General features: G+C 35.2%; 2 protein-coding genes across 7 annotated transcripts; one reads left to right on the forward strand and one right to left on the reverse strand.

Annotated features, from left to right (window-relative positions):
* The first annotated feature begins 26,479 nt into the window (after window positions 1–26,479).
* LOC111020122 (HNH endonuclease) lies at window positions 26,480–32,234 on the forward strand. Its single transcript, XM_088124589.1, has 7 exons — window positions 26,480–26,993; window positions 27,715–27,769; window positions 29,767–29,841; window positions 30,014–30,105; window positions 31,050–31,131; window positions 31,755–31,838; window positions 31,999–32,234. The coding sequence occupies exons 1-7, from the start codon at window positions 26,665–26,667 to the stop codon at window positions 32,113–32,115; spliced, it is 834 nt and encodes a 277-aa protein (XP_087980715.1). The 5' UTR covers window positions 26,480–26,664; the 3' UTR covers window positions 32,116–32,234.
* Window positions 32,235–33,402: 1,168 nt separating this feature from the next.
* Window positions 33,403–59,110, reverse strand: LOC111020131 (RNA-binding (RRM/RBD/RNP motifs) family protein). 6 transcript variants are annotated; one of them, XM_088123704.1, is made up of 10 exons: window positions 58,361–59,102; window positions 56,204–56,470; window positions 54,714–54,795; window positions 54,428–54,622; window positions 53,976–54,164; window positions 53,717–53,884; window positions 52,268–52,355; window positions 37,635–37,693; window positions 35,307–35,372; window positions 33,403–34,137 (listed from the first exon to the last, which is right to left on the reverse strand). In XM_088123704.1, the coding sequence occupies exons 2-10, from the start codon at window positions 56,347–56,349 to the stop codon at window positions 34,054–34,056; spliced, it is 1,077 nt and encodes a 358-aa protein (XP_087979830.1). In that variant the 5' UTR covers window positions 56,350–56,470; window positions 58,361–59,102; the 3' UTR covers window positions 33,403–34,053. The 6 variants fall into 6 exon arrangements, 2 of the variants coding, with proteins under 2 accessions (XP_087979830.1, XP_087979831.1); XR_015790722.1 differs by lacking the exon at window positions 33,403–34,137 and adding an exon at window positions 46,361–46,643 and having other exon boundaries at window positions 58,361–59,108; XR_015790720.1 differs by lacking the exon at window positions 33,403–34,137 and adding an exon at window positions 46,436–46,649 and having other exon boundaries at window positions 58,361–59,108.
* Window positions 59,111–72,089: the final 12,979 nt, after the last annotated feature.

A 72,089-nucleotide genomic window follows, 5' to 3' on the forward strand; every position in this document is an offset into this window, starting at 1 on the left:
AATTATCAACCTAATTTTACCCAGAGAACTTTGAAGGTTATAAAATTGAAGGGATCGAATCCCGTAGCGGAAGCACGCGAATGCGTGTGCTTCGATCTTGTTTTAGAATTACAACAAAGAAAAGACATAAGCATGAGTAGGAAGTTAGTGATACATACCTTTGAAGATATCTCTTCAATGTAGACATCAACAGCACCAAAAAGTCTTCATCGCTATCCTCTAAATGTTAAGAACTCGATTTGTGGGAACCGTCTTATAATTGAAAGAGAAATTGAGAAATCGAGAGAGAGATTTTCTCGTTAGAGTTTCAGAAACTCTATCAACAGACGTTCGGGGTGGGGAGGGGTTAAAACAGAAATGGGAGAATTTCCCTTTTATAGGGAAGGAGGAGTGAGGGGAAAGTCACCACTTCCCCACTCACTTCCCCACTCACTTCCCCACTTCCCACCTTGGGAAAACCTGCCCACTTTCCTCCCATTTTCTTTTTCATTTTTTCTCATTTTGTAAAAATTTAATTTTAATTAAAATAATAATTAATTAAATCTAATTTAATTAATTATAAAAAAGAGTTTAACCAAATTAATATATCACATTAATTTAATTAAATCATATTTAATTATATTAAGCTTAAATTAATCAACTATATTAGAATAAATTCTAATATACATCTCTCTCATAATTTTGAATCCAATTCAAAATTAACTTTATATTATAATGTATCAACATACATTATATTAATTGCATCTCATACAATTAACCTTAATTCCCTTTAATGAAATTAACAATTCAAATTCTTTTCAACACTAAATGTTCTAACTATCCTTTACGAGTTAGCAAGGTGACCTAATGGACCTACAGATCAGAAGCTTCAACGATACGAGATTAATTGATTAAACTCATTAACCAAATTAATCAACATTCGTTAACTATCGATCACTCCACTAAAGACCCACAGCTGCACTCTTCTCACTATAGAATATTTTGCGTCCACAAATTTTGACCATTAACGGTAAGTCAATCCTTCACGAGTGTTCGCAACCAAAGCCGGGTCAAATTACCGTTTTACCCCTGTGTTACATCATGTACCTTAAGTATTGTTGATCGTCTAATGAACAACTCGGTTATGGTCCAACCAATAACCGGAAGTCTCTCTCGGGCAGTGAGAGAGTGGGGTCCATTGTTCAAGTCCCGGAGTCAGCACTTAAGAGAACACTAATCTACTTACCCTAAAGTCGGGAATGAGTGAATTCCATATTGTGTAGTTATGTTCCCAGCTCCACTCGGTCTCGTCCCCAAAATGGTAGGAATATTGAGTCGGCGACTCGGGCCACTCTTATCCATACAAATCAAAGGATGAGCTCTAATAGGCAGAAGTCCATAACTTACTCAGGATTGAGATCGAGTTACCTGGTCATTCTATTTAAATATTACTCTATTAGCTAATGGTGTTACAACTAAAGGTCTTATACAAACTCATTGTATAGGATACCCCCATTCGCATGTCTCCACACGAACGACCTGAATCAAGTCATTTGTAACTATTACAAAGTGGGTCGTATCCACAGTGTTACCAAGATAAGGTACCCAGCCTTATCCATATACTATAGACCCTTTAGGTTACTACTGGAACATTATCCACATGTATATCGAATATATACTGTACATATATATACTGTATATTAAATATATACGTTGTATATTAAATATATAGTGTATATCTGTTATATAATGTTCCAGTTACATGACATAACCTTGGATGTTAGTTTATTGGATTTGGGTTAATGCAATTCTATCAATAACAACTTTATTGAATGAATATTTGTTTTATATTTACAAACCACGAGTTTAGGGCATAAAACCCAACAAACTCCCACTTGAACTAAACTCTAGTGAGGTGTACAAAAGCTAAAGGCAACAGTGGGTTATAGAATAAAGTACAAACACAATAAACTAGGGCATACACTACACCCTTTACAAGTCTCCCACTTGCCCTAGACTATATTGTACATATCTCGTAGGTCTAGACTTTCTAGACGACCCTTTAACACTTTAGCCGTATGAGCCTTTGTAAACGGATCAGCAATTTACCACAACACCACTGTTATCGCAATAAAGTGTGATGGACAAAGTCATGTTTGGAAAAACTTCCAAATCAGTTAAGAACTTTTTAAGCCACACCGCCTCTTTTACTGCTTCACAAGCGGCAACATATTCGGCCTCCAATGTGGAGTCTGCGATGCATCCTTATTTGATGCTCCGACATACTACAACTCCTCATTAAGAGTGAACACTGATCCCAAAGTGGATTTCCTCAAATCCTTATCACTTTGGAAATCAGAGTCAGTGTATCCTGTAAGGATCAAATCCTTAGTGTCATACACAAGCATATAGTTCCTCGTTCTCCTAAGATACTTGAGAATTCCTTTAACGGCAATCTAGTGATCATATCCTGGATTGGATTGATACCTATTGACAATCTCCACTGCATAGCAAATGTCAGGCTTAGTACACAACATGACATACATCAGGCTGCCCACTGCTAAAGCATAGGGAATGTGCCTCATATCCTCAACTTCTTGAGATATCTTAGGACAATGTTCCTTAGAAAGAGAAATTCCATGTCTAAACGGTAGTAAATCTTTCTTGGAATTCTGCATTGAATTTATGACAAGCATTGTGCCGATATAAGTTGCCTGAGACAGGGCTAGCGTTTTGTTCTTTTGATTCCTTATGATTTGAATCCCCATAACAAACTGAGTGTCTCCCATATCTTTAATTTGGAATTTAGTTGCTAACCACTTCTTAATGTCAGTTAGGAAACTTACATCATTCCCAATGAGTAGGATATTATCCACATACAACACCAAGAAAGCTACATTGTTGTTGATGATCTTCTTGTATACACAAAGCTCATCAACATTCTAGTCAAAACCATAAGACTCGATTATGGTATCAACTCTTATATTCCAAGATCGAGATGCTTGTTTTAATCCATAAATGGATCGTTTAAGCTTGCAAATCTTTTGCTTTTGACCTTGCTTAATGAACCCTTCTGGTTGAGACATATAAATACTCTCTTCAAGATTGTCATTTAGAAAAGCAGCCTTGACATCCATTTGCCAAATTTCAGCCAAATTTCATAGTCATAAAATGTGGCAATGGACAAAAGTTTTCTTATAAACTTTAGCATGGCAACCGGGGAGAAGATTTTCTCATAATCCACCCCTTCCCTTTGGGTGTAACCCTTTGCCACGAGTCTAGCCTTAAAGGTCTGTACCTTTCCTTCGGCGTCTCGTTTTCTCTTGTAAATCCACTTACAACCTATAGGTTTGACCCCATCAGGTTGATCTACAAGGTCCCAAACAGAATTGAAATACATAGACTCCATTTCAAGGTCATGGCTTTGATTCATCTGTTCTTATCAACATCTACCATTGCCTTTTTGTATGTCAATGGATCTTCAATGCCATAATCAAGTATGACGACCTGGGTTCTTGTTAAACCCACGTAACGATCAAGTTATGACACAATCCTCCCACTACGTCGAGGCACTTTCAACTCTTGAGATGGATGTGATTGATGTGATGTACTAGCGCCATCAACAACTCTTGTTGAAGAGCTAGCTTTATCAACAACTATTGTCGATGTATTTGTAGCTTCATCGGAAATATCATTTAACACAACCTTGCTTTGTGGTTTATGATCTCTAATGTGGTCTTCTTCTAAGAATGTAGCATTTGTCGATACAAACACTTTGTTTTCTTGTGAATCGAAGAAGAGTCCACCTCTCGTTTTCTTAGGGTAACCTACGAATAGGCACACTTTTGATCGAGATCCCAGTTTCTTCGAGTTTTTCACTAACACATGTGTTGGACATCCCCAAATTCTGAAGTGACGTAAACTAGATTTAAGTCTCCTCCATAGTTCAAAAGGTGTTTCAGAAACACCTTTTTATGGAACTGTGTTCAAAATGTATACTGCAGTCTCTACTACATAATCCCAAAACGAGGCAGGCAATTGACCATAGCTCATCATAGATCAAACCATGTCTAACAAGGTTCTATTTCTCATTTCTGATACACCATTCTGTTGAGGTGTACCGGATGCTGAGAGTTAGGATGTAATTTTATGTTCTATCATGTAGTCCTGGAATCTTAAGTCCATATACTCTCCACCCCGATCGAATCGAAGTGTCTTTATCGTCTTACCTAATTGGTTCTCAATTTCAGTCTTGTACTCCTTAAACTTTTTAAGGACTTCAGACTTATGTCGCATTAGGTATAGATATCCATACCTTGAATAATCATCTATAAAAGAGATGAAATACTCATACCTTCCCCTAGCTTTAACATTCATCGAACCACAATGGTCTAAATGTACCAGCTCCAAGGGTTCTTTGGCGTAATCTTTTCCAGTAAACGATCTTTTAGTCATCTTGTCTTGATTCACATGGAGGTAAGGAGTCATCTTCTAACTCGCTTTGAAGTCCACTCTTAACCAATCTCCTAATCCTATCGAGATTTATGTGACCTAATCTTAAGGGTCAAATATAGATATTTTCTTTTGGAGAAGTTCTTTGGAAAAGTGATTAATTATATCTTAATCAAGCTATAATTAAAATTTTATTTACTAATTCAAACAATTTCCATCAATTTTTACAATTTTCGTGATTTTTTTCGAAATATCTGTTGAAATCGACATTTCCGTAAAATTGGGACCTTGACATTTCCATTGATATCGATATTTTGAACCTTGGATTGAATATAGTAATTTTGAGAATTGGGAAGTTAGCGACTTGACAAATAGACTCAAGATCTCAGTCTCCTTTGATGAGTTTCGCTTGAGAACAATTTTATCATGATATTGAAGCACAAAGAAATGATTTAGAGCAACGGTCATAATTGTAACCAGGTTTGGGATCACGTGACTTTGTAACCAATTTTGTATCAAAATTTGGGACACTATTTTTTTATACCCTTTTTTCCAAATATCAACAGTTCTATTTCCAAATACAAAACTTTAATTAATGATTATGTTCTTTTTGTTACACTTAACTTGAAAATAGTTGAATCCATCTCTCGAAGAAAGGTTGTGATCTAGGGTGCCAAGTTTGTAATGATAATCAAATTTTAATGACATCTTAAATATAGATCAATAGATATGATAAAATAAAAGAAAATAGATCTTATTTTACTGTTCAAGAATAAAGAATCAGAAATTTAAAAGTAAAAATAATTTTTGCTTTTTAACAAAGGTCATTTTTTTCTTAAGTAACATGGTTAGAAAAAATGAATCAAAATTGACCACATTTCACGGGTTAAATATTTTTATCTAGGCTATGCTCATCTCGTATTGTAAGCCCATTTTTAATAATTGATGGAGATGGAAGAGGTATTTATAAACAAGGTTGACAGTTCCAACTTTGAAAACGAGCCATGTCGGACAACTTTAGAAGTAAAATTTTTTCCCATGTTTTCCTCCTCCTTCCCTTCTATTAGGAGTATTATCGTCTCTTTTTTATTATTTATTTTATTTTTTTCCATTATATTTGTTTGTTGTTATAAAAAATAATAATTTATTAATTTAAACTTTTTTTTTTCAAAATTCTATTATCATTTTTAAGGTTTCTAGCTTATATGTCAAAATATATCGATATTTCATATCTTGTTCAGTTATGTAATTTACGACTAGATTTGATTAGAAATTATCAATAAAACATAATTAAGCAACATATTTTTTAAAGGAATAATTAAGCAACATTGAATTTCAATTTATCAATTCAAATAATTTATATCGATCTTCATTATCTCATTGTGACATTTCTATTGACTCAACATTTTTATAGGTAAGTTACTCATATTTTTACATATGATGATTAAAAGTGATTAATTATATCTTAAATAAGCTATACTTAAAATTTTATTTACTAATTCAAACAATTTCCATCAATTTTTACAATTTCCGTGATTTTTCTCGAAATATCTGTCGACATCAACGTGTCCATAAAATTGAGACCTCGACATTTCCATTTATTCAAATATTTTGAACCTTGGATTGAAGATAGTAATTTTGAGAATTGGGAAGTTAGTGACTTGACGAATGTCTCAAGATCTCAGTCTCATTTGATGAGTTTTGCTTGAGAACAATTTCATCATTATATTGAAGCACAAAGAAATAATTTAGAGCAACAGTAAGAATTGTAAAGGGTGACTTATGCATGATTGACGTTTTATACGTGTTGCCCTATATTTTGCTTATAAAAAGAGAATGTCTGACCAAAAAAAAAACATAAAATAAAAAAGGAAAAAAAAGGAAAAAGGAAAAAGGAAAAATAAAATAATATGAAATGTCTTAAAGTCATGACAATTCTTTAGTTAAATGACTCGGGCAATCAACATAGATCAACAATAGTTTCAGAGGCTTCAGGTACTCTTTACAAATTTTAAAACTGGGGCAAAGTCGAGCAATGCTATGTCGGGCAAAATTATAACTGCATTATACAAAGCTTTGAGACAAAGACCATTTTCAGACTGAGAAAGTCTCATTTCTCTTCACACAAAATTTTTCAATTTCGAGAAGTGTTCAACATTCACAAAGTGCACTCTGCAACTCCCACAAAGAGGCTACACTTTGAGAAAAATAGAGGTCTTTTGCAAGTCGATTGTATTAATTGCACGTCGAAGCTAATTCTAAAAGAACATGCCCACGAAGAACTAGTTTGAAGCTACAGGCAAGAAAGAAGATTTTTATCGAAGATCTTGAGATAAACTTAAAGAAGGGGCGGGGTAGATGAGATGAACTCTTGAGAAGTTACATAACCAATTATCAAGATTATTTTTCCAAAGAAATTGGTTCATTTTAACTTTTCTTCATACCAAATCTTTAGGAACTATTAAGTCTCTTATTGTTCAAGAGATTTGTCAAATGATATCCTTGAACTCTTATCTTTCTCTTTCCTTTCTTCTAGGAAGAAGGAAGCTCACTGTTTTTCTTCATCGTTAAACTTTGATGAAAAATCATGGTTTTCATCCTAACGTCAAATCTATTTTCTTGTAACAAACCTTCTTGCCAATTATAAGGCCAAGGTTATGTTGCAGTTTAATCAAGTAAGATGTACAATGCAATAATTACGTTTGATAGTTCTCTGACTAGCACATGAGATACATCTATAAAGGAATCCTCCACCAAACCTGATATGGTTGAGAAATTACCTTGATATGTATATCTCTTATCAAGTGAAAACATTCATTAAAAAAAAAAGCAAAAGAAAAGAAAAAGAAAAGGAGTTGACAGGTTTCCTCCAATGTAACATTTTTTTTCCATTTTATTCTTTGTTAAATATTTGCTAATAAGAAGAATAAAAGTAGACAGAACGATATCTTTACCAAATATGGAAAAACTTTTTGTTATCTCAACCATATTTGCATTCACATCACTTGCATATATATTCATAAAAAAAAATTGTTTTCATACCATGGTTAAATATTGAAAATATGAATATCATGCATTCATCTAGCGCTAGCATATGTACTATGCATTCAAAGTTACATTCATTAGTTGTGCCAAAGTAAACATGGATATCATGCATAAATATGCATTGTGAATTTATAGTCACATTCCATTGTTTGAGCCAAAAAAAAATTAGTATCATACATACATATTGCATCCATCTAACTTTAAGTAGGAATATATATTACTGCATCATGTATTAAGGGTCAAATTCATTGGTTGTTAAATAAAACATAGATCATATGTTCTCACACATTGTCAATGAGTTATCATTATTCAAGTGATAAAAAAAATAAATGGAAAATAAAAGAGAGCATCATTTTTCATTCATGACATTGGGGTAGTGCACATTTGCAGATACACCCATCATTCTTGTAAACATCATTTACGATAAATACTGCATACTACTATTGGAAGTTCGCATTGGCATGAACATATGACTTTTTATTGGTCTTATCGTCATGCGTCAAGTGCGCATCTCATGCATTTAGGCAAGTTTAGGAGGATTTCTAAACCCTTCACTAGGAGTGTGCACTTGAGACCCAAAATCGACCCAACCAACCGAAACCGACCAAACCGACATCAGTCGGTCGGTTTTGGCTCCCGTTGGTCGGTTGTCGGTTTTGGGGATTCCAACTTTTTTGATCGTTCGGTCGGCCAGCCTTAAACCCCCATAACCTACCGAACTGACCGAGATATATACATTTTTTTAAAATTATATATCAATTTAAATTTTTAAGTTTTAAACTTTCAGTCGCCACTTTCTCTCTCCCTCTCAAATTTTCTGTGTTCTTCAGCCTCCCCTCTCTATTTTTCTCAATCCCTAACCCTCACTGCCTCTCGATTTTTCTCAGGCATCTCACGATCTGCTGCCATTCAACCCTCATCGTCGATGCCACTTTCTCTATCCCTCAGTCCCCTCACTCTCCGGCGCGATCCAGCCTCTATCTCGGCGTCGACCCCTCTACGCTCCGCCTTCTGCTTTGATCTCCACCTGCCCTTCTACTTTCAATATTCTTCCGGTGCGACCCAACTCCACCCACCACTCAAACTGGATTTGACATCAGAGGAGTAAGTTTTGATTTAGTTTATTGATTAAGCAAAAACCATAGTTTATTGATTATTGATTAAGCAAAAACCAGAATCTGATTTAGTTTATTGATTACTGATTAAGTGTTCAGATTAACTTTAAAGTTCGAACGATTAGCATGTTATTATATTAATGATTTGTATGTTAAAATGAACTATTGTACCCCATAATAATTAAAACCATTTTGCTCATGATATGCGAATCTTGGACTGAACGAAATCTCTACCAACAACAACATCACTACCGGTATGTTTTAGACCTCCTAAGAATAAAATATATGGGTGATACAAAAATATAATCGAAATGCAAATAACTAAGAGCTACAAAAAGCATATCTAAAAGGAATAAGGAAACCGTAAACTTTATTTGTTATTAACTTTATTTGTTTTTAACAAAACTTTTATATATTTTGCAAAGTTAATATGAATTCATCAGAACATCCAAGTGGTATGACGGTTGCAGAGTAAAAAGTTGATAATATCAACTTAGATCCAGTAGAAGATTGTTCTTCAAGTCCAAAAAAAAAGGAAGCGGAAGAATATCAAAAGCATTGTTTGGCCAAATCATTTTGAGAAATTGAAAGGTGATCCTTATAATCCTCAAGCTAAATGCAAATATCGTGGAAATATGTATGCATGTCATCTTAAACGTAATGAGACAGGATCTTTGAAATTTCACATAGAAAATTGCAAGAAGTATCCTTACCAAAAGAAGAGAGATCCAACCCAACAATTATTAACTTTCAAAAATAAAGAAGTTGTTGCTGTTGGTGTAGAATATGATTCAAAACTTGTATGTGACTCATTTGATTTGGAGAGTTGTAGAAAAGTTTTAAGATGATTATTATAGATGAATTACCTTTTAGATTTATGGAGGGTAAAGGTTTTCGAAGATTTATCAATAAGTCAATAGGTTTGCTTGAGCCTAAGTTTGTTATTCCATCCCGAGTAACCTGGCTAGGGATGTTCTGAAGATATATCTTAGTGAGAAACAACGTTTGAAAGACATGTTTAAGGCTAAAAATATAATGTTTATCTCACTACTGATTGTTGGACTTCTAGATAAAATATAAACTATATGGTATTGACTGCTCATTTGATTGATTCTGATTGGGATTTTCATAAGAGAATTCTTAGTTTTAGTCCAATTAAGAATCATAGAGGAGATACCGTTGGTAAGATTGTTGAGAAAATTTGAAGGAATGGAGGATTGAAAGAGTTATGACTTTGACCGTTGATAATGTTAGTTCGAATGATACTGCCGTTGCGTATCTTATCAAGAGGTTCAGTGAGAGGTTGTTATTTGAGGGTGAATATATACATGTTAGATGTTGTGCATACATATTAAATCTTATTATGTGTGATGCTTTGAAGGAACATAATGTTTGCATTAGTAAAATTGGCAATGCTATTAGATTTATGAGGTCTTCTCCTGCATGTGCTTTGAAATTTAGAAAGTCTGCTGAAATTGTTAAGATATCTTGTAATAGTATTGTTTGTCTCGACGTTGCTTATGGAATTCTACATATATGATGCTTGATGCAACTACGAAGTTTGAAAAAGCTTTTGAAAGGTTAGAGAATGAAGAGTCTGCTTATGTAGTTGATTTACGTCCTAACAAGGAGGATTAGACGAATGCTAGGATGTTAGTTAAGTTTTTGAAAGTCTTTTATGAGGTCACTTTGAAAATTTCTAGATCTTTGTATACTACATCGAATTTGATTTATCATGAGATTAGCATAATTCAAAATTGCATACATCTGAATTATCTGAAGAGTGGAAATTCAATTCTTTGTAATATGGCTAAGAGCATCAATATTGGGGAAATAGTGAAAAAACCAATGTTTTGTTGTATGTTGCAATTGTGTTGGATCCACGTTATAAGTTGAAACTCTTGTCATATTGTTTCAACAAGTTAGGACCAGAAATGGCTAAATCCATGACAGATAATGTGAAGTATGTTTGAGGCGTCTCTTTGTCAAATATAGTTTGTCTTATAGTAGTAGTGGAAGTGGTAATACATCAATTGTTGCTTCACGTACCAATATTACTAGTACAGACTTGGATTTAGAGTTTGATGAGGCCTATGATTTGGGGTCTGATTTTTCAACTAGAGACTACAACTTTTAATAACGACTCGGAGATTGACGTGTATTTGTTAGAATCTTTTGCTAAAAATGATAGTAAGTTTGACACACTTCAATGGTGCAAGCATAATGGTTGTCGATTTGAGATTCTTAGCCAAATTAGTAGAGATATTTTAGCGATTCCGATCGCAACTGTAGCATTTGAGTCAGCTTTCAGTACTGAAAGACGTGTAGTTGACTTTTCACATTGTTCATTGGCTCCAAGAACAGTTGAAACTCTCATATGTTGTCAAAATTTGTTAAATTCTGAGCTGATAGATGTTGATATCCATAAATACTTTGAGGAGGATTCGATGCTTGAATAAGGTATTGTTCTACTTTTTTCATTTTTCTAAATATTTTTCATATTCAATTCTAATTATGGATTTATAATTTTGATTAGAAATCCTATGGACTATCGATTTTGAAATCGGATTATATTAGAACTATTTTTTATTGGATTCTATTATTTATTGAACCTAGTTTTGAAATTGGACTATGGAATATGGATTATTATGGGTTTCAATACGAACGAGCTGAAAATAGGAACATGTTGAATATGGGTTTTCAATATGAATGGGCTGAAAATAAAATCTTAAACAAAAGCACAGAAAATATAATAAAAAAAGCAAGCAAATTAAAAAAAATGTCGGTTTGGGGAAAACCAATCGACCAAACCTACAATCAGGAAGGTTGATTACACGTGATATGGTAGGTCGGTTGGTCGACGTCGATTTTGGCCCAATAACCAACCTGACCGACCAATGTACAACCTTACCCTACACTCAAGTCAAGACCTTTCTAATAAATCAAATAACTTTAGCTTTTTTTGAAAATTGCATTTTGATATTTTCTGGTTGAATCGAACCCGATCCAAATCGAGGTCGAAGCCTATGATAAAACCAGATTCATTGCATTTTCCCTTTCGGTTAAATCGAACCTGATCAAAGTCGAGGTCGAAGCTTGTGTTAAAGTCATGCCTGTTTCATTTTAACTTTATGTTAAATCAAACCTAATCTAAGTCGAGATTGAAGCTTGTGTTAAAGTCAGGTTTGTTGCATTTTATCTTTTGGTTAAATCAAACCCGATCTAAGTCGAGGTCGAAGCCTATGTTAAAGCCAAGTCTGTTGCATCTTATCTTGGTTAAATCAAACCCAATCAGAGGTCGAGATCGAAGCGTACGTTAAAGCCAGGTTTTTTTCGCTTTTATCTTTTGGTTAAATCGAACCTGATCCAAGTCGATGTTGAAGCCTGTATTAAAACCAGGTTTGTTGCATCTTATCTTTGGTTAAATCGAACCCGATCAAAATCGAGGTCGAAGCCTGTGTTAAAGCCAAGTTCGTTGCATCTTATCTTTGATTAAATCGAACCCGATCCAAATCGAGGTTGAAGCCTATGTTAAAGCCAGGTTCGTTGCATCTTATATTCGGTTGAATTGAACCTAATCCAAGATCAAGGTCGAGGCCTTTGTTGAAGCCAAGTCCACTCCATGTTATTTTCGGTTAAATCGAACCCAATCCAAGATCGAGGTCAAAGCTTATGTCTAAGCCAGGTTCGCTCTATCTTATATTCGGTTAAATCAAACCCGATCCAAGTTGAGGTCGAAATCTGTGTAAAAGCGAGGTCCATTGCATCTTATCTTTTGGTTAAATCAAACCCGATCCAGATCGAGCTTGAAGCCTGTGTTAAAGCTAGGTCCGTTGCATTTTATCTTCAGTTAAATCGAACCTGATCCATGATTGAGGTCGAAGCCTGTGTAAATGTCAGGTCTGCTGCGTCTTATCTTTGGTTAAATCGAACTCGATTAAGGATTGTGGTTGAAGCCAGTATCAAGCCTGGTCTGTCGCACTTTATTTTCCCATTGATTAAATCAAACCCGATCAAGGATCATGGTCGAAGCATGTGTCAAGCTAGGTCCATCGTACTTTATTTTCTTGTTGGTTAAATCAAACTCAATCAAGGATCGTGGTTGAAGCCTGTGTCAAGCCAGGTTTGTCGCACTTTATTTTCCCGTTGGTTAAATCGAATCTGATTAAGGATCATCGTCAAAGCCTGTGTCAAGCCTTAGTCCGTCGCACTTTATTTTCCCATTGGTTAAAACGAACTCGATCAAGGATCGTGGTCGAATCTTGTGTCAAGCTAGGTTCGTCGCACTTTATTTTCCCGTTGGTTAAATCAAACTCTATCAATGATCGTGGTCGAAGCCTGTGTCAAGCCAAGTCTGTTGCACTTTATTTTCCTGTTGGTAAAAACATCAAACCTGATTAAGGATCGTGGTCGAAACCTATGTCAAGCCAAGTCCGTTGTACTTTATTTTCCCGTTGGTTAAATCGAACCCGATCAAGAATCGTGGACGAATCTTGTGTCAAGCCAGGTTCGTCGCACTTCATTTTCCCGTTGGTTAAATCGAACCTGATTAAGGATTGTGGTCGAAGCCTGTGTCAAGCCAGTCCGTCGTACTTTATTTTCCCATTGGTTAAATCGATCTCGATCAATGATCGTGGTCGAAGCCTATGTCAAGTCAAGTCCCTCGCACTTTATTTTCCCATTGGTTATATCGAACTCTATCAAAGATTGTGGTCGAAACCTATGTAAAAGCCAGGTCATTTGAATGTTAAGATCCCGCCAGGTCCATTTCTATCTTGCTTCTTTGAATAAAATTTTTGCCTTCCCAATCCTCTGTCTTTTTGCATTTGTCTACCCTTTTAGTTCTATAAGGATACACATAATGGACAAACCGTATTAGGTCCGGCTTAATTTTTACTATTATTATTATTTTTATTAAGTTTAATTTTTAATTATTTTGGTTTAAAATACATAAGTTTTAATGTATTTGTGTTTGATTAAAAATAACATAAGTTTTCATGTAAAATTTTAATTAAATTAAATAGATTCTGTTTTAGAAATAATTTGATTATTATTATTATTATTATTATAAACAAATTAAGATTTTATTTAAATAAATGATTGTTTTTATTAAGAAACAGAATTTGTTTTCCTTTGATTTTTTTCCTTGTCAAAAGCTTCCCAGGTGTCCTACTTTCCTTCTTCTTCTCCTCATTTTTCTCTCTTTTTTTTTACTCTTCCTTTTTTTTTTACCGTTGAGTTTCTGTGTATTTAAGAAGGGGAGAACACACACACAAGACACATAGAACAAGAACATAATAGAGCAAGGAGGAATCAAAGAAGATTTTTTTTAAATGTCAGGTCCATCAACGAGCAGATCTGACAATATTCCAACGACCATCTGACATCAGCAGACAGACGACAAGCGACAGTACAACAGCTGCACGAGTGAGATCGGTGACCCACTTTGACACCCACGAGCTCCGGTGTAGTAGATTCGGTGACACGAATGACATCAATTTCAAGCAAAAGGTCGACGGTAGAAATCTCTGTGCAAAAACAGTATACCATTCTTTTAATAATAACAAAAAGTTTCTTTTGTGAAAAGAAAATAAACATTTTCAAACTAAGTTTTGGAAAATAATGTAAATGATTTCACAATAATTTTTTTAAATAAAATAAAACGAGTTTTTTAAATGAAGTAAAAAAAAAAGTTAATTTCGTTTAAATAAAAGATTTTGCTTTAAAAATTTTGGTTAAAATAAGTTGAAAAAAAGAATAAGACTTAAAAATAAATTTGATTCTTTTAAATTTCAATTTAAAGTTTAATAGTTGAGTTTTTTTTTTTTTTTACTTTCTAATAAGATTTACTCTTTTTTGTTTTGCGTCTTTCTAATCAGTTTTATTTTTATTTTTATTTTTTTAAAAAGAGTCTTCTACTGTAGGTTTTTAAAAAAAGAGGAGACAAAAAGAGAGGATTTAAAGAAAATCTCTTTTAGAAAGTTGTTTTAGAATAAAATATTATCTTGTTAAAATTTCGAATTTACAAAGGCATAAAAACATAAGTTGTTGTAAAAGGGGAATGGAATATGTTTTAAACAAGTTTGATAATTATATTTTTGGAAAAAAGAATAACATTTGTTTTAAGTAAATTTTTTTAAATTAAGAAATAAAAGTTTTTCTTTTAAAGAATCTCTTTAATTTCAAAATAAATAAAAAGTTATTTTTTTGTTTCAATTTAAAAAATTTTGTAAGTTTTTTTAAGTTTTAAAAAATAAATTAAAAGTTTTACATCTTAAGGTTCTGTTACAGTGGTAAAAAGCGTGAGTGTTAACACCTGTGCCTCAATTTTGAGTCCCAATATGCCCTAAAATAATTTCTTTTACTTATCATTTTAAAAAATTAATAATTGTTTCGAAAACTCCAATGACGGAGATTGGAGCCTTCCAATATTCTCGAGGTGATTAAGTTTTCTTCATGGCCCTCGTGCCACTCATACCTTTAATTCATGTTTTAGTATTAAAACGTGAACTAATAACATGAGACATTTAAAATAAAAGAAAAACATTTTTTTCTTTTTTGGACCAATAAAATATAATAGGATAATTTAAGACAAAATTTGGTAATCGTTTTTAAAACGGGTGTCGTAGGGTGTTAACACATTCCCTACACTCAATTGACTCCCGACCCAAAAATCTATTTTTCGCAGACCATTTTTTTTAGGTGACCAATCACACTCAATCACACCAATCACACATTCCCTACATTCAATTGACTTCAAACGCTTATCTCGAAAGAGACACTTCAGAGGATGACTTCGGCCACTCCGCGTTGGGATGACATTGTGACAATTTAGATTCTCTTATTACGTACGAAGATTTGAACATCTAAACTCAAGCAAATTCTTATCCATGAATTATGCTCACATTCACATGATTTGATTTATTTTAGTAGTATATGCAAAGAAAATTGATAGGCCTAAGGTGAATAACATTTACTCTTGGAAGAGGGGACATGCTAGTATGACCAGAAAAAAGGGAAGAAAATCGTTAGAAATAAGGGAATACTATACAATTGAAAGTGGTAGTGTGAGTTATTTGCTCAAATATATACACTTTGGGTAGTGAGGTAGAGGGATATCTTTTGACTATTTTATCTACAACTATTTAGGAGAGCTCTGAAAGGTCCATAATCCTCCCTTAATCTCTTGTAATGCGTTCATTATAAATAACTGAAAGGTGTTTCTATTTACTACCATCAGAATTTTACATAGATTTGTACACCTATTTACTACCGAGTGCTTTCTTTCTTTAATGTAATTTCTCCATAGTCCAAGTGTCATTGTCTTACAAAGCATTAATTTCTTGCTGCATAGCACAACACCATTTAGCATTCGTTACAACTTCTCTAAAGGATCGTGGTTCAACACTTGTAGTTATAGCTGCAAGAAAATCTCGATGTGGTGTAGTAAACTGTCACAACTAACATAATGTACCATAAGGAAAGAGGTTACCTGAGGAAGGATGATGACGTTAAACATATGGAGGAAGAGATAGACTTTTCTGAGTAACTGTATGTATCATGTAATCTCACAATTTAATTGATGGTACTTTCTTTCTACATCCACGACCCAGTTGCTCCTCACCAACCCTTTCGTCAACATGTTCCTCACCACCAACACCCACGCCGACATATTCTGCACCAACCTTCTCGCCGGTCATGGAGGAAGTGGCAGAGGCTGATGGAGAATCAGTGCTGGCCTCACACAATATCTATTCAGTCCCCATATCCTCAAAAACCACTTGAGAAAAATCATTACTGTTTGCAGGAGTATCAATACAAGACTTTAGAGTAGTCAAGAAAGAAAAAACATTTTCATAAAACCTGACATCCTGTGATACAAAGAATTGTTTCTTTTTCAATATCAAATAAACTCCAACCCTTTTTGCTAAACGGATAACTAACAAAAACACATTTGCAACTACGACTAGCAAACTTGTCACCTTTAGTGTTTTGGTTATGAGCAAAAGCTAAACATCCAATGATACGTAAGTTGTTGAAAGAAGGAGAACAATCAAATAAAATCTCATACGGAGTTTTGTTTGAAAGTACACTAGATGGAGTCCTATTGATGAGATGAGCAGAGGCCAAAACACATTCACCCCATAAATATATCGATAATCCTTTCTGAAAATGTAAGGCACAAGAAACATTCAAAATATGTCGGTGTTTTCATTTAACGCGACCATTCTATTGAGGTGTACCTACATACAAGGTCTGAAAAACAATTCCACTATGTGCAAAATAATTTTTCAGGCAGTTAAATTTCGTTCCATTATCACTACGAACAATTTTCACCTTTTAAGAAAATTGACGGTCAATCATTGCAATAAATGACATAAACATCGAAAAAACTTCTCCTTTATCAATCATTAGATAAACCCATACAGCTCTAGAATAATCATCAACAAGAGTTAAAAAATAACATGCACCACAAGAAGAAAGTTTATTGTACGGTCCCCATAAATCACAATGAAGTAACTCAAATATTCGAGTGGATTTATTTTGACTCAAAGGAAAAATACTACGACAATGTTTAGCCGATGATAGACTTCACACCCTTTATCCAACTGACCCCTAGAATTGGAAAGAAAAGGAAGCAACTTCACTACGCTGATCTCGGAAGGATCACCTAATCGATGATGCCACAACTCCAAAGAGTTCAAACTGGAAACTGAAACGGCTTGCACTGGTAAACTTTGGCATCAATAATAAAGTCCATCTCTTCTCTCACTTGTACCAATCGCATGCCTTGAACGTTGGTCATGTATAGCACACAAGTTAGAATAAAATTGAACAAAGCAGCTAAGCTTGTCACTCAATTGTGAAACAGAGATTAAATTGCACTGTAATTGAGAGACAAAGAGAACATTATCAAGTATGATAGAGTCTGTCAGTTTCACAATCCAAGCTTTAGTAGCAACTACAGTTTGTCCATCTGGGAGACCCACATGGCAAGATGAAACCACGTGAATATCCAATTGACATGATTCGGTAACATGATGAGAACATCCAGTATCAATAATCCAATCAGTCATGTTATACTTAATGTGCAACCGTTTGGAAGAGGGCTCGATGCAATAGGTGATGTACCATGAGGGATGTTAGTGGCAACAACATTTGCATGCGCTATGGAACGCCCATGGTTGTTCGAAGTTTTATGGAGTGTTGGTTTACCTTCAAATTTCCCTTGCCATCGGAGGAGGACCCATACTTCTTCAAGTACCAATCTGGCGTGCCATGTAAAATAAAACATGTACTACTAGAATGTCCTGATTTGTGACAATGAGTATAGGTCAAAATCGCCTTTTTAGCTCGATCCAAGCATGACTTTTGTCTATTATCTGTACACACATCAAAACCAACTACCTCAGGTTTCTCATCGTTGTTCAATCTGGTTCGAGTAATCCCTCTAACCCGCTCATCTTGAACCACTTGTTGAAATGCTTGATTCAAGGATGGAAGAGGCTCTTGTGACAAAATAGTAGTTCTCAACTGACATAATAATCAGAACACAAATGAGTAAAAATTGATTAAGTCTATCATAAGAACGTCGTTTTTCATGTAGCTTTACAATCTGACAAGTACACTTTCCACACTCGCAAGAAATTAGAGGCTCATGTTTATCTAACTCATCCCACAAGACATTCAGTTTACTAAAGTAGACAGAAATAGGCATATTTTTGTTTTATGCACAATGACTAATTTCTCCTTTAAGTTGGTAAATACGAGGACCATTAACAACCAAGAATTGTTCATTCAAATCATCCCACTATAGCTTGACATCATTATAATTGGATAGCATAGAACGTACCTTAGGATCGATTATATTCATAAGCCATGAAATGAACATATAATGTATCGTGACCCAATCATCACTTGTCTAAGGCGGGACAACCTTGGTGATAGTTTCATTAAAAAAGCCAAATTTCCGTCGAGACGAAAGAGCAACTCGCATGACACCATTCGTCAAAATTATCAAGCTTTAGACAAACCGAAGTAATGAAATTACCGAGACAATCTTGTGGCCCTAGGTAAAATGGGGAACTTGTACCAATTTTCGTAGGGACTCCCAATGGTGTTTTTTCTAATGGAGTTTTGTCTTCCTCTGTCATGATGACATGGACTCAAAGATAAGTCTAAAAAAATGAAATAAGAGTACTATTACTTGAAGGGATGTTAATCCCGCAGCGAAAATCACGAGCATGTTCTTATATTTTAAGGAGAAAAAACACAGCACATTAAAGAGGAAAAACAAAGAAAAAGAACTCACTTTTCAAGATCTTCTTCGAAATTCTCCAGTAATTCAGTTCAACACCACTGCCTATCTTCCTGACTATCTTCTCAAGAATGAGAACTTGCAAGTGGGAGCTTTGATTTTGAAAACCAAAAGGGAATTGAGAGAGAAATTGGTGTTGAGGAAAAATGCAGGGGAAGTTGTTCTCCTTGTCCCGTTTTTCAAAACAAAACTGCAATGTAAAACAAGAATGACCAAAATAGAATCATATTATAAAGCATTTGTCTAGTATAATCTATAGTAGTAATATACATCTTATGCACATTATTTTTAACATATAGTTTTAATATGAATCTTATTCATATTAATTATTTGAATCCTATTCAAACATTCTTCTCATAATATATAGTATTAATTTTGAATCTTTATCCAAAATTAATATATATTTATAAACAATGTATCAATATACATTATATACATTCCCTTATATAATTTGAACACTTCAAATTATTTCATAATTCTTGATCCTCGTTCTACTCGTTGTGAGCTAGCAAAGGGACCTAATGGACTTACAGATCAGAAGCTTCAACGATAGATATCGATCAGTCAAACTTATTAACCGAGTTAATCAACATTCGTTAACTACGGGTCACTCTACTAAAGACCCACAGCTGCACTCTTCTCACTGCATAATATTTTCGTGTCCACGGATATACAACCATTAATAGTAAGTTAATCCTTTACGAGTGCTCATAACTCAAGCTGGGTCAAATCACCGTTTTACCCCTGAGTTATATCTTACTCCTCAAATACCACTGCTCCTCTATTGAACAACCCGATTATGGTTCAACCAATAACCAAAAGTCCCTCTCGGGCCAGTGAGAGGGTAGGGCCCCTTATTCAAGTCCCAGAGTCTGCATTTAAGAAAACACTCATCTACTCCCATAAAGTCGGGGAGGAGTGAATTACATCTTGTGAAGTTATGTTCCCAACTCCTCACTCGGTCTCATCCATAAAATGGTAGAAATTTTAAGTCGGCGACTCGGGCCACTCTCACCCATACAGATCATAGGACAACCCTCACCGATAGAAGTTCATAACTCACTCAGGATTGAAAATGAGTTGCCTGGTCATCCTATGAAATAACAATCTATTAGTCAACGACGTTACATCTAAAGATTGACTATTTCGCAGTCCGGTCTTATACAAACTCATTATATAAAATACCCCCACTTGCATGTCTCCACACAAACAACCTCGATCGGGTCATCTATAACATTACAAAGCGAGTCATAGCCACAATGTTGCTAGGATAAGGTACCTTATCCATATACTATAGACCCTTTAGGTTATTCCCGGGACATTATCCACATGTATATCAAGGGTATATCACATATATACCCAGTATATATATTGTTCCGGTACATGAAAATAACCTTAGATGTTTAGTTTATTGGATTTGGACAATGCAATAACAACAACAAATTGATTAAATCAAGAAAAACAAAACTATATTGAATATAAATTTGTTTTTACATAATTACAAACTACGAGTTTAGGGCAATACACCCAATAAACTTCCACTTGAACTAAACTCTAGTGGGGTGTACAAAATCATAAAGCAAAGGGACAAATACAATAAACTAGGGCATACACTATACCTATTACATTTCTCCTACTTACCCTAGACTAATTGTACAAGGCTCGTAGACCTAGACTTTCTAGATGACCCTCAAACACTTTAGCCATGAGTGCCTTCGTAAAAGGATTAGCAATATTGTGCTCTGAAGCGATCTTTGTGACGATCACATCTACTCGTTGCACTATTTCCCGTATAAGTTGGTACTTCTTTTCGATGTGTTTGCCTCTCTTGTGGCTTCGAAGTTCTTTAGAATTTGTCACAACACCACTGTTATCACAATAAAGTGTGATGGGCAAATTCATGTTTGGAACAACTTCCAAATCGGTTAAGAACTTCCTAAGCCAAACCGCTTCTTTTGCTACTTCACAAGCTACAACGTACTCACCTCCATGGTGGACTCTGCGATGCATCCTTGTTTGATGCTTTACCAAACTACTACTCCTCCGTTAATAGTGAATACTGACCCCGACGTGAATTTCCTTAAATCTTTGTCTGTTTGGAAGTCAGAGTCATTGTATCTTGTAAGGATCAAATCCTTAGAGCCATACAAAAGCTTGTAGTCCCTCGTTAACCTAAGATACTTGAGGATTCCCTTAATAGTAGTCTAATGATCATATTCTGGGTTGGATTGATACCTATTGACTATTCCTACTGCATAGCAAATGTCAGGCCTAGTACACAACATAGTGTATATTAGGCTGCTGAAGCATAGGGTATGCATCTCATATCCTCAACTGCTTGAGGTGTCTTAAGACATTGTTCCTTAGACAAGTGAATTTTATGCCTGAAAGGCAATAAGCCTTTCTTGGAATTCTACATCGAATATCGAACAAGTATCTTGTCGATATAAGTTGTTTGAGACAGGGCTAGCGTTTTGTTCTTGCGATCCCTTAGAATTTGGATGCCAAAAACATACTAAGCTTCTCCCAAATCCTTCATTTGGAACTCAGTAGCTAGCCACTTCTTTATGTTAGTAAGGTATCCTACATCAATCCTAATGAGTAGGATATCATCCACATACAATACTAAGAAGGCTACAGTATTGTTGATGATCTTCTTATATACACAAGGTTCATCAATGTTTTGGTCAAAACCATAAGATTTGATTGCAGTATCAAACCTTATGTTCCAAGATCGAGATGCTTGTTTCAATCCATATATGGACCGTTTAAGCTTTCAAACATTTTGCTCTTGACCTTGTGCTATGAACCCTTCGGGTTGAGACATATAAATACTTTATTCAAGATTGCCATTCAGAAAGGCAGTCTTGACGTCCATTTGCCAAGTCTCATAGTCATAATATATGGCAATAGACAAAAGTATTCTTATGGACTTGAACATAGCTACAAAGAAGAATGTTTCTTCATAGTCCACCCCTTTCCTTTGTGTGTAGCCTTCCGCCACAAGCCTTGCCTTATAGGTCTGTACCTTTCCTTCAGCGTCTCATTTTCTCTTATAGATCCATTTGTACCATATGGGTTTCACCTCTTCGGGTTGATCCACAAGTTCCCAAACGGAATTGAAGTACCTAGACTTCATTTCTAGGTCCATGGCTTTGACCCATTTGTCCTTGTCAGCATCTTCCATTGCCTGTTTGTAGGTCAATAGATCCTCGACGCTGTCATTGGGTATGACAACTTGGGTTTCAATTAAACCCACGTAGCGATCAGGTTGTGATACAATTCTCCCACTACGTCGAGGCACCGTCAATTCTTGAGGTGGATGTGACTGACGTGATGTGCTAGCTTCATCAACAACTCTTGTTGAAGTGTCAGCTTGATCAATAACTCTTGTTGATGTGTTTGTAGCATCTTCGAAAATAGAATCATATTCTAACGCATTTCTCTCGTATAATCTATAGTTGTAATATACATCTTATGCAGATTATTTTTAACCAGTAGTTTTAATATGAATCTTATTCATATTAAATATTTGAATCTTATTCAAATATTTCTCTCATAATATATAGTATTAATTTTGAATCTTTATCCAAAATTAATATATATTTATATACAATGTATCAATATACATTATATACATTCTCTTATATAATTTGAACACTTCAAATTGTTTCATAATTCTTGATCCTTGTTTTACCCGTTGTGAGTTAGCAAAGGGACTTAATGGACCTATAGGTCAGAAGCTCCAACGATACAAGATCAATCAGTCAAACTCATTAACCGAATTAATCAACACTCATTAACTATGGGTCACTCCACTAAAGACTTGCAGCTGCACTCTTCTCACAGCATAATATTTTCGTGTCCACGGATATACAACCATTAATGGCAAGTCAATCCTTCACGAGTGTTCGTAACTCAACTTGGTCAAATTACCATTTTACCCCTGAGTTACATCTTACTCCTTAAATACCACAACTCTTCTAATGAACAACCCGGTTATAGTCCGACCAATAACCGGAAGTCCCTCTCGGGCCAGTGAGAGGGTGGGACCCCTTGTTCAAGTCTCGGAGTCAGCATTTAAGAGAACACTAATCTACCCCTAAAGTCGGGGAGGAGTGAATTCCATCTTATGAAGTTATGTTTCCAACTCCCAACTCGGTCTCGTCCCCAAAATGGTAGGAATGTTGAGTCGGCGACTCGAGCCACTCTCACTCATACAGATCAAGACGAGCCCTCACGGGTAAAAGTCCATAACTCACTCAGGATTAAAAATAAGTTGTCTGGTCATCCTATGAAATAGCAATCTGTTAGTCAACGGTGCTACATCTAAAGATTGGCTATTTCGCGGTCTGGTCTTATACAAACTCATTGTATAGAATACCCACTCGCATGTCTCTAGACGAACGACCTGGATTGGGTCGTCTGTAACATTTACAAAGTGGGTCATAGCCATAGTGTTGCCAGGATAAGGTACCCAGCCTTATCCATATATTATAGACCCTTTTGGTTATTCTTGGGACATTATCCACATGTATATCAAGGGTATATCAAATATATACCCAGTATATATACTGTCTCGGTTACATGAAAATAAGCTTGGGTGTTTAGTTTAATGGATTCGGACAATGCAATATCAACAACAAATTGATTGAATTAAGAAAAAAAAACTTTATTGAATATAAATTTATTTTTACATAATTACAAACTACGAGTTTATCAAATATATACCCAAAGATAAGTCTAAAAAAATGAATGAGGAGTATTGTTACTGTTACTGTACTGAATCGGACCGGTGGACTGAACCGAACCAAACAGTAGTGAACCAGACCGTTAAAACCTGAACCAGACCATTTAATTGAACTGGATAGTCGCAAAATTGAACCGTACAAATAGATCACCAAATATTGAACCCTAGCAGGTCGCCAAATCATTGAATTACTCAAACGGTGACTAACGAAAACAAACGAAGATGATTAGTGCAGCGAACAACGACTAGTAACCTCAGACCATAAGCGGCGAATGACAACCAAAAAAACATGAAACGGTGACCACGAGCGGCGAACGGCAACCAGCAGCCTCTAACGGAAAAAAAAAAAACGAAGCGGCGGCTGACCAGTAAAGACCAACAGTGTGCGACCGACGACCAAACGGATGGACGGTAGTGACACAAAGGTGGTCGTAGGCGAGCCGACAATCAGTCGGATGAACAAGAAACACGCCTGTTTTGAAATCTCCTACCAAATAGGTGAGTGATTAGCAAAGAAGAACACTAACACGACAAATCGACAGTGACTAGAGGTGACGAAAACTGTAGCAACACCTTTCTTCCCAGCGGCAACAACGAACAAAGAAACCTTAGTAAATCACCTAAGGCTCTGATATCATGTAAAAATTTGGAATGTTTCCTTGCTCTTTCTCATTGATTCAAAGATGATATATACAAAAATTGTCTAATACCCAATAAGGAAACTAAAACACAAAAGTAATATATAACAAATACAATAATAGACAATTATAAACAATAGAATATCGTATCAGGAACGTTACCAAATAAGTCATTGATGTCACCTGCAAAAATTTTCAAGCACAAAACATCTCCTCCATTAGCCCCACAAAAAGGAATGGAATGTTGCTACTAATTGTTTGGCCAAGCTTTGTTGTATTTCTAAATTTGGAGGCTATTTCGCTTGAAGATTGGCCTCCCAACTATCTCAGACTCTGCCATTTCTTTTTCTTAATTCTACTGTCCCTTTCAAAATATATATACATACATGCATATATATGCATGTATATATACACATTCATATATGTATGTAAATACACATACATGTATATATATGTACACATATTATATGTATGTACATATCTATGTATGTATATGTACATATGTATGTATGTACATATATGTATATGTATATATATGTATGTATATTTGCATTAAATTTGTACACATTTACGGTAGAGGAATGGTACATAATAGGTTCTAAATTTTATCAAATATTCCTTTAAGTAGTATATGATCTTGTATACTATCAATATAATTTTCAAAAAGATCTTTTTATTTTGATTTTTATGATTTTTTAAATATATCTATTGCTTGATCCACAAATTGAAGCTTATAAATGATAGCTCCACGTAAATGTGACAAAGAGGCAGAAGGATTACACAATTTCTTGCTCAATAATTTAAAAGTGGCCAAACCATGTGATAGTCATTTACATTCATTGTGATAGTGTTAAGCTATAATAGACCAACCTAGTTCAGTAGATAAGATATCTTGTTCATTTTTTAGAGACAAGTTCAATCCCTAATCTGCACATTTGTTGTACTAGAAAAAAAGGTTAATAAAATTATAAGTCAATAAAATAGACACCCAACTTAGTTGATTGAAGGTCTCAAGATTTAGGTTCAAAGGGACAATCTAATTGTAAATACGAAACTTGTCAAGCTTATCTATGAGTCTATGACCATTCATAAGATGGAAACTTTGATATCACCAGAAAAGAAGTTAAACCATATTGTTTATGCAGGATTTGCACAACGGTTCTGCACGAATCGAGCTCAAACCCGGTCTCCGATTCCAACCTAAACACTAGAGTGGAACTGCACAAGAGGGTAAGCACTCTGACACTCAAGTCAGTATAGATCGGACTCCTTATTTAGTTCGAGGTGAGATTCGATACCTGAGCGTGAAATGAAGTCCTCTATTTATAGGTAATGGATCCGACAGTACACACGACCGACGGTTATATGTCTTTTTTTTCATATCGGACCTGTCGGGTTCCGAACAGATCGGACCCCAGTCAGGTCGAACCTTGGTGCCTATAGTTTTTATAACGGCAAACCCGGCCACCTCGGCAGAGCCGAGGTGGACCTAATCAATCCTTATTTGGTTTCTTCAACACTAATAAGGGTCCTCCACGTGTCTCGGGTATGTTTACCCCCAAACACATATTTTTAATAATTTCTTATTTGTTGATGTACCAAACGAAGTAATGGAAGTTGCTCTTAAATAAGAAATAATCGAGTGGGAGAGAAGTGAGCTTATTTTACAACAGAATTATATTATGCCCAATTACTTGGAAACTTTCAAATTTAGAGGAAATGTCCAATACGAAATGAACACTACAATGGAAATTGAATTTATACTTTTTACTGGAACCATTAATTTTTAGGATCATAATAGGTAAATTAAGAGGAAATGGGTTCAAACTCCGTGATGACCACCTAAGTTAAGAATTAATTCTGATGTGTTTTTCAACACCAAATATTGTAACGTCATACGATTGCTCGTGAGACTAGTCAAGGTATGCGCAAGTTGACTCAGACGCCCACAAAGTTAAAATATATATATATATATTATGCTGCTAATGAAAACTGAAGTGTGATATAAAGATTGGATATTATAAAATAGGAATGTCCCCCCGCCCTATATGAAACATAGCTCTAGTTACTTTATTGACACTAATTAAGAATAATTAGAAAAAATGTGTAAGATTTTTAGATGCACGTGCTAGTTAATTACACGACAAAATCCAGGACTCCAATTTTCTGCCGTGACGAGCAATTTTTGGAAAAGGAAGATATGAAGTAAAATGTGCGGGAAAAATATGTGGTTACGGCCTTTTCCCTGAGCTTCTGATGTTCTTTTCTTCTGCTTCTCAATCACTGGGCTTTGATTTGTTCATCTGATGCACAAACTCGACTTTGATTTCCACTGACTGCTCGTAGAGAAAATTCGAGTTCCAGAAAATGGCCCAATTCACCACACTCAATCGTGTAAAGTTGCTGCTGAACGGAGATGGAGTGCCGTTCGGTTCTGAATCCAAAGACCGATTGAGATACAAGCTCAGATCAGTACGAAGAATTCCTTTATCTGCTGCCTCCACTGGAATTTCTCCTTCTGCGTCCTCTGCTTCAGCTTTGAGGAAATCCGCTCAACATGTTGCGGAGATGCGTGTTGGTGTGAGGGATGAGAGCGTTAGCGATGACGGCGCCATTGTTGGTCTTGACTGTGACTACGAGTTTGAGAGCGACGATTTGGCTTGTTTCAGAGGCCTGGTCTTGGATATTTCGTACAGGTTATTTCACTTTGTACTTATGCTCACCTTTTTTTGTTTAATCCACTCAATTTGACTTGTTTCTGTTTTTTTTTCTTTTTGTTCGATAGGATTCTAGTTCTTCTGAGTAGCATTTGATTGCTTCTGTCCTCTTGGAATGTTTATTTGGTGTTTGATGACTGCTAGGCTTATTTATTGTCGAAAGTGCCTTTTCGATAAGTTGTTTTATTTGTTGATGTGGAAATTTGCATAAAATTTCAAGTACAATTGTTTGGTAACTTTTCACTTTTGAGACCCAATTTCCTCTGGCACCATACTTACAGATTCTTGCAATTGTTGATACAATGTTTTTAGTGGCCTTTTTGTAGACCTTAAGCTTCCAACAACATATGTAACCAAAGAATGACTGAAGTGGTTTCTTTTTAAGATACTTCGTTCTCAACATTTCAGCTATTTGAAAAAAGTGTCCTGCATGTCCTGTCCTGCATGTGGTACCATGAACTTAAGACAGCAAACAAACACAGATAAACTCCAATCTTTTCCAGTACTTTCTGCTCAATATTCTGAGTTTATTTCCTAGTAGTTAGTCAGATAGATCCTTGACTTGATTTCTGTTCGTGGAATGGGGTTCACCTCCTCTTTTTTGTGTATACTTGTTTCATATTGCTTTTCTATCTCCATATTATTTGTATGACTGGAAAGGTCTGCAATTTATCTTTTGCTATTTATTTCCTTGCTTCAGGCCAGTCAATGTTGTTTGTTGGAAGCGTGCAATTTGTTTGGAGTTCATGGAGAAGGTTTGACTACTCTTCTCTTTTACGTATTATGCATAAAAATATAGAGAATTTATAGTTCCAAGGGGGTCAATTTCATTGGGTGGTTCTTATTGAAAATATGTTTAGAAGATGAGAAAGCTATCGTCTTTTTAGGAAATACAGAAAATATGTCCAATTAGCCAGAGTGAAAAGCCAATTGTGAATGCCTAAATGCTATGGCATTAGCGGCCCAAAGTGCATACTCTGTCAAAATATTTTAAAAAATCCTTGAAATTCTTTGTTTTCGTAAGAAGTGAAATATCCCTCAAATTGGTATGGATAAATAAAAGAAAGTACAATAACAAAACTCTTTTGAAGGAGTGCACCAAGAGGAAGCCAAAAGAATCTCACTAAATGAACAACTTAGAAAATCATTATTGGTATCATAAAGAATTCTTTTGTTCCTTTCCAACAAAATCTTCCAGAGCAATGCTTTAGCTTCGTATCCAAAGGATCCTATATTTTTACTTATTTTGAAGAAATGAACACAGAAGAGCTGCTCTATAAACTTCTCCAACCATTGCAAAAAGCAATATCCCATTCTAAAATTGTCAGATACTGTACTCCACCATCTATTAGAGAAATAGCTTATGAAGAGGTGGTCTGATGTAGTTACCAGGTTGTTTTTAAGTTAGTTTATGGTCGGCTAGTAAACTGTTAGTTATCAACCAGCTGGGTAGGTAATTTAGTTTTGTTAACTAACTTGTGTAACCAAGTTGATTAGGCCAAACCGATTGTATGAGTATTATAAATACTTCTGCTTTATTGTACTAGGACATTATTCATGAGAAATAAAAATTCAGAACTTTGGTTCACACCTTTATTTTTTATAAATAGGATTGGTTTGGGAACCATTAGGGTTTGGCTCAATTGGTCCAAGGAGGCAAAGCTAAATAAAAGGATTTAGAGGGAATGAGTTCAAACTCCACGATGGCCACCTACATAGGAATTAATTACCTATGTGTTTCCTTGACAACCAAATATAGTAGAGTTAGGCGGTTGTGTCGAAGCTCGGGCAAGCTGACCTAGACACTCAAGGTTATCAAGAAAATCAGGATTGGCTTGGGAATGAAAAGCCTCCATGGTACCCAAAAGCCACCTTCATACACACAAAACACCACGGCTTCTTTGAGACCTCATTCCGGATCATCTTAGCCTCAACCAGTACATACTGTTAGGAAGGGCCTTTAGAGGTATTTAGGGTTATTGATAAAATAGTAAGGGTATGTTAGTAATTAGACATGAAGTTGTTAGGGAAAGTTGTTACAAATAGAATGAGGGGAAAGGGAAGAAGGTAGGCAATTATTTAGGTGGTTTAGGTTTAAGGAGATAATTCTTGAGAAGGAGAGTTCTTGGCCTCTCGAAGTGCCAAGGAATTTTGTGCTTCGTCCCCGTTTTGAAGTGATTACTGAAATATACTAAAGATAGACCGTTTGGTTCCTATAACAAACATCCTGGGATCCTTTTAGAAAACCTTTGATGGATTTATGAGAGAAAACCACTGGTAACACCATGCACCATATTGAAATCTTATCTTAAACATGGCATTTTCAAATTGTATTTGTAATTTTATATTTTTTATGAAAAGCAATAAGTGCTTGTGCTGTCAAATTTTTAGTTTTGTATGATGTGGATTCGATACTTTTCGGAGAGACAGATATTTAAATGGTTCTTCAAGATTTCCCATGTCAAAAGTGGTCTCACTATGGTATTCATTTATAGTATTGACTTTCAGAACTGAGAGGTATGAACTTAATGTTAGAATCTTTAGTTGATCAGTTTTATCTAATATAATAATAATACTTGGTTCGCTCCTTGAAAAATGTATCAATTTTAAATCTTGATTAGGGATTTCAAAAGGTTTACATGACAGTTTGCTTTTGTCAATTGATTGAGGTTGATCAAGAAGTTGAGTCTACTGTAAATGTTAGAAACGTATGTTTTGGTGTCTTTATCTTAAACCTTTTTGGCTTTTCCAGGCTGATGTGTTGGAATACTATGACCAGACTGTGAATTCTCCAAGTGGATCCTTCTATATACCAGCAGTCTTAAGGGTATGCATAAAGAATATATCCGGTTTATTCACGGATTTTTTTTCATAGGATTGTTATATGTTATCTGTCTTTATGTCCATGACCAGGAGAAGTTCAAGACTGACTTCATCTTTATGACTTGAATCTTTTCCTTGTCGAAGGCCTTTGAACTAAATATTGTCTCTCCTTTCAGGTTCCTCATTTATTGCAAGTTGTAAAAAGAAGAAGAATCAAGAACTCTTTAAGTCGTAAAAACATACTTTATAGGGACAATTACACTTGTCAGTAAGTTGATAAATATTCACTATCGATTAGTTTTGTTCAATTTATCATTTAAAATTGATATGGGAGAAGTTATTTTGAGATGCTTTGCTAAGTTTACGATGGAGAAGCTTGTGTTGCTTATATAAGCATTTTAACTATAGTTTCATTAAACATAATTTGCTATTTTAATTGTATTGCTATTTTTATGACGACAGATGGCACGCTCCACACTTTTGTGCTCTTTGCTAATTGAAACTTCTTAAGATTCATGTATAGTTTGTGATCATTGGGGATAGTGAACACAGTGGCTAGGTTTCAATATTGGGTTGTACACTAATTGGAGGAGGTTTCTTTGACATTTGAAAATGGAGGTCTGGGTATTGACTTGAAGCGTAGAAACGAAGCCTTATAATCTAAATGGGTTTGGAGGCTCTTGACTGAGTTTGATCAGTTTTCGCACAAGGTAGATTGTAGTATTCAGGGGAAGAGTGGGGAAGATTGGTTCACTCTTCAAAAGAGGAGGGGTGGCGGAAGAAGCCTTAGGAGGGATATTTGAAAAGGAAATTACTTGGCTCCTTACCGGCGAGAATCAAATCTTGTCCTCACCACCATTGAAAAATTGACAGCTCATTATTTTTTTGATCAAGTCTCTATTTTTACATGTTGTCAAACATTTAGTGGTGTCAAGGACAAAATTAAGCCTCATTAGTAGGAGCCTAAGTATTTTCCTTTAAACAATGAACTTTCTTAGATAACTCAAAGATGAAAGAGGGCAATAGCCTTTTCGGAAAGAAGAAAAAAATGGTGCAATGGAAGATTGATTAGATTCTGCTCCAATTCTTTTTAGTTCTTATTATTTTCTGGCAAAGGGTGAGTATTATTCCCATCAAATGAAATTTTTATATGCTGGCTTTTTTTCCTCTCTTAATTCTTTTTGTTGCCTTAAATGATTCTTTTATCAACAGGTATTGTTCATCACATGATAGTTTGACGATTGATCATGTTTTACCCATATCCCGGGGTGGAGAATGGACATGGGAAAATCTGGTGAGTTTTCCAGTAGATATTAATATTGGATTACAAATGCTAATCTGAATTTTCATTTTGCCATAATGATTGAATTTTTCAATCATCCCTTAGAAGACGTGATCCTGATTCCATAAACATAGAGATGTCCAGAGGTTTTCTAGGTAATAAAACAGAACACAAAAAACCAACCAAATAACCTAATAATAACAGTAGAAAGGCCAAATTGGCAAAAGCAATCTTAAGTTTACGCTGAACAGGCCACCCGCTACATTTTGACTTCTAAGACCACATAAATATATTGATGTAGGGGAAATCTGTGAGAAAGAGCTTACCGGTTGGGTAGGTTATTTGTCAGTTAGTAACCGGTTCGGCTGATAATGTTCAGGTTAGTTAATGGCTTGTAAGTTAGGCTTTTGGGCTTACAAACCATTCATAACCGTACTACCGTAGTATGAATATCCCTGTTCTCTTGTAATTGAGACAGTCATAAATAAAGGTTCAACATTTGGTAAATTATTCTCTGGCTGTAGTTTTTGGGGATCAAATGATCGGGAAACGGGACTTACCGAAAGGAGTTGACGACTCTGTACTTACGAAATTGTACTGTTTTCTATCTTCTCTAATATCTTATGTTGTGATAGGTTGCTGCCTGTGTGAAATGCAATTCAAAGAAAGGTCAAAAAACTGTAGAAGAAGCAAATATGAAGCTGAAAAAGACTCCCAAGGTAATATAATATGTTCTGTTTATAATGACCAAATGAATAGTCGTATTATGACAGAAAGAAACTTTCGAGTTCCTTTTTTTTTTGCTATGCTTCATCATGATTATGTTAGGATCAGATGGTCCAATTCATGCTTATTGTCTTTTTACCTTAAAATTTTCAGGCCCCAAAAGATTATGATATACTTGCCATCCCTCTAACAAGTACTGCAATAAAGATGTTGAAACTGAGAAAGGGGACCCCTGAAGAATGGCGTCAATATCTGTCGAATGAGCAATGACATGTATTTATAGTGGCACTTGTAAATTCCTCTTTGCACATATCCCATGAATTGCACATATCATTTATGTACTTAATTCTTCCAACACTCTTATGGCACCTTAGAAGTAATTTATTCTATCTCTAATTCCATGGGTACAAGGAACCGACCCAACCCGAAAAATTGCCATGAACCAATTCAGTCGTTCTCTTTCTGCCCGAAAACCAACCCAACACTACCATTTTACACCCCTATCTAAATCCCACAAGTATTTTGTATTTTTTTTTTTTTGGTTCTACACATCACTACTAATTGATAATATACAACTTGATTTTAAGGACCAAAGTCGTCACAAATTTTTTTACTTCTTTTAATAGGGTTACATTACACTCCCAGTATATTATCAATAATCAAATCATCAGTTGATTAAAATGGTTAGTACTCAACTCCTTGACAAATATTTTATTTCATGCCTTTATCCTCTCAGGATTAATAGAAGTGTCCATCTTATCTCTTTGACAAATGCCTTATGTCCCACACAACATCATGTTTAAATGGACCAAAGGTAAAATTCCATGTTCATTTGTTCATGGACAATGATTCACTTGCAAAATGAGTACAAAGGGAGTGACAATATATGGAAATGAGGGATACATTTTCAACCATCCACAAAGTAGTTGTACAATATTCCCTACAAAAATGCAAATCCAAAGTTGATCCTATTAAGATCAGTTATATTTTCATAAACAAAAACTCAAATTAACCAAACCTGTACTATACAAGTTGATTTAGATTTTAAATGTATTTTGGTTGATTTAAGCTCAAGTAAATTGATTGGATTGAAAAGTTGAAAAATTATTTGGAAATATGAAAAGTGAAACAATTGGAGTCAATTTCGTCAATTCATTTCGGTGTTCAAAAAATAATAGACTATGGAAAAATCCAATTCATACAATCCAACTGTTCAATTGAGTTGGATCATCCACTTGTTCATATTGGTTTCAATCCAACTTCACGAGTCAAAATAAGTTAAACTTCTATAGATTGCATTGATCCACAAATCTCGTTAATATATATTTTTATACTTTTGTTATAATTTTTTTCAATGACTCAGAATTAGACATGCTCTTTAGCTTCTTCTATTATAATTTGAGAGACCTCTATCTACCCCATGGCTCGGACTCAAGAGACGAAAGATTTTTAGTATTAAGTTTATCCAAAAGTTAGAACACAAGACTTCATGGTAGGTAATACCACAAAATCCTATATCCTTACCAACGTTCATTATAATTAGTTGAAGTCCTGAAATATTGTCCAATATAAAATGATATAAACTACTTTTTATCCACCGGAGATAAATAGATTCTTGAACTTCTACTTTTAATCCTCTTTTACACAACTCTAAAATACATGACCTAAACCGTATAAACTAATGCAACCCAAATACTAAATAGTTGAGTCGAGTCCAATCACCTAATCAATACTCCTCAAGTTGGACATATATACAACCCGAACACTTCGACTCAAGTCTAACAAAATACCTCTCAATCTAACCTAACTCATAATTGCACAATCATCCCTGGAAAATTGTACTTCTAGTTTTTTCTTTTTTACCAAAAAAAATAAAAACAAACTTTTGATTGATAGACAAAAAGGAAAATTTCTAGTTGTGATGTCGACCTTCACTACTACCCTCATCAGCATCTTCGAAAGCCAAATGGTACAACCTCATTTCATTCAGACAGCTTTCTTCTGGACATGCTTCAAAATTGGAAGATTATAAATAAGAGATGTTAGAAGGTAAAACTTTGCCCCTCTCGATGAAAAGTTTCGGCTCCGCCCTTTCTGTGCATGCATAAACAACATTAAGGACTCCAATAGCTCACAGCATTGATACAAACATGCCCGTCGAGGACAGCATAGGCTTTATACTGGCTCAGTGGTACTAGAAGCAAACATTTAACTCCCCTTGGCAGCTCCCGGATTACGCCCAAACTGGATAATCATTGGCTTGCCTTTGAATACATAACCATTTACTAGATTCTGCCAAAACAATAAATTCGGCATATTAGATATTTAATTCATTTTACTTGCACCGCAAGAATAGAGCGACCCAAACACATAATTCTGCAGCCTTCAGGTATTTGAAATAGCCATTCTTGAGGACTCCAAGCCAAAGAACAAGCAAAAGAAGCAAGATGATAAAGAGATTGTAGAAAGAACGAGAGAGCGACTGCATTAGTCCATCCATCCTCATGAATAAATACGAATCAACAGATAAGATAAAAGTGTTTATACCAACTATGAACCAGTTGCATAGAACACTTAAGTTGCATACAACTCCACCTAATTTGTATAGTCGCCTACATTATCCGGTGAACATATGATGGTATAGTATTCTTGAACTAGGAGATGACAAAGAACCATAATATTTCTTCTACACCACACACTAGGCCTCCTGTCTCTTCTAGCTTTCTTTTATTATATTGCAATCAAACATGTAAAAAATGAACCGTTACTCCATAAGGCAGGTTTGCAGAAATTTTTGGCATTTGGATCAGTGGTTATCAGAGAAACGATATCTTGGTTGTTTTCTTTGGCGGTTCAGTTGGTCTTTTTGACAAAAGTGTTTGTTTTGGGGGCAACACTTTTTCTTAGAGTGGAAGAAATCAGATTCTTGTTTTTATTTTGTTCTGCGGTTATGCCTTGTTGATATCAAGAAGGAAATTCCTTCTAGTTTGGAGTCGGATGAATTTTTTCTGGGTTGCAATGAAGTGGAGTCCTCTTTTTGGGTCGTTGTCTCAAGGGAAAAGCAAGTCATTGGTGGATAGTTTCTGTCCAGCCAAGTTTAAAGCATCCTTTTGAAGTTTAAAGCATCCCTTCGAGATTTCTAGTTTTTCATCCTTTTTGTTATCTTGTTTTGGGTGGCTTTTGTTGCTCCCATTTAATTCTCGTTCGTTTTAATTACTCTCTTTAGGAAGCTTGTCTCTTTTAGTTTTTCTCTCTCAGCTCCTCCGGGAGTTTGTATCTTTGAACAATTTGTTCCTTTTCATACTTTCAATGAAAAGTTTGTATCTTGTTCAAAAAAGCAAAAAAAACATTACACGAGTGGAATTCTGGTTATTGACGGACCATCAAGAGGATTTATGATCAATATTCCAAGTGATCGTTCAGAAAAAAATTAATGTAGATTGAAAGAATTAAATACATACCAAAGCATGTTGTGCAAGTTCAATAGATGGAAATGTTACAAAGGCTTGGCCCCTCATTCTTCCCTCCTGAAATTCAAAATAAAAATATACTTTTAGAACCCTAGGTCATGATTAACCTGCAATCAAACGACCAATAATAATTTCTTTTTTTTCTCAAGAAAATAAAAATACATCAAAAGCCACATTCTGCACACCATATAGTTTATTGAATTAAAAGGTGCAAAGAAACGAAAGGCATGTACATAAATTAGAGGAACAAAGTGGTTGGGTGATAAGGTAAGTGAACTCCTGCTTGATAGCCTAGGTTGTATTTAATATAAGTTTTTTCTTAACTTTGCTGACTGCCTTCTTTCTTTCTTTCCTTCCTTTTTTGCAAAGGATTTACATACAATTTATATGTTCATTTGATAAAAGCTGATATTACACTCAGATATTTGTAAGACTTTTACATGCTAATAGGACTATTTCTCCCTTCCTCATCATCAAACTTGTAGGGAAACGTCCCCAAGCATGGTTAGATTGACTGATAAAATTTATTTGTCTTCATATACTTAATCCTTTATTTTGAGTGTTTCATGCTTCATAATATTAGAATTTCAAGATGCTTGTGTTTTACTACTTTCTATATATTGGAAAAAATTAAGCGAAATTTTTTGTGGGAAGGGGTGGAGGAGGGAGGTGGAGCGTATTTAGTCAGTTGGGTTATGGTTTCCAAATCGTTAGAGGCAGTTGGCCTAGGCATTGGGAACTTGAGGCTTCGAAATGATGTGCTTTCGGCGGCTTTGGAGGTTTTTCCATGAGCCTAGGACTTTATGGCGGAAGATTATTGTGAGTAAGTATAGACCGCACCCCTTTGATTGGAATTCAGATAGAGGGCATAAGGTTTGTGCTAATAACTCCTTGAAGGCTATATCCTCAGGCTTTCCTCTCTTTTCCCATTTTGTGTCTTGTATGGTTGGAGATGGTTATGATACTTACTTCTAGGAGGACCAGTGAGTGGGAGAAAAGCACATTTGTTCTTTATTTCCACGTCTTTTTCAATTATCAGACAGAAGGTTGCATTCGGTGGCCTCGGTGCTAGGCTTTGGGGAGGAAGGTCTTTCTATTTCCTTAGATCTCAGTCGGTCTTTAACTGACAGAGAGTCTCGAGAAGCGGGTGAGTTGCTCCATCTTCTCTCTGATGTCCATTTCTCCCGGGATAGGAAGGATGTTCGTGTTTGGGCCCCTACTCCTAGGGGTTTCTCTTGCAGTTCCTTCTTTAAAATTTTGTGCTCCCCTAATCCTTCCCCGGCTGCCCCTGTGTCTGCCTCCCTTTGGAAAGTAGATATCCCATGTTTGCCTCGCTTTGGAAAGTAGATATCCCAAAGAAGATTAAGTTTTTCGTGTGGCAGATCTTATTCAGGAGAATCAATACCCTGGATTGTATCCAGAAGCATACTTCTTCCTGTTTGAGTCTGCAATGGTGTGTTCTTTTGCAAACAAGCCTCTGAGAGTCTTGATCACATGTTATGGCATTGAATTTTTGCCCAAAAGATTTGGAGTCAGTTCTTTGAGATGTTCGAAGTTTCTTAGGCCTAGCATAGAGATTGGGGGGCTATGGTGGAGGAAGTGCTCTCGGCTTCTCCTTTTCGTGAGCAAGGGAGGTTTTTGTGGCAAGCTTGTTTCTTTGCGATCTTGTGGGGAATTTGGTTGGAAAGGAACAATAGAATTTTTAGGGGGAGGGTGAGAGATAGCGAGACAGTTTGGGAGCTTGTGAGATTTAATGTTTCTTTATGGGCCTGTCTCAAAGTTGTTTTGTATTTATCAATTAGGTCAGATTCTTTTGGATTAGAAGCTCTTCTTTAGATAGTACTTCCCCTTGTCGGGCTCTTGTTTTTTTTGTGTGCCCGTGCTTTTTTGTATTATTTTCATTTATCTTATCTTAATGAAAAGTGCAGTCCTATCAAAAAAAAAAAAAAAACCCCTATTAAAATAATGACCAAAGTAAGATTTGGTGGTAGACAGGAGTTGACAAAGTTATATTAAAACATCAATCTTTTCTGCCACTCACAGGAATGTATAGCCTCTCTATCGAGTGTGGTGAACCTGAATCAACTTATGCAATCTTGAGAACCGCATATTTAGATCATCTACAAGCCTATATTTTTTTCTAAGATTTCCTTTATTTATGTTTGTCTTATCTTTGTAAAAGATGATGCCCAATAAAGCATATGAGGCAACTTTGCAGATGTTGCTTTTATGTTCTTCAAGTAATCAGAGAAGAAACTATAATTCTCGGTTATTCAAAAAATTCTCATCAAACTGTAGACAGAGACAACAATAACAAACCTGCATTAGCTTCACAGTGAGAGCAGATTTGGCATCATCAATACCTCCAAATAATGATCCTACAAAGTACAATTTAAAAGCACATATTAAAAAATAGAACCTCACGTTGAAAAAGATAGCACTATAGAAGATTTTACAACTTTAAGCATTAGACCTAAAAGGGTAAGGCATTAGAAGAATATGAGAGTACAGTGCTCTACCATAAATCAAAACATTAATACAAAAACAAATATACAGGCCTATTCCTAGGTTTACAAATGAGGTGCCATTTAACTTGTGATTAGTTTTCCATTTTGGCAATCTTCAGATTTACAGCTGGACTAATGTAACAAAAAGGTCTGATACATAATTTTATCTAAGACAAGAAAATTGCTTTTTCCCAAACTCTTAATTGAGTATTCTTTTGCCAACACCTCTCAATTTTGTAGCTCCGAAGCCATCCAAAAGACCTTCCATACACTCAATGTATCTTAGGAGGAGAAAGAAGGATGGCAGGCTCTAGTTTCAAAGAAGAAATCACATAAGGGTGAAAAAGAATGATTCAATAGGCAAGGAGTAGTTCGGTAATTTGGTCATGGTTGTCGCATGCACTTGTTCTCAAAACCTTGTATCATGAGATAAAATGTAGTAGTTTAGTATTCCAGAATATTTTCTTTCCTACTAATGATATTTTCAGGCTGAACATAGAGGATTTATTCCATTCTCAATTTGGTTCTCTATTTTACCCCTAACATATTAAAATTCTCAATTAGGTCCTGTCAAAAATTATTAAAATTTGTTAACAAAAAGTTGATGTATCATTAAATTATTGTTTTATTCACGATGTCACTCAGATACTACCTAAACATAAAACTCAACTTGTCCATCAACAAAATCCAACCTGCTGATTAACAAAATTTATTTTTTTCAAGTGGCATGTGCACCGCCCACGTGTCCAAATATATTAATAAGACAATGATTTAGTGTCCCATTAACTTGACAATAAGTCAATAATAAATTTCAACAATTTGTTTATAAAATGACATATTTAAGATTTTGGAAAAAATACACTTTCGGTCCCTGAAGTTTGAAGTAGGTGTCTATTTGGTCCCTGAAGTTTCAAAATGAACACTTTTGGTCATTAAAGTTTGGATTTGGTATCTATGTGGTCCCTGAAGTTTCAAAATGGACAATTTTGGTCCTTCAAGTTTGATAAATAGTTCTAAATGATCCCTAGTTTGGATGACATGGAAGCTTAGTTGCAGGCAAAATATATTTATTTAATAATATATTGTTGGACTTTTGTTTTTTTATTATTGTTGGTTTTATATATTTTAGATAATTATTTTAATATTTAGTCTTTCCTTTTTTATATAGGAATTCATAGTTTCCTATATTTTATGTAATTAGGAGTTTATGTTTTAGTTTCCTTGTTAAGGAAAGTTTCTCACCTTTATTTAAAAGGTGGCTAGGGTTTTATTTTCTTAAAATAAGAAAAACAATAATATTTTTTCTTCTTCTAAAATTGACTTGGTATCAGAGCCAAGATAAACCCTAACCCTAACTTTAAACCTAACCCTATTTCTAGCCACCCTACTGTTACCACCCACGGGCCACCGCTGCTACCGCCATAATTGTCGCCGCCCACTGCCATCTTACCGTCGCCGTCCAAGGGATCGTCGTCGTCGTCGCCATCTGAAGGATCGGGTCGCTCTCACCGCGCCGTCTTAAGGATCAGAGTGCCGACGCCGTCTACAAATCCGTTCGTCGCCGGGATTTCGCAAATTAGTTAGCCGGTATCGTCTGTGGGAAACTATCAAGGGTTTGCGGATCTTCATGGTTCAAAAGTTGAAGTTCGTCGCCAGATTTTTCTAGCCCAATCGCCGATTTCCGTCCTCAGCCATCGCCGATTTTTCGTCTTCGCTTCTGGAGGAATCGTTGTGCTGCTAAGGTTTGCTAGGGTTTGGCACATCTGTTGGTCCAAATTTCTGGTTCAGTCTACAATTTCGGTCCGATCCTGTTTTTTTCTATTCGATTTGGTTCAACATTTCTGGTTCGGTTTGGGCCAGATTTAACCTTCCTATTGCAGGTTACGTTTCTGTTTTTTTTTTTCCTTTTTTTGTGGTTCAAATCAGTAGCCATGACGGGAGAATCTTCAAAGAAAACAGATTGTGACTCTAAGATTTCTGAAACCCGGTTCAATTCCTCCAGTCACCCTATCCAAATTACTAGTATCAGACTTAATGGAGATAATTTTCTTCGTTGGTCTCAAAGTGTTCGGATGTATATTCGTGGACAAGGTAAAATTGGCTACCTTACTGGAGATAAAAAAGCACCGGCGGCAGAAGATCCTTTATTTCATACCTGGGATGTTGAAATTCTATTGTAATGACATGGTTAGTTAACTCTATGGACGAGGAGATCAGTGCTAACTATATGTGTTATTCTACGACAAGTGAATTATGGAAAAACGTAAATGAGATGTATTCTGACTTAGAAAATCAATCACAGGCATTTGAATTGACACTAAAACTCAGAGAAATACGACAAGGAATCGATACAGTTACAAAATATTTTAATTCTTTAAAGAGAATTTGGCAAGACCTAGACCTTTTTGATACTCATGAGTGGAAATCTTCGAAGGACTATAAACATCATCAAAAAACTAATGATCGAATTTATACCTTCTTTGCCGGTCTAAATGTAGAATTTGATGAAGTCAGAGGCAGAATAATTGGTAGAAAACCACTTCCAAACATTAATGAAGTTTTTTCTGAAGTACGACATGAAGAAAGTCGTAGGAATGTTATGCTCGGCAAGAAAACTACAAACAACACGATCGAAGGTTCTGCATTGGTGAATGAGGCAGTTGCTAATAAAGCTTCAAATCATCATAATAAAGGGAATGAGAAATCTCGTGTTTGGTGTGACTATTGTAATAAACCTCGACATACCCGTGAAACTTGCTGGAAACTTCATGGAAAACCAACAAATTGGAAGAGTAATAAACCAAGTGAGAAGAGCAGTGGCAACCAGGCATCTAGTTCTTCCAATGCAAATAGTGTTGATTCTTACCAATTCAATAAAGAGCAAATTGATCAACTTCTAAAGCTGCTAAAGACTAATTCATCATCTGGTAATCCTAGTGGTTCTTTGGCAGAATCAGGTATTTATCCTCATGTCTTATCTTGTCTAAATTCATCTCCATGGATTATAGACTCTGGAGCCTCTGATCATATGACTAGCTCTTCTAAACTTTTTCAGTCTTACTCTCCTACATATTGCAATGAAAAAATTCGAATAGCAGACGGCAGTTTCTCTTCCATTGCAGGAAAAGGAACTATTCCATTAACAGAAAATATAACCTTAAAAATTGTCCTTCATGTTCCAAAACTAGCATGCAACCTTTTATCTGTCAATAAAATCTCTAAAGATTCTAACTGTCGTGTCACTTTCTTTGAAACTCATTGTCTCTTTCAGGATCAAGACTCGGGGAAGACGATTGGACGTGCTAGGATGCTCGATGGTCTCTATTTCTTTGAAGAACTTCCAACTAGTAATAAACAAGCTCTAAATAGTGTCGTTTCTCCTGTCGTTAATGAAAAAATAATGCTTTGGCATCTTAGGCTAGGACATCCTAGTTTTTTCTACTTAAAATTTTTGTTTCCAACCTTATTTAAAGACATTGATTGTTCAAATTTTCAATGTGAGAGTTGCATTTTTGCTAAAAATCATCGTTCTACATATCCCTCTCAACCTTATAAGGCTTCAAAACCTTTTTATTTAATTCATAGTGACGCATGGGGGCCTTCCAAAATTTCAACTTATAGTGGGAAACGATGGTTTGTAACTTTCATAGATGATCACACTCGTTTAACTTGGGTTTATTTAATGACAAAAAAATCTGAAGTGAAAGACCTTTTTATGCATTTTTATAAAATGATTGAAACTCAATTTCAAACCAAAGTAAGTATTTTTCACTCAGATAATGGGACTGAATATTTCAATGATTACTTGGGGGAATTCTTTAAAAGGAACGGCATTTTTCATCAATCTACATGTCGTGACACCCCTCAACAGAATGGCATTGCGGAAAGAAAAAATAGACATTTACTAGAAGTTTCTCGTGCCATTATGTTTTCTATGCATGTTCCAAAGTATTTATGGGGAGAAACTGTTCTCACAGCTGCTAATTTAATAAATCGTATGCCTTCTAAAGTTTTAAATTTCAAAACTCCCCTTGATTATCTAAAAGAATTCTTTCCAACTGTTCATCTTTTCTCTGACCTACCAAAAAAAGTTTTTGGATGTACAACTTATGTTCACACCCCTAATCTTTTTCGATCTAAACTTGATCACCGGGCTATCAAATGCACTTTTGTAGGCTATGCCTCGACACAAAAAGGTTATAAATGTTTTGATCCTACAACAAAGAAAATTTATGTCAGCACTACAACAAAGAAAATTTATATCAGCACTACAACAAAGAAAATTTATGTCAGCATGGATGTAACTTTTTGGAAAAATCGACCTTTTTTTTTCCAAAAATTCCCTTCAGGGGGAGGAATCGAGTTCTGAAGATAATTTTTGGGACATCTCTACTTCTCTCCCAAATATCATTTGTCCTGATATTCCTGATTCTTTAGTACCACGTGTGGAAGATTTTCATCCAGGGAGAGAAAAACCACCACAAAATGACCATACTGATATAAATCACGAGCTTCAAGTTTATACTAGGAGACATTTCAATTAAAGAAATGAAGATCAAGGGGCTGACTTGTCACCCAGTCTACTACCCCGAGGAATGATATTGAAAATCCAGATAATCAATCTCCTATTCGCAATCAATCATCTATCTCACTTGATATATCTGATCTTGATGTTCCTATTGCCCTTAGGAAAGGTGTCCGTACTTGTAATAAATATCCTATTGCAAATTACCTTTCATATCAAAAACTGTCAGATAGTCATAAAGCCTTCACTTCTAAAATAAATAACTTGAATCTCCTATTCGCAATCAATCATCTATCTCACTTGATATATCTGATCTTGATGTTCCTATTGCCCTTAGGAAAGGTGTCCGTACTTGTACTAAATATCCTATTGCAAATTACCTTTCGTATCAAAAACTGTCAGATAGTCATAAAGCCTTCACTTCTAAAATAAATAACTTGATTATTCCAAAGAACATACAGGAGGCCCTAAATGATTCAAATTGGAAATTAGCAGTTATGGAAGAGATAAATGCTTTAAAACAAAACTGCACATGGGACATTGTGGATCAACCTAAAGAAAAGAAAATAGTGGGATGCAAATGGGTTTTCACTATAAAATGCAATGCTGATGGTAGTATTGAAAGATACAAAGCTCGGTTGGTAGCCAAAGGCTTCACTCAAACTTATGGGATAGATTATCAAGAAACATTTGCCCCTGTTGCTAAGATTAACTCTATTAGAGTTCTTTTATCTATTGCTGTTAATTTAGATTGGCCTCTTCACCAATTAGATGTCAAAAATGTCTTTCTCAATGGAGATCTAGAAGAAGTATTTATGGATTTACCTCTAGGTTTTGAAATGGGATATTGGAGATAACAAAGTATGCAAATTGAAGAAATCTCTCTGTGGCCTTAAACAATCTCCTAGAGCATGGTTTGAACGTTTTGAGAAAGCAGTCACTAGCTATGGTTTGCTTCAAAGCCAAGCGGATCACACTATTTTTTATAAACACAATGAAAACGGCAAAATGGTTGTTTTGATTGCATATGTTGATGACATTATCCTCACAAGCAACGATGAAGATGGATTGAACTCTCTTAAGAAAAAGCTTGCTAGTGAATTCCAAATTAAAGATTTGGGTACTTTAAAATATTTCCTAGGGATGGAATTCGCTAGATCAAAACAAGGGATCTTTGTTAATCAAAGAAAATACATCATTGACTTACTTAAAGAAACAGGTTTACTTGGCGGATTGCTGAAACTCCTATTGAACCTAATTTAAAGTTACAAATTGCAAAAGAGGATGAAGTTAAAGATAAGGAGAAATATCAACGACTTGTGGGTAGACTTATTTATTTGTCTCACACACGTCCTGATATTGCCTTTGCTGTAAGTGTAGTGAGCCAATTTATGCACTCTCCTAGTTCAGTTCATTTTCAAGCAGTTTACAGGATCCTAAGATATCTAAAAGGAACTCCGGGCAAAGGTATATTATTCAGAAAACATGACCATTTGCAAGTTGAAGTTTATACCGACGCCAACTGGGCTGGTAGTGATACAGACAGACGCTCAACATTGGGTTACTGTTCATTTGTCGGAGGTAACTTAGTTACCTGGCGAAGCAAAAAACAAAATGTAGTAGCAAGAAGTAGCGCTGAAGCAGAGTTTAGAGCTTTAGCTCATGGTATTTGTGAGGGTATATGGATCAAAAGGCTACTAGAGGAATTGAAGTTTACTCAGAAAGAACCTATTCGTATTTATTGTGACAACAAGGCTGCCATCTCCATAGCTCACAATCCAGTTCTACATGACAGGACAAAACATATTGAAGTCGACAAACACTTTATAAAAGAGAAGATCAATGCAGGAGTAATATGTACCACCTACTTGCCAACTACAGAACAAATCGCTGATGTATTAACTAAAGGTCTTCCGAAAATGTAATTCGACAAAGTTAATTGACAAGCTGGCAATGGAAGACATCTTCAAACCAGCTTGAGGGGGAGTGTTGGTTTTATATATTTTAGATAATTATTGTAATATTTAGTCTTTCCTTTTTTATATAGGAATTCATAGTTTCCTATATTTTATGTAATTAGGAGTTTATGTTTTAGTTTCCTTGTTAAGGAAAGTTTCTCACCTTTATTTAAAAGGGTGGCTAGGGTTTTATTTTCTTAAAGTAAGAAAAACAATAATATTTTTTCTTCTTCTAAAATTGACTATTATTATTTTATTTTTTTTAAATTATCTCCCCTTTCAGATCTTCTTCTTCTTCCCCGTGAATTCACCATGCCGGCCAACTTCCGATAACCTTCCCCAAACCACATGAAAATGGAGTCTCTCTCTCACCTCACATGAAAATGGAGTTCACCACTTCCTCTTATCCTATTGAACAAAAATCCTTGGCTGACATATCAGAGCATCATTTCTTTCCCAAATTTCTCTCACCCTAAATTGAGTGGAAAATATCTCCAACTCAGTCCAACCAAAAAGAAATAAACAAACAAACAAAGCCACCAATTGAAGCAAAATTTCGACCTACCAAATTTCTTCTGGTCCAAACAAACGACTGAGACACAAAATACATGGATAGACGATTGAATTACATGTCGCAATTGCACTGAATAATTTATTCATTGAAAAAAGAAAACAAAAAAACAAAATCACGAATGTCCTTAATCCACAAAACCCAATTTTATAAAAGAATCCTCACCAACCAAATCGAAGCAAATTCTCTCCTACCAAACTTATTTCAGTCCACACAAACGACTGGGATAGAAAACTCAATTGGAAAAATCGCATTATACACAACAACCGAACTTGAAAACTTAGATAGCCCCCCTCAAAATCACAAACCAGGTTAAAAGATGATACAGTAGAAAAGTCAAGAAGAAGCAACAAAGAAAAGTACCTGTAGACTCTGGTTTGACGGCGGAGAAGATTCTAGGATAATTTTTTAAAGTACCATGAAAATGGAGGTCTTTTTGAGTTTTTTTTTTCTTTATGTTCGATTGCATTTTCTAATTTGGGTGTGTTGTAATTTTTTTTTTGTTATGGGTTGTCGAAATTGGAGGACTTTCACGGGGACGTGGGTATTTCAATACTGTTTTCTGACCAGATTCACCTCACCTTCTCCTTCGTTCTATCTTCGTGGTCGGTGAAGGTCGCCGAAAGTTGGTGTAGCCGATGGTGAGTTTTCACCGGAGAAGAGAGAGAGAAGTGAAAGGGCAGATAATTCGGGAAGAAAAAAAAAGAAAGAAAAAAGCGGAGTCCAATCATAAAAAATATATTATTAAATTAATATATTTTGCCTACTCAACAATTAAAGTTCCACACCATTTTAACATTAGTCAAATTCAAAGACCATTTAGATCTATTTCTCAAACTTAAAAAGATCAAAAGTGTCCATTTTGAAACTTCAGGGACTATATAGATACCAAATCCAAACTTCAAGGTGGTGAGTTTTCACCGGGGAAGAGAGGGAGAAGAAGTGAAAGGGTAGATAATTCGAAAAGAAAAAAGCGGAGTCCAATCATAAAAAATATATTATTAAATTAATATATTTTGCCTACTTAGCAATTAAAGTTCCACATCATTTTAACATTAGTCAAATTCAAGGACCATTTATATCTATAAGGATCAAAAGTGTCCATTTTAACACTTCAGGGACTATATAGATACCAAATCCAAACTTTAGGGACCAAAAGTGTCTATTTTGAAATTTCAGGGACCAAATAGACACTAAGATTTTTTAATACATTGGGTAAAATTGAGAATTTAAAAAGATTATGGACCAAATTGAGAAAAAACAAAGATTGTGGACTATTTGGTATATTTAGCTTGTTTTCTTAATACTAATTACTTGGTTCTTCTTCTTACTGATCTTTTACAAAAGAGTTGTCAACAGGCATTAAAGCCATGCAAAAGACGTGGCTGCAAAGAGAATAGATCCAAGGATAGATGCAATAGGGGAACGAACAGAAACTGTGGTCATGATGGTGATGCATCACGAGAAAGAATTGAGTATTGCACCTGTAAACGGTCATGAAACAATGAGTGCAACATTGAGAGGGTTGGATGAATTGTTGAAAGAGAGAACAACTCTACCAATGTGAGAAGAGGTGTGCAAAAAACTGCTGCTTTGCAGGGACATCTTCTACAGCTAATGTTGGTGCAAAATGTAATAGGGAAGCCCAATACTAATGCGTGATTGACGACAACAAGGATTAATCCTAATGCCTCGATTTTTCCAGCTGCAGACATTTTTCTACAAACAAGCTCCCTCCATGAGCAAGTCTTTATCACACAGCAATTCCTTGATCTCAATGGGAGGATGGAAAGTGTTCAATTAGTAATGGAAATAGCTCAACTTTTTTTTAACCAGAATACAGAAATTTTCATTGGTACTGTGCAAAGTTAGAGTAAGAAAACACAAGAAAACAAACTCCCAACAGGGGCAAAATAGACTATTCTCACACACCAATTAAAGAAACATAAATAGAGCATCACCAAACACCATCCAAACATAAAACTAAAATAACAAAGAACAACACAAGACTTTCTCTCACAAACAAAAATCTCTATTTCCCTTTAAAAAAAATAATAATAAAGCCCAAGGGGCCCTGCCAGACCAAGAGGAAACAAAGCACCAAAAATCTCTAGCACCCTTGGAGGAACATGAGAAACCAAGATAAAAAAGTTAACAAATATCCAAAGCACTGCCACCCCGAATCAAACTTAAAAAAATACTTCCACAAAACCCACAGATCCTAAACACCTTGATATCTAATATGATACTACGCAAAGCATCGTTTCTTAATCTGTATTACCTGTACCAAGGCCACTCTACCTATAATAGTTGGCTGGCTGACTAAAGTTTTTATCAGTTCTTTAATGCCTCAGCTGGTTTTCTTGAAATTCTCCTCTTTATTTCCTCTTAATGGGAATGGGAATAGGAATAATACATAGATCCAGGACAGACAATTAGAAGGAAAGGTTCTGCAGGGATGGTGAATGGGAAATCTTGCTGGCTAACAAGGAGGTTGTCTGCTTTGGATGTTGGTAAAATAGCCAAACTGCTTAGTGATGGGGTTGATCGGTGGCAAGGACTTCACAAAAAAGAGGTCAAAGGCAGAGTTTGTATCCATACATATGCCAAAGGCAATTCGAACAGCCATGGGGTACATCCCATACATCCCAATATTCATGCCATCTCACGAGCTTTCCCTTGCTCCATATTTGTACCTACCTAGGATTTCTTCATCTTTATTCTGACGCTAGATACAAGTTCAAAAATTTTGACCATCTAACCTCTTCTTTTCATTATTTTCTTAACAGGACGAACACCCAAACTCCTCTTTTAAATTTTCTTTCTTCCTCCTTCCCTTTCCAGTTCCCTCACCCCAGATCTGAATTTGCCTCATTTGGAGTTATAACTTTGGGTCTACATTATGCCTTTGCATCAAAGATATGAAAATACTTGTTGATGCAAGAATCAAGATTCTGACGAGGAGCATCAAATAAATTTCCCTCTGGGCGACCTAACAACCTGCAGATGAAGGAATCTTGCACTAGTGTAGTGCTGAGCCCCATGACACTCCGATGCTTAAGTTAAGGTGTGAATTTGAAGAAGGCCAAGCTCAATACAGTCATAATTGCATACCTTATATGGTCTGTCAGGCCATACACTAGTCCCTCATGCGGGACGCATCGGGCTATCGGGAATTAGGTTATAGGCTAGGGTAAGTCCTTTCCTGGTATTGTCCCCAGCCAAGCTTTACTAGTGGGTCGGTGCCCGTTTCACTCCGAGTGAGGAGCTTGGCCTTACCCATATTCGGTTGCAACTCGCCCACATCAGGCCCTACCCAAAATTCCAGCCACATGTTGTTACCATCTCTCGCCATGTAACTAGAAGAATATTCAACCCACAACATTGGCCTTCACTCTTAAGCTTGAACTGACTAGACACATTCAGCTCAAGAGTATCTGATTCGTAGATCATGGGTGCCGAACTTCCATGCTAGTATGGTTGGACTGTGCTCGCAGTTTCTTACTACAATGGTTTGATCGAACTTCTGTGTTCGTCCTGTGGCACGAGCGAGTAGGCTGAAAACTATAACCTGACCCTCATGCCCCAACAATCCAATTGAGATGCGATTAGCGACATGAGCAACATAGGGAAGGATGCACTCGGCCCATGCCGCCCCATCGAGCGGCAAAACGACACTATAGTTGCCGCACTACTAGCTTATGCCACAAAGGCCATGGGCACAACATGGAAATTCCGCCACCATGATCTATGAATCAAATACTCTCAATTCGAATTAGGAGTCGATAGATGCTCGGGACCAAGTTACTCTTATTTCTTTTTTTGACTTTATGTTAACTTTCTTTTTTTTTTTAATAAATGGTTTCCACAAAAGGATTTTTCTTTAATGAGCGCGCCACAGTAAATTTACCTCCTTTTTTTGTTTGTAAAGACGAAGAAAGTGAAAAAAAAGAAAGAAAGAGAGAATCACTCGATTCCAATGTTGTAGGTTGGATAATTCGCTAGTTACATGGCGAGAGATAGGAATCGACAATCCCGCATAACGAACTAGCGTAAGGGCTAATAGACTGACGTGTCCCATATGGTCATAGTTGTATGGCACCGTACAGGTGACAAATAATTGTCCCTTTGATAGAAGAAGACCACCATGGAAGGGCAGAAACACGACCATATTAAGTACGCAATTCTGACCTTATTGAGCTAGTCTTCAATTTACACTCTAACTTATTGAGCTACTCTTCAATTTACACTCTAACAGTCTAACTTAAGCATCAGAGTGTCGTGAATTCAATTCCATACTGGTGCAAGATTCCTTCATCCGCACGTTTAGACCTAATCCCCCAAAGGGAGATCTCTCAACATTCCTCACTGGAATCTCGCTTGAGTGCAGTGAGGCGCGCGCTTATTGTCACGGTCGTACATTTTTCAACCGCGCGGCGCCATGATCTAAGCTCGACCATGGCCAGCCTTACGGGGAACTCTAGCCCCAATTCACTCTTTGCGCCCTTTGTGGCTTCGTCAGACCTTAGGCGAGGTTCTTTCTTCCTTAACCAAGCTTCACTTCACATTTCCAACCATCTTGGTTCTCGGCCACTCGGCCGTCCCGCTCCTACGATGAGTCAGGACCTTACCGGGATGAGTTCTGACCTTTAACAGGGTCAGAACGAGCTTAAAACGCCAACCGGGTACAATCGGGAGATTCCCGCCACTTAACTATGTCAAAACTAGCTTATCGGGCCCATCAGACGCCTCTAAGACCATTCCTACCGAGGAACTAGTTAATAACGAGCTAAACGGCCTTACTGGGTACTGCCGGGATGATTCCCACCAAGATCCGGACGAGGAATGACTAAACTTGGAAATCGAGATGAGTCTTGCCGCTTACCGGGCCAAGACTAGCTTTTTCTCACTTACCAGGTGCCCACCGTAACTGTAGTATGCCACCCCGAGCATCGGGATGTCATCGGACTTCGCTGATCACTTGAGCACACATACCGAGAACCGACCCAGGGACTTGTGCCCGTGCCGTGTCGTTCAAGCATACCGTACCGCATAACAGTCCCTATGTGCAACCTCCAGCCCATGGGACGAGACGCAATGCCGACACACCCGTGCCGCCCGACACTGTCCTTGAGATTCTCATTCTCGAAGGAAGACGCCCAAGACCTTGGTCTTGCAAAGCTCGCCCACGCCATGACACACGCATGTGTCATGGGGCAGCTAACTTAGGCCACAAGGCCCAAGGGTGGTGGAGAGCAAACACCATGCCTCCCCCTAAGGTACATTCTAAGGCATTCTTGGTCTGGCTGGCGTGTACGTGCAAAGTGGCGAGGAGTCACTCGCCAACGTAGAGCGCACGTCTAAACTTCAATTGACACGAAACTTGGCGTGCTCGCAAATCTCACTAATATGCATCTCTAACTTTAAAGTCGCTCGTCCAAACTCTCGACGGAACCCCGACTTCTAGGGTCATGGCCCGGGGCCCCAACTGGCCCCCGTTGAGCTTGTCACCGACACCACTGACATCGCCTTCGCCTTGCATTTTGCATACGCCTTCTCTAGGTATTCTTGAGTACATCCATGGGATGTGATAGGTGATGCACCATCCTCTTTGGTCGCATCACGGCACTTCTCTCTCGGCACTCAACATGGCCCGATGGGTGACATACATGTCGCCACCACTTGTCCACTATGTGGGTGCACAACCTACTCTTTACTAGTATGGTTGTGACACTTATCGCGCGCCTCAAGAGAAGCCCGAAGCACAATAAACGTGCACTTCATGGGCTTTTGAAATAAAAAGCAAATAATAAAAAAAAAATTAAGCAGAAGACAGAAGGCAGAAGATATGAAAAGATTTTGTTGGGCCTTTTTTAAAAAAGAGTGCTGGCCGTTTGGAGTAAATGTCAGAAGGTAGAAAAGATATTATCAAAAGATTTTGTTTTTTTTTTGTTTGGAAAGGATATCAAAAGCCAAAGATTTTGCACGATTTTTTCCCTCCCTTTTACCATTTACGGCAATTCTTCTCCTCTTCCTTCACATCAACGAAAAAAGTCTTCTTCACTAAACCATCACTAAACCTCCAGCCAACTCTGCAACATCTACTCTCTCGATTTCCTCCCCTTTCAATTCTACAGCCCTCCCCTTTCAATTCTACAGCCCTTAGCAAGCAATCGGGCAGCCCTTTTTTCTTCCTCAAATAGTAAGCTCTCTCCCATTTTTCAAATTCTCCAATCCAACAGTAAGCTATCTCTTTCTTTTTCTCTTCCTCTCTCATGGAAGTATGCTAGTTTGGTATGTAAGTATGCTAGTTTGGTTTTCATATATTTTTTAAGTGTATATATATATTATTTATTTATTTTTATATATAGCGCGCCTCGCGCTTAAGCTCGAGAGGTCTGGGCTTTAGTGCGCCTCGAGCTTTTTAAAACACTGATTAATCCTATTTCCTTTTAATAAGAAACAACTTTTCATCGATAGATAAACGAAGTGAAGGGAAAAAAAAAGAAAACCAAACAACCAAAAAAATGAAGTGAAATTCTCAAAATATTACAATAACGATAAATAAAACATTGAAGAACAAAAATTTCACGGGAGATCTCGGAAAGCCAAGCCATATGAACAAAAATCAATACCAAGCTTCAAAAGCAGCACCAAGCAAACGCTCAAAAGAGTATGCACTGAGCCTACATCATTATAATACTCAGCTAGCAAAGAAATAAACGATAAAGTTATATTCTTTTAGCTCCTATGCGGATAAAGTTATATTCTTAGTCCATGAAAATTATATAGTGCAAAGATCATCAATATCTCAAAGGGTCATATTAGACTGGCATCATGAAGAGCACGAATACCCTAAGATGTGCAAACTTGTAGAAGTATAATTCTATGCCACAATTACAAATGAGGTAAAAAAAGTAAATCAAGGAAGGAGAATATATAAGCTATATAATTTTCTTATGTAAAAAAATCCTTGGACGCACGGAAGGAAAGAAGAGCCATGAAGAGCACGAATACCCTAAGATGTGCAAACTTGTACAAGTATAATTCTATGCCACAATTACAAATGAGGTAAAAAAAGTAAATCAAGGAAGGAGAGTATATAAGCTATATAATTTTCTTATGTAAAAAAATCCTTGGACACACGGAAGGAAAGAAGAGCCAGCCAAAAGCAATTCACTATCTCACAAATCCACAACTTGAAAGATATATTGCTCCCCAAGTATCAACAATATCAAACACTGAGACAAGAATGATATAACAAAAATCATAAATAAATAAATAAATAAAAAAATACAAAATAATAATAATAAAGATAGCTTATCATAATAGTAATAGTGCTGTGTATTTTCATATAAGCATACAGACTGAATTGGGGTAAAGAAACTTACCGAATATGTAGTAGAGGTCATCATTCACTACATCTTTTGCTAGGTTCTTAATATACAACACCGAAGTAGGACTCCCAGCAGTATAGTTCTGCAATATCAACGAAACTTTCTAATATTATTTTCATCACACGTAAATTTTCATCACAATCAAATGGTAGAAAAAATACAGCTATAGGTTCAATGCTAAACCAGAAAAATAAAAGCAAAATTAACTAAAACCAGGAAAATAAAATTACAAAAGATACGGAATAAAAAAACCCAACAAAGCAGAAACAAAAAGTAACTGTTACGACTCAACATCCTATCCTGTTTATTTAAATTATATCTATTTATTTAAAAAAAAAACCAACAATCAATGACATAAGGGTGTCAGTGTCCCAATTGCTGTCTCCTTCTGAACTGAAAATATCAGCATCTAGAAAACATATGGATAACAAGCCGTGAAGCATATTACCAAAATTTTGAAGTTTCAGGCCAATGCACAGCCCACAAAAAAGCTTACTCTTCAGATTTGGAAGTTAAGGCTTCTACACTCAACTAAAAGGTACTAAAATGAAGCATAAACTTTTGTGTGGGACAATTATTGAACGTAGGAATTAATTACATGCTTACATGTGGAGTTGGAATCACTGATCAACTAAAACTATTTTATGATGTAGGAGTTGTTTGAGCAAGGGAGTTGCTTAATTAGGAGTTAGGGGTCGTTGGAAACTATGTTCAAAACAAATCTCCAGTTTTTTAGAATAAAATTACTAAAACATGTTTGGATAGCTATTTTTAGAGGTATTTTCTTGTTTTCTCTTAGTATATTTTTAAAAATTACTATTTTTTTAAAATAAAACTGTTGTTATTCCTTCTAAAAACACAAATTTTTTATGGTAATTTCTGTGTGCATAATACAATTAACATTTACTAAGTCTTTTGATCACAATTTTCAAGAACGGTTTTGAGAAAAATTAGAAAATGTCTTTTCACAATATATTTTCAACAAGGACCACCTAATCATTTCATATGTAGTAAGCTTATGTAGTAAGCTTTTGATTATAGTTATAGGAAGCTTCTATTTAAGAGAAAAGTTTAACCATCTTAAACAAAGTTTTTTTTTTTCGCTAAAGAAAACAAAACTATAAGTTACAGAGGGGAGGAACAATAAAACATAAGAATTATTCTGGAATTCATTAAAGAAATAGTAGGGTATTTATATACATGGAAAGAATATCTTTTTCCTAAAATAAAGGAACGAGAAAAGGAAACCAAATAAAGAAAGGAAAGACGGCAATACAGTATCTCAATTGCTCAAGACTAGGAAACTAATTAATTACAAGATATTTTAATATCTTCAACAAAATCTCTTCCTTTCTAATAGAAATAAAGCTTCAATAAACTAAAGTTACAAGTAACATGCATTAGTTTAATACTTTAAAATCGAAATATCACATGGTATAGTACCTTGAACATTGGAAGTGATAGAATTTCTTCTGGAGGCAATTTTCCTCTCTCTAAATCTTCAAGTGTTGCATAGGGTTTAAGATCTGGTTCTTCTTTCTCTGGCTCTTCTAGCTCATTATTAATAGTATCATCCTTTCCATCGTGAATCACTTTAGGAACAATTTTAATCTGCAACAATTTAAGTTATTTAACTAGTGGATCTGAGGAATCATATAAATAAGATCATATGCCAATTAGTTACACTTATGATAAGAACAACCTGAAACACTGGGTTCTTTTTTATCATCGGAATCTCTTTTGGGACCAATGGGGAAGGTTTCACCCCAACAGCCTCATGAGCCACATCTTTGTCTATACCGGGGCCTACAATTGTTTCACACCTAGAACGCTTGTTTCCTAATTTTGCAGTTTTTGAGACTCCACTTGAATGATATTTTCCTTCCACTTCCTGATGTGCATTCATATCCAATTAACCAGTAAGTTCCAGGACATAAGGGGAGTACATTATCATATCTCATCTCAGCTAGAAACATTCTAGGATAATAAATATTAGAAGTACACAAAGAGCTTGAATATCTAAATACACCCAACAATAACTTCAAAACAACTACATTCTACCAACTAACAATCCAAGAGTACAAATACATATCTATGTACATAAAGTGAATAGGAAACGGACAACCTTATATGTTTATCAATCTGGCAAGTTACCTCTTCTGAGGACTCCATTTCTGACTCATCACTGGACATATTTGTCACGTGGGGCCTTGGAGTGGTAGGAAGAGGAGGTGGTGGCAACGTTAGTGATGGTGATGGTGGTGCAGGAATGGAAGGTGGGAGAGGCGGAGTGGGTAGAGGCAATCGGAATGGAGCTGGAATGTTCATCTTGTTCATTAAGTGCAACACCTACAATTGAAAAACCAAGTTGTGAGTATTTAAATCAAATGTGCTCCATGGTTTAAACATATAAGTTGTCATTTCATCTATTAATAGCAACCTGTGTATAAAAGCGAGGGACAGCTATGAGGGCATTTACAATGTTGGTCAGGATATTACCATCTGGAGGAGGATAGGCATACCTAAAAAAAAGGTTGTTACCAAATTTTAATGAGTACAAACCAAATACAATTGTCTCCAGAAAAATTTCACTCAGATCAATGACAGTGAACGAAGGAGTACCGACAGAAAAATAGCATTTTAAAGGAAACGAACCAATCAGGACTACAAAAACAGGTAATGCAGTCAGAAGTATCCAAAGAGGACATGGAGGATTAAATAGATCTCTTTTTTTAGTCCCCTTTTGCTGCTTCATGCTTCTACGATCTCTTTAAAATCCTTAATATCAGATGGTGTTTCCCAAGAAGCAGTTTGGCAGCTCTCTTCCAATTTATTTCAAGCAGCTATTTTTTTTGGCTAAGTTAGGATTATTTGATCCAATACAGTAATGACTCTTCTCTGGAGATTATGGTTTGAAAGAAACAAATGGATCTTTCAAAGGGAGTATGATTTTTGGTATTTAGTTAGACTTTGCTACTTGGTGCTCTCTTGAAAGAGTTCTATAATTATCTTTTGTAAAAAGAGTCACTCTAACTTGCAAGAACACTCTAGCAGTACCTTTCCACTATACTTTCTAGCACACCATGGATGTAATGGATCTCCTCGATCTCTCAAATGTGTTGTGTGAAAGTCTTTGGTCTCTTAACATGGAGCCCAGCAAACAAATCCCTAATCACTAGAAGTGACAAATTGCTCTAATCACTCAAAGTGACTCGTAGTGCACATGCTACACTTGGTTCTTGTGGTAACAACCACATAGTACTACTACCTAGGTCCTTGATTTTCCATGCCCATGCATCAAGGATGCCCCTAATTGACTAGTGGGGCCATGTCGTGTCCCCAATCGTCATCAATGATCTAAACTTAATTATTTTTCACCCATTTCTATGACATTGTCGTGTAGATATAGACTCTACAGGTGGAATGGATGTGCATCAACCATTTCAGGACTATTATTTTCATTCATTTGAATACAGAAGTCTCTGCTTACTTCAAAACATGACAAAGGAAACTTGAAGATGAAGCCTCAAGGAAGGCCGAGTTCTTTGAAAAAAAAAAGGAAGTTCAAGAAGAAATACAGGCCGTGTATGTCCCACAATTGGTATCTCTTTTGTCAAAAAAATCTGGAAAAAAGGAAGGCATATTTGATACTAGTAACTGCACCTATTCCAACACAAGATTTAGTACCTTTAGTGGGGCTCATTTAAACTTGTGTATGTCTAAATGCGTCGATGCTGAAAAATTAAACACAAAATTTCAACAATCTAGAATATACTTATCGAATATCTTGAATTTTCAAAAAAATGAGATATTACAGAGTCACCGACTTCAACTTCCAACCTTAAAAAATTTGTGAAACTAGCATACATTAGAACACAATAAAAATTATAATGTTGGATAAAAACATTAAATAGTGGTAGAGCACCATACTCAAGATGAGGAGGGAATGGATAGTCCACACCAAGCCTTGCAGCAATTGGCTCAGTAACATGCAGAGGCCTCGCTCTCATACCCTCAGTATGATCTTTGCTCATATGGTCCTTAGCCATGCCATGTTTGGTAGAAGCACCATCCATCCGGAAAGATGAGGATAAAATAAAATCCTTCCTTTAATTGGATATTGTCTGTTTAAATTTATAACAGTAAATTGGTCTAATAGCCCTTTCCTCCGCTAAAACTTTATCAAGAAGCCTCAGCCTGCCACCATAAAATACAACAGTAAGGTGAAGATTGGGAAGCTTACATCATAAGTTAATTCCTTTCCAATAAAATTTAAACTAAATACTTTCTATGAAGTTTATTTTTATTGAGAGAAACTGTAACGCCCCCAAAATTTCAACAACACAAATAGGGCACGTTACTAAAATCTCATATTCAACTCAACATCACTAATAGGAATAACTACATTTTGTCCAACAACTTCATTTAAAGCAACTTAATCAACTTTTACTAACCATAAACTATCCACTAAGCGAATCTTAAATTCTCAAATAACAACGAAGCAAAAGCTAACTTAATTTCAACTTGAACAAATGTATTAATAGCTATCGTCAATAGATTTCAACCCACAGTTGAAATAGTTAAACAAAACTAATGTTCTCAAAAGAATAACGTACAGACAGCCCCAAAACATCCTTTAAACATGAAACTTAAACAAACCAACTCATTAATCAAATAACAAACTCAAACTAAAAAGAAACGACTCCAACCATCCTATCCAAAATGAAAATTAACAATGCAGCACTATATGGTCTCTCTGGTCAAGCCTCCTCCTCGCCATCACCATTCCCATCAAAATCTAGAGGGAAAAAAAGGGAGGGGTGAGTACAACTACTAGTACTCAGTAAGCATCCCTTACTTGAAGGGTCACGCACAAACAACATGCTTACACTATAACAAAACATCATGCTTATCATTAACGTCATGCTTTAAATAAAAAGAAACATTTTATACATAAGCTTAACTAAACATGCATCCTATGTGCCAAACCCAATCCTAACCTCAAAACACACTAATTCTCTTTCTTTTTCCGCCAAGACTTACTCCTTCGAGTCGTACCAACCCCTGACCACACATAGCCGAGGCCTTGACACTTCTCTATGGTGTTTGGCATTTGACCGTAACCACGCATAGCCAAGGTCTCAAACTGTTGCACCGACCCCTAACCACGCATAGCTAAGGCATCAATAACTTTGCAACATATTGACCCTTATCCTTTCCTTTAAAGGCCCCAATACTTGTCTTCCCACTAAGACTCGCTGAGTCGACCCCTAACCATGCATAGTTAAGGCCTCGACACTCATCTTGTCCAAAGTTGGCGCATCGACCCCCGGCCATTTACCCGAAGCCTTGAAACCCAACTAGTGACATATTAGCCCCTGGGCCTGATACTCACCCATTCACTTCATAACAAAATCTAAACTCTCACCAGAGTCCTGCATGCTTCTAAGCTATGACTCATGCATCAATTATCTCATAAGAGTCTAGTATGCAATATACACAAAACATACGTAAATACCAATTAACTTAAAATAGTCCTATCCAACAACCACATCGTATATATTTCACAAAAGAGGCACAACAAACAATGTAACCAATATATTCAGCATGCTTCAACAAAATAGGCTTCACACAAATATTCAGTATGTTTTACAAACACGACCAAGCAAGTGACAACATAATTATTAATCTTTAAGAAGTTCATCCAACTAAAATACATAAACAATCACCATATCCATAAGCTCCAATAGTCAAAACACGTCATAAGTCTCTAAATGGCCAAATGAGATTTAATTCAACATACCCAACATGCTTAAACTCATAATACACTTTGTTGACACACCCAATGTATATCCAACAGTTCATCAAGAATTATATGAATAGTAGCAAGTATATAGTAAGAACAGTCATATACAAGCAACAAAAACACACAAGCACACAAACAATTCATACTAAGTAAAACTACTTACGACCAAGGTGCAAACGTGCTACTAAGTTTTTTTTTTTTTTTGACACGAATTTGACAAGAAACAACATTTCACTTAAATCAAATTGGTTAAATGAAATCCAAATTAGATGAGTCGTTACCTACTCACTGACGCCGAAACCACTTGGGTTAAGAGTGGGTCAACGTCGAAGGGGTTCAGGCTTCCACATCCGAGTTCAAAAGGCTTCGGACTTGTTGGCCCGACGCCGGGAGGGGGTGGGTAACATAAATTTGGGTCTGTATAGGGATGGGTCAATGCCGAAAGTCGCCAGAACGAAGTAATCTTCGCGAATTTGCTACTGTTCGCGTCGGGATTGCAAAAACGAGTCGCCGGAGCTTTGATTCGTGTGCTAGCCGCGGCTGCTGAGAAGTCGCCGGAAACCAGCTGTCGCCGAGGCTGCTGCAGGGGAAGAAAGTCGCCGCCGTTCGTTGAGGAAGAGCCGCCACCGACGCTGCTCGAAGACCGCCACACGTGGAGCTCGCTGACACGTCGTAGCTCGCCGGAGAGGGAGAGATCGCCGCGAATTTCACCGCCGAATATCAGACCTGGGTGTCGGGGCTCAACTTGCGAGGAGTTGTCGCCGTGGCTTGCCGGAGATCCGCCTGATCTAAGCCAGAAAAACACGAAGCAACTGCTGCTGGGTGAAGTCGCGCCGCCGTCGAGTTGTTTGTGGAGGGACGCCGCGCCGGAGGAGGAGGCTGGGGCGGCTGGAACAAAATCTTGAGGTAGGGGTGCGGCAAAGGCACCCAGGAAGGAAAAGGAGAAGATAATTTTTTTTTTTTTTGGAAAGGTAAATATGTTAAACAAAAATTCAAGGATCTTACCGTTGAGGGTAAAATAAATCAAAGACACTATTTTATTATGAACACCCGATTCCTTAGCCATGTCATATTTGGTTGCAACAAATTCAACCATGTTTTAAATATTTAATGAGTTTTTTTTGTTCTTTGATCTAAGGTTTTTATATTTGAATTCAGATTCTCGTAAATATATTTAGATTAAAAAATAAAAAGTAATTGAGAATAAATAAAGTTACAACTACCAATGGTATTACCAAGTAATATGTTTTTATTCTTTTATATGTTACTATTCACACCTCTAGTAATTTGATAATGCTAAAACTACCATCCATAACATAATCAATAATTGCATAGCAAAAATCCCAAAAAGAAAAAATATGTCTAGAATGTTGAAAAAAAATGATAAACACCGCAAACGAATAAGTAATAAACAAAGCAGAAACTTCAGGCTACAAAAAAGAAGAAAGTAAGCATCTATTGTTAATTTCTCTAAGATGTTTGGCATTCCAACAACATTTTATAGAGTATTGAGCAAAATTAATTTTAATAAAAAAAACACAATTAAATATCGATTGCAGCAATCATAAGTAAGCAAAGTCTTTAAAATGTTCGCATTGAACAAACCTTCAAGCAGCTGAGTGAGTGAGATCGAAGGGGAGGACCGATTGAGAGACAGAAGTCGAGATTGACGATTATGCTGAGCGTGAGTGAGTCGAAGGGGAATCGAGGAGCGTAGCTGAGGGTGAGTGAGGAGCTGAGTAGTGGTTCAACCGCAAGAAGGGAGAAGAAAGAGGCTTGAGACTCCAGGGAAGGGGAGAAGGAGAAATGTTCTTTTCTTTTTTACTTTTCTTTTTTGAGAAAAAAAATTATAAGTTTAATCGATTAAACTTTTTTTTTTGTTAAGGATAGATACATTTGTTAACTTAACCCACATGAACTTAGCTCAACGGTAATTGGCATCTTGATCAAAAGGTCATGAATTTGAATCACCCACCCTACTTGTTATATAAAAAAATAAAATGTTCGTTTACTTACAATATTTTATAATAAAATCACATTAAGTTAAGTTTTAAATATAACAATTTGGTCTCTGAATTTTTAAATGTAACACTTTGATACTTGAACTTTTGAAAGGGTATCACCAAGAAGGGGTACATGAATGTACCGATACCATATCTGAATGAGAGGGATCCTGAGATTATGGAAGAATGGTCAAGAAAGACTTAAAGAAATGATAATCTCTACTTATACTAACAAGGTGCACCTTCCTTTTCAAGCAGTTGAGTGAGTGAGGACAAAGCATGCTAGAAGAACTTATGTTGGTCTGTAGGAATAGTCTATAGTCTTCTGAGTAACTCAGAACAAGACGGTGGCATATGCCATTTGCATCCTGAATCTTGGGCTTGGGTCGTTACATGAGGAAAGTGTCAGTACCTTTAATTCTTGTTACACACATATGCTATTTGCATCTCTTCTCCATGCATCCAACAAATTAACAATGTCGTGGTAGATTTCTTAACACGGAACTAAAAAATTTGGTTTCATTGCCCATGCAGACAGTTTGGATTGCAATTCAACCTTAGACCGAAAAATACTGCCAATTGCAACGTCATCCACTAAGTCAGCTTCACTGCCAGTCAATAAAGATCTGCTTCGCGGATGAAGGCACTCTCTCAACTGTTGGACATGGCTTGTCCTTACTTACAAAATGCACTTGAATAACAGGTGTTGTCGATGATGGATCACTATCACAAATAGGTTCTACCTCATCCTCGTCCTCATCTTCATCATCATTCTAATGCTCAGTGTGTGAGTCAACATCATCATGAAAAATCATCATCAACCATCCTATACTCATCATCCTCATCTTCGGCCTCGTCACACTATCTGAAATATTGTGGTTCATCATTGACTAAATTGCACGGGACAACATTGTTAGTCAATAGAGTCATTAATTGGACAGAAGATGAGGGATGGATAGCTAAGAATGGGGATTGAATAGGATGCAATGCACAAAAGAAGAAACATTTTGTCCTACAAAATATGGAAATGAAGAGAATGTTTCGGTTTGTGGATGTGAGTTGCAACCACTTTCATGCCTTTTTTTTCGTATGGTAGATACGTACAATGAAACTTGAGACGGATGTGGAGGGCCCCTCAAGAAAAAACTAAGATTAGTATCATCGAAGATATAATATAATAGCTAGGGACTTAGTATTGGAATTAGAATTTTTAGATACATTGTATGACAAGATTGAACTGATAAGGATTTATTTGAATAAGCTTTAAGATCACATTAACGAAGTTTCCATATGTTAGCTTTCTTCATCGTCCAAACCTCTCATAACTCCACCATGGTATATACTTTGTGTCTGATTCCACTAACCACTGTAACTGGCAAATAGGCGTAACATTCTGCAAGTGATTGAAAAACTAAAAAAACGATTATAAATGAAAAATAAGTAAAAAAAAATATATAAATCTCGGGCGGGGACTATGGTCACCTCACCCGAGATTATTCAAATTGAATGATCCTCAAGCGGGAACTATAGTCATCTCACCTGAGGTTCGTCTATCTAAATGAAACTCGAACGTAAGTACCAAGAACTCTGCGCGAGTTTAAAGCCTTTCATAATAAAACTGTTGTACAAAAAAAAACTAACAAATTAAAGCGAAGACCTAATGGAAATAACTAATTTCATACCCAATATGAAGGAACATAGATAAACTACCTCGTTTTAAACTCTTGATGTATGCAACCTTTGAACTTGACATTACAGTTGAAAACGATCAATGTACTTAAACACATTTTTTCAAACTTCCAAAATGATCAACATAGTTTTCTATATTTTTCTAATTATACAAATAGAATATTCAGGATAAAAATTTTTGCTTTCTGAAATATTAATGGTAAGTACAACTTGGTTGATAATAATTAATACGATGGGTGAAGTTTGGTGAGAGAAAGTGTGGAATTTAATATACCACGTGCAGTTTAATCGATAACACGCCTGAAAATTCAAATTTCAATTCTTTTAAAACCCTCGGCCATGAAACAGCCCAGGCATTTAAAAAAATCTCATTCGAGGTTTTATCCAACGGTCTTCATTTGACAGTTACTAAAACGAGGGTCATAATAGTCATTTTACCTACCCTAACATTTAATAAATGCGTTAGTTAGGTCAGAAAATGACGTTTTGAAAAAGTTGGTCATTTGAGCAAAGTGAAAACTTTATTAGGTCATTCCTGTCAATTTCCCATAACATTTCTCAATCGTCGTCTTCCTCTCTATTTTCATATGGGCAATAATCTTATTTTTCATTCATAGTGGAAATTCAGTAATTCAAAGTTATATCTGCTAAGAAATCCTTGAGAATAGTATCTAAGAACCTTGCTAACAAACAAGACCCATAGAACTCAATCCCAAAAACCCAAAAAAAGATTATAGAATCAATCCAAAGAAAGTAAAAACCAGATTACCTTTGATCATATATCTCAAGGCAAGAAAACTCGTTTCTTGTTTGAGATCCGAATCACTCCACAAGCAAGATAGATCAAGTCTCACTTGAATGATCCTAAACATGAAACTATCACAAGATTATAAAATACATTAGCTATTAGCTAAAAGAAAGGCTCGAAGACTCATTTCATTACATCTTCAAATCTATAGTATCATTTTACAAAGAGCACACACACGACTTTATATAACCACTTAGCCAACCATATGAAGAGTCCTTAAACAAATGAAAGACTTTTAACTCATTAGAAATTAAAGGACTTTAAAATGAAAAGATAGGTAATTCTCAAGAAAATGAAAATACACTTGACCTACAAGAAAATGAAAAGATTAGGAAATTAAAAGGCTTATAACTACTTAATTAAAGACCACACAGCCACTTTTACCCTTATTAATGAGTGTTTCACTTGGTTTGGAGATTCATATCAATATCATTTGCGATACAACTAAATTTCGATTTTGGATTCGGCGGTCAACAAAAAAGATTAGAGAATAAAAGAAATGGTGGGTTTATTTGCAAGTTTGGTTTATTGATGGGTCGATTTCTAGCATAGAGAAACGCAATCCATGGTGCCCACTTACAAGGCTATCGACTTCTCTCAGATTCGATAGCCTTTAAACCTTTGATTTTTTTTAGAGTACACCTTTAATTCGTTTATTATAGTCATAGCTTCCAAGAATTTGATAGGTAATCTCTGTGATGTGGCTTTATACCTTGACTTAATTAGTACACCTCGGTGAGCTCTTAGTTTTATGTGTTCCAAACAAACTCTCATTGCAAATAGGCAAAATCTGTTTTATTTTAACAAAAATAAAGAGTGTAGAATGGGAAAAAAAAAGAGAACGCTATATTCATAGTGAGGTTAATTACACTTCTGAAAAATATGAAAGAAAGCATAGCAGTTCAAAATATAAACGTTAATACACGAAAGAGAAAAATAATATGGCTAAAATGAGATCCCCTTTTTTTTATAGAAGATTTGATCGCGAACTAAAAACCTAACCAAGGAAACTCCAAATTTTAAAGAATACAAGGGGAGAGGAACAAAAATCTAAACTAACTTGACAAATCTAAATAGATGCTAATTTCGAACCCTAGAAAGATCCACTTCAAAATTTTCAAGAACACGACATCTCTACAAGCAAAGAAGCTTATATGTCCCAAACCAGACAGGGAAAATTTCTAGTCCTATCGTAGTATGGAAATCTTCCATCAATTTTACACCAAGTGTCATTTTCATTGTTATACAATAAAGTATATAAATAAGGTGGTCTCCACCAAGTTTTGAGAGCTAAAAATTGTCATGTATAATATTCTTTCTCTCTCTTAAATCATTTTCCCTCTTCCCTGATATTATTTGTACTTTAAAGATAGACTTTTTATCATTTTTTTCCTTTCATTTCTTCATCTTCTATTTTTTTTTTCATTTGAATCTTTTTACAACTCTACTTTCCTCTCTACTTCTTTGGTTCATCTGTAGATTTTTCTCCCTTCAAACTAAATCTATTCGTTCCTTTCGTTGAAAGAATATTTGTAATTTGAAGTATATATGATTGAAGGGAAAGAGAGTAGCTAATGATGATTAAACTTTAAACAAAGGAATTGACTATGGTTAATTTGATATGTATATTTTAATTGTTTTGTAACTTTTTCAATTGCTTTAGGTTCTCAATGATATTGTTTTTCTAGTTTTATATATGATTTCTATGATTTTTATTTCTTTAGATGGAAATGCTAAGTTGCCAAATGTCTTGGTGAATCATTCTAATTTTACATTTGAATGCTCAAACTTCTTATCGAGCATATGTCTCCTCAAATATATCATTTTATAATACTAGTTTGCCAATGTTTCCATTAAGCTAGGTACGTTATCATATAAATTAAAGGAAAAATTTTGCCTCCCGAAAATTCAGGACCACCATCCTCCTTATTATGTCATGGCCCAATAAGAAATTGACATTTGTTGCTTTCAGATTTTTCTATAATTTTATTAAAATTCAAATCTGATGTATATCTTCTCATTATCTCTTCAATATCTCTTTTACATTTTCTCTTTTCAAAACATTTCTCCTCCCTCTTCTCCCCCTAAAATCTCTCACCTTTTTCTTTTTTTTGCTGCATCTCTTCACTTTTTCTCTCTCACTGAATCTCTCACCCCCATTTTTTTAAGCATGTCTTTCATTTTTATTTGACCAGTTTTTTACAAAAACAAATATAACTAAAATTGAGTGATTTCATGTTCGAGGAACTTATTATTTTATCATTTGCACAAATTAGATTATTTGTGAATAGTAAAATTACGCATTCCACTTTATACTTTTATCTGAAACTTTTTTTTTCCAAATATATATTTTTTTCCTTCAGAATATACTTTTTTTACGCTAAATATCGTTTGATTTTTTCTTTTGTGGTTTAGTTTTGCCTTAATTGTCTTCTAAAAAAAACTAACTCACTTGTTTAAAACTAGTCGTTCTTTATTCTCACTTATTTTCTCACGTTGTTGCTATAGACCTCCCAATGTAATCAAACTACTGAAAACATATGTAGTATTTCATTTTAAAGATGAGAAAAAACTATAAAAAGAAAAATAAAAAGCAAATCAAATTATGTATCTTTAAATTTTTATTATGTAACTTAATTCAGGAAGAGTGAAGGAGATGCATTCAGAAGAGAGAAAAAAGTGGAAGGTGAGAGATTTTAGAGAGGGAGAAGAGGGAGGAGAAACGTCAATATGTTTTAAAAAAAAATTAAAAGAGATATTAAATAGATATTAAGGAGATATGCATGAGATTTAAATTTTAATAAAAGAATAAATAAATCTGAAAGAACAAATGTCAATTGCTTATTGGGCATATCATAATCAGAAGGATGGTGGTCATGAATCTTCAGGAGGTAAGTTTTTTCCTAAATTCAATAACATTGAATTTTCACACAAGTTTCTGACGTATTTTTTAATGTATGTAAATTTATCATTGATGTTTGATTACTAGATTATTTATAGGTATTTTATCCAAATTGGATTCCGAACCAATATCCTCCAACTTATAATGGGATTCAATTCAGTCAAGAAAACATAACTTCAAGAGAAGATAATCAAGATGGCTAAAATCAAATGATTTTGATGTGGTGATATGATATATGAGATAAAAATTGCACTTCTCATTTTCACACTTATTATTATTTTTTAATCAAATGTTGTCTTATCATTCGCAAAAAATATGTTGCCTTAATTTATAGTTTTGTTAAGTACCTAATTTTTAACTTTTTGATTTTATATAATGATGTTGTAGATCCCCAAATTTGTCCGACACTCAATCTCATTATTTCTTTTTATTTGTATTTTATTTTAGTTTTTAATATTTCTCTCTCTAAAACTTTTATTTTTCTTTATGAAAAATATTTTCTTTTTGATGTTTTATAAAAAATAGAAAATAAAAATATTTTGATTCCCTCCTTTTCTAAAGATAAAATCGTTTGAGGAAGATTTTCTTTTAATTTTGGAAAATCTTTTTATTTAACAAAAGTGGTAAGAAAATCAGACTTTAATGAGTCATATTTCTTCCCATTTTGATCGATATTTGGGAGTTCAATGAAGTTTTTTTATTAGGAAAACCTTTTGATTTGACTTAACAAAAATGGTAAAAAAATAATGAGGGTTTTAGTAGACTATTTCTTTCCTTTTTTTTGCTAAGATTTCGAGGATTTTAAAAATAAAACATATCTTTCTTTGATTAGGTTTAATTAGTTGATTTTTTTCCTTAACTAAATTGAGTCTCAATGCCTATAAAGTGTGAGAGCGTTTCGAAGTAGAGAGAGGTTTTCGCTAGCATTTTTTTTTGTTTTGCTCTATGTTTTTTTTCGCTCCCGCACGAAGTGCAAAATCCCAACAACCCTTTTTCTTTGTTTTCTTTTCACTTCTCCACATCATCATTTGTATCGTACATCTCCATCCACTAACTTTGAGATATATTTTTTTATATACATAGACAAGAAAAGAAAAATTACTTGAGAAGTTCGAATATTTTTTTGGGTTTATCTAAAAGATAATTTAGTTTTATTATCTTCATGCATTATTTTCAAACAACGTTTTCTTTCTAAACAAGAAACTTAGTTTGTGCTTCCTTGTATATTCATATTTTTAACCATGTTTGAATTGAAATAAAGATTCGGCTTGCGTTCTTCGTTTATTCATATTTAAGTCTTTGTTGAAGGTTACTAGTGAATATGAGATTTATTTTAAGATCATTATTTATTGCTATGGTATGGAATAGACATATATGCATATATTGACCATTTAATGTATATTAGTTAACGATATTTGTATCAAAGTTCATGCTAGCTCGTGTTAGTCATATGATGTTTAGGTTTTGTTTTATTGCTTCTCTACCATTTGTTCTTTAAGCTAAGTTTTTTTTTTAAAAAAAAGCAAATACATTTACTTTGTAAAGGAAAGTCCCAACGATGGAACCTTGAAATGTTTGGGAGGTTGATGTTCTTGGATTCTTGAGGGTAAAGATCAATATCTCGGGAGGCCAAGATTTGATTTTTATTATCTTTTCCTAAAGAAGATGTATATTTTTTATAAAGAATAAATATTTCTTTTATATCTCCTTGTTTTCTCTAAAAAATAATTAATCATGCAAAAATTGTTTTAAAGATCATTTTGAAACAAATAAAAATCTTTTTTCTTTAAAAGTAAAAATTATTTTTTTTTTTGTAAAATTATCTTTTATAAGTAAATTTTGCCATAAAAAAAAACATCTTTCCTCACTTGACATTTTTAAAGGCATTCCATATATTTCTTAAAAAAATCAAATAATTTTTTTTGTTTTAAATCTCCTTTTTTTAAAAAAAAATTCCTATGACGGAAATTAGAGAATTTGAAAGGTCGACTCCCTAATATTCTTGAGGTGATGAATTTATGTTGGGAAGCCAATTTAAGTTCAAATAAATAAAGTTTTTCTTAATGGCTTTAGGCCACTCATAATTATTGCTCATTATTTATCTTAGGAATAATGATGAGAAAAATACATTTTTGGTCCCTGAGGTTTGAGGTACGTGTCTACTTGATCCCTAAAGTTTCAAAGTGAACACTTTTGGTCTTTAAGGTTTAAGGTAGGTGTCTAATTGGTCCCTGAAGTTTCTGAATGTACACTTTTGGTCCTTGAGGTTTAAATTAGGTGTTAACTTGGCCCCTGAAGTTTTAAATTGAACACTTTTGATCCTGAAGTTTGAGAAATAGTTCTAAATGGTCCTTAATTTTTTACTGTTATTAACTAATATTGAAATGACGTGGCAAATTGCAATTAAATTGTTTATTGTAGTTGGTGATGTGGCAAATTATATTAATTAAATAATATACGTCCGGCATGAATGGTGGACGGGGGCGGCAAAGACGTGGTTGTCGCTAGAAAAGGGTAGGAGAAAGAGAGAGGAAGAGACGAGGAAAGGAGAGAGAAAGTACCATCATATACACGTATATTATTTAATTAATATAATTTGTCACGTCAGCAACTACAATAAATAATTTAATTGCAATTTGCCATGTCATTTTAATATTAGTTAATTAATAGTAAAAAAAAAGAGACCATTTAGAATTATTTCTCAAATTTCAGGGACCAAAAGTGTTCATTTTGAAACTTCAAGGACCAAGATGACACCTAATTTAAACCTTAAAGACCAAACATGTTCATTTTGAAACTTCAGGGATCAAGTAGACACCTACCTCAAACCTCAGGAACTAAAAGTGTTCATTTTAAAACTTTGTATTTTGCCCAATAATGATCAATAAAACGTGGGACATTTAAAAATAATTTTTTTTCTTTAAAGGTCCTTTTCTTGAAAATAATATGAAAAATAAATTATCGTTCATTGAACGAGTGTTGTGGAATGCTAATACATTCCCCACACACAAAAGACCCCCAAACCTAAATCTTTTTGTGCAGATCAACTTATCCATGCATTTTGGGTGGCCAGTCACACCTTATAAATAAAGATTTGTGGCGACTCCATTTTTCTCCTCTCGAGAAGAAAGTTGGCCGCTCCACGTCGCAAACCCGTAGTGACAGATGCTACAATTTCTTAATGCATATAGATAAAAAAAATAAAATTTAATTATAATATTTCAAATAGCACAAAACAATTATTTAATTATTTTTAAAATAAGGATACAAATAAAAAATAACATATTTAAATTGGTAACAAATAAAATCTAATTATAATATTGAGTAAATAAGACAAAACAAGTTACTAATAAAATAACATATCAAAATAGTTAACCAATAAAATCAAAATTTAATATTATTAGATGAGAAAAATAATTATTTAATTAATTTAAGTAAACTTATAAATAAAAATAAAATATCAAATAAAATGGAATTATTGTAAAAAGATTCAAATGTGAATGATAGAAGATGAAGAAATGAAAAGGAAAAAAAAGAAAAAGAAAAGAAAGGTAAAAGGTTTTATCTTTAAAGTATAAATAATATTAGGGAAGATCATAGAATATAATTCAAGAGGGAGAGAGAATATTATACGTGAGCATTTTTTAGCTCTTAAAATGTGGTGATCCACCTTATTTATATACCCATCATTTCTCTTATTATTTGCGTACATGACGTTTATTTTTGCACACGTAGGATTGAAAGTGATGCCAAGTTAGATTTCTATTTGAAATTAACATATTTTTCTCAAAGTGCTACCATTTTTAAAGTTGAGGGTCCAAAACATTACATTTGAAAGTTAAGGGACCAAATGTTACTTTTATGAAAGTACATGGATTGTTAGCTTTACGAGTTCCAATAACACCAAATGTTTTGATGATAACAAATTTTATTTATTGATGGTGATACGTGACAACCCAAGCGTATTGAGCTACTCGAGCCACAAGCCACTTGAATTCAATCGTAGAGATGGTTCAACCCGAAAGGCTAAGGATTAGAGGGATTACCTTTGCAGTCGTTATCTTGAGCAGACAGATTACTCACTATGCTTGAGGTCGGAAACACTCCACGAGTTTGATGACCAATCAAACAAGCATGCTCCGAGGGATTCAAACACGAAGGCCTAATTTCAACCACATAAAGGGATTCAAAATTTGAGGGGGGGGGGGGGGGGGGGGGGGGGTTTGCACACGGCAATAAGAGAAAACACTCAATTCCACAATCTTCTCTCAATTTCACATAATTTCTCAATCTCCACCAATTTCTCCAAATCTTCTTAATTCTCTTTATTCTTTTCCTTATTTTTACTTTTAATCTCCATCATCCATCTTTTGTTGCCCTAAATCCAATGGCCAAATTTCATCTACGAAATTCTATTTAAAGCCACCAAATTCCACCATTCTACACACCAACTATCAAAGTAAAATCTTTTGTTTTCAAATTCTTCTCCCAATTTTTGTAAAATCTTCAATCTCTCATACACATAACTTGCTCATTTGTTTGTGAGAGATTTATTAGAGTGTGGCTTTTTAGCCATTACTTTGATGTAAAATTTATGTAATCCACTTTTGTTTTTGAATTATTTATTTTCAAATTGGGTTTTGTATTAAGGTATGGGTATACCTTGGGTTGTGAGAAAAATAAATTGGTTGGATCCTGAACCAGTAAAAAGGATCTTGGGCTTTTCTTTAGCCTAGGACAAAAAGATGGTCGATCGGTTTGGTTCACTTGTAAGAGAGATGACGCAGTAAAATATCCAAGAAGGAGTCTTGGGGAGTGGAGTAGGTATTTCCAAATCACTATAAAATTCATGGTGTCATCTTTTACTCTACTCTTTAATTTATGTATTTAAATTTCATTTGATTTTTTGTTGTTCTTAAAATTATTTTTTAAAATCTACAAGTTCGTAAGCAACCCTATTCACCCTCTCCCCCATCTAGTGTTGCCATATCGATCATACATGGACTAATTGTGTTTTTTAACCTTTTATTAGCAGTATAAATAATAAAAATAATAGTTAAAAATTTAAAATAATTGGTTAAAAAATAATGTGTCTCATTAGTAGATGAGAGATAAAAGGATAAAAGTTGTAAAGTAATTATTAGAAAGTTACAAGGTGCACAAAAGAAAAAATTAGAATGAGATTGTAGGAGAGAAATGAGATTAGTGATCACAAAGTTTGAGATGGACCCTATCAATTATTCTATTCCTACACTTTAGTAAACACTATTAAATAATTCCTTGATTCTCATTTCGAAAACTGTATCTTTAATGCATAATTCTAACATGTAAGCTTTTTAAAATCTTATGGTTAATAAACTATTAAAGAGAAATACTATAAATTAAGTGGGTGGTAGCAGCTTTCATCAATATAGGTAGTTTTTCGTCTTCTCTTCTTTCTCTATTTTTCGCTACTTCTCTAGAGAGATTTAGGTTACAAAATTTTCTTGCTATTTTGTTAGACTTTGCGAGAAAAATAATTGTTCACACGAGATTTTCGAAAAAAAATATAAATAATGGAAAAAATATAATTTATATTGATTTTGGGGTTCGTACAATCTTTAATATTTACCATATGACTTTCTCTTGAATTATTAGATGATTGCCTTTGGGCTTGTTGATCTTGATCGACTTTATGGACTTGTTGATCTTGATTGGCCTTTTGAACTTATTGATCTTGATTGTCTTTCTGGACTTGTTGATCTTGATCGACCTTCTGGACTTATTGATCTTAATCGATCTTTTGGACTTCTTGATCTTAATCGACCTTCTAGACTTGTGGATCTTCAGAAAGTCTTCAGATAGTCTTGTGGTCTTCGACAGTCTTGTGGTCTTCTAATCTTCGAGTCTTCAAAATATTTAATCTTTAAAGTCTTCAATCGTTAGAGTTTTTTGGTCTCCATAGAAAGAGTCTTCAATTTACTTCTGAATTCTTCAACGTTTGCCACATCCCCTTTAAAATGAGGGAGACTCCTCTATTTATATAGTCTCACACAAGCTTTAGTGGGCTTTGGGTTTGGGTGATTTTGGACCCAACCATGGATTTAGGCTTTATTTGAGTCATGACCCAATTTAATTTCAAAATATTTGGGCTTAATCATGCCTTTACGCGTGCGCTCGAAAACATAGGTCAACTTCTAAGCTCGGTGATTTTGAACCTATCCCTGAACCTGGGCTTGAGTTATTTTGGACACAAGCCCAATTCTTTAAGTGAATTTTAGATTTACTAAAATTTAACATAGTTTATTATCAATCCAATGGTCTTATGGTAATTTGAGTTCTAAGCCAGGGCCAAATTACCATCTAATGGATTTTTGAACTAAATTGATTATGAAGCCAACTCTCATATCACTCAATTAAACCAATTAAATTTAATTCATGGACCTAATGAAAAACACGACATTGGGAATTGTCTTTAATTTTAATTTACGCTTAATTTATAATTCACCCCCAAATAAAATAAATAATGACGTGACTATTTATGGTTGACCAAAAAATTTATGATTCTACAAATGCCCACTTTAAAAAATTATGCCAAACATAATTGTGGAAGAATTTCGAAAATATCG

The sequence above is a fragment of the Momordica charantia genome, assembly GCF_013281855.1.
Source record: "Momordica charantia cultivar OHB3-1 chromosome 5 unlocalized genomic scaffold, Mcharantia_2.0 BLBB01000005.1, whole genome shotgun sequence".
NCBI classification, from domain to species: domain Eukaryota; kingdom Viridiplantae; phylum Streptophyta; class Magnoliopsida; order Cucurbitales; family Cucurbitaceae; genus Momordica; species Momordica charantia.

Excerpts from the sequence above, each read along its gene's own strand:
- LOC111020122 (XM_088124589.1), top strand. The coding sequence starts at position 26,665 with ATGGCCCAATTCACCACACTCAATCGTGTAAAGTTGCTGCTGAACGGA. Across the intron at positions 30,106-31,049 it reads AGGGACAATTACACTTGTCA|GTATTGTTCATCACATGATA; the intron begins GTAAGTTGATAA and ends TTTTATCAACAG. Across the intron at positions 31,839-31,998 it reads AGCTGAAAAAGACTCCCAAG|GCCCCAAAAGATTATGATAT; the intron begins GTAATATAATAT and ends TAAAATTTTCAG.
- LOC111020131 (XM_088123704.1), bottom strand. The coding sequence starts at position 56,349 with ATGGATGGTGCTTCTACCAAACATGGCATGGCTAAGGACCATATGAGC. Across the intron at positions 54,796-56,203 it reads CCATTCCCTCCTCATCTTGA|GTATGCCTATCCTCCTCCAG; the intron begins GTATGGTGCTCT and ends CCTTTTTTTTAG. Across the intron at positions 37,694-52,267 it reads TGACCTCTACTACATATTCG|GATCATTATTTGGAGGTATT; the intron begins GTAAGTTTCTTT and ends TGTACTTTGTAG.